The sequence below is a fragment of the Patagioenas fasciata genome, chromosome Z (assembly GCF_037038585.1).
Source record: "Patagioenas fasciata isolate bPatFas1 chromosome Z, bPatFas1.hap1, whole genome shotgun sequence".
In the NCBI taxonomy this organism is placed as follows: Eukaryota; Metazoa; Chordata; class Aves; order Columbiformes; family Columbidae; genus Patagioenas; species Patagioenas fasciata.
This window is the reverse complement of record NC_092560.1, coordinates 21801007-21873095: the sequence shown is the minus strand read 5'-3', so window position 1 is coordinate 21873095 and position 72089 is coordinate 21801007. Positions and strand designations below refer to the sequence as shown.

At 36.1% G+C, this 72089-nt stretch overlaps 1 long non-coding RNA gene across 1 annotated transcript; it reads right to left on the bottom strand.

Annotated features, from left to right (window-relative positions):
- Positions 1-38498: 38498 nt before the first annotated feature.
- On the bottom strand, positions 38499-71352 carry LOC139826496 (uncharacterized). Its single transcript, XR_011736593.1, has 3 exons — positions 71077-71352; positions 67632-67765; positions 38499-40047 (listed from the first exon to the last, which is right to left on the bottom strand). It is a non-coding gene; the product is annotated as an uncharacterized lncRNA (long non-coding RNA).
- Positions 71353-72089: the final 737 nt, after the last annotated feature.

Sequence of the window (72089 nt, the reverse complement as noted above, 5' to 3'; positions counted from 1 at the left end):
AGTTTGCCTTTACAAGTTGGGATGAGGAAAGTGATCTTTCTTGTTTGTTTTCTAAGAGATGTGCTAAATGGTCAGGAAATATAAAACACACCAGAGAGTTTGGAGGCTTCCTAATTCATTGCTTCAGTGTACAGTAAATCTGTTTCTTGAACAGGTTTATTTCTTTTGTCCAGCAGGATTTCACCTAATGGATATAAGATTGTGACTGTATAGCGAGTGATATTACTAGGGGAAAGACTTATCACTGTGATAAAAAGTAAAGAGAAGAAACACTTTACAAATAAGTGCTTTGTAAATAAGATGGGGTTTAAACCAGGCACCTCTTTCATACTTGCAAACAAGTGCATTGCTATGAAGGATGCAGACTTACAGCACTGCCTTGACCAAGGCAGTCCACTTTACTCCTACCCGTCAATTCCAACCCTGTGCTCATTCTAGTCCTGGGTGGAGGAAGAAAATTTAGTGAGCTGGTAGCCTTGACATTGTATCGATATCTATCAATTATGCTGAATACATTAACCTGTTCTTGTTAGTACGGCAGATGTGACCTAAGCTTAAACTGAATTTCAGGTTAGCTAATAGCATTTTAATTGATAAGGTCTTCGGTATCATCTGCTTTCTAGTATAAGCTAAGACAGCAGGTCTTAAGAATAGGTTAGGCATTCAAGAAAAACGTGATTTTGGGGTTTTTGTGCCTTAAAGCAACAACTAAAATTATGAATGTAAATGCAGCATAAAACAAAACCAGGATGTTCATATCCATGTGCAAACCACAGAGTCAGGACTATGAATTCTCCATCTCTATTCTTTTCACTGGTATATTAATACAATGATAAAGCTTCAATGTCAGCAATACTAACTGTTCCCAAGATGAAAGAAGAAAGGTGGTATGAATGATGCCTTTAAAGGTTACAATTTATGATTGGCTGCAGGGAAGAAATTCAGAAGGAAGAAGGGACAGAGAGCACTGCAGGAGAGGAAGAGATAAAGAGAGAATAGATGGACAATAAGAGTAGCATAGGACAGGCAGGTACTTTTCACTAAACAAAGCTCAATGTGGCATTGCAACATCAGCTAAACATATTAAGATCACTTCAAGAATTTCATTCTCTCTTTCTGTGTAGAACTTCTGCTGATACTAGTACAAGATTCTGTACAGTCTCATCAGATTACCAAATCCTCAGTTTTATTCTCAAGAAAATATGGTAGTCAGTCCTGTCCTCGAAAGAGGTTTTATGCCTTGCTCAGGGACAATGACAATGATAGGATTAAATCATTACTGAGATAAGGCTAACAGTTATTGTGAGAACCCTGCCTGCATGCACCTCAGTACCACACAGACACACATGCACAGAGACCATAAGGGTTTTGCTGCCTGCACTCAAGGCCAGTTTTGACATGACAAGGCTGCCTGTACCTGAGTAACAGCTGTAAGAAAGGGTTATGAGTAATGCCTTTGCTCCCTTACCTTGTTCAGGGACCTGTGCAGCTGCGCCAGAACCTAGTGACATACTGTGCTGATTCAGACTGTGACCCAGAGACTCAACTCCCTGGTCTGACCTCTTGGTCTCACTGAGAATTCTGGCTGACCTTCATCATCATCAGGGACTTGGCCTTGTTGCCTTGCTTCATTGAGGGCAAACAGCACCTGCTGGGGACACTGCCTCCTCTGCCCTTCTCTGCCCTGCCCTGCCCTGCCCTGCCCTGCCCTGCCCTGCGCTGGGGTTGCCCTTGGCTTTGCTGCCATTGCAGAGCAGCCCTGCCTTCTGCTTCCTGAAAAACTGTGATTTTAAAACTTGTTTGCCTTTGCTGAGAGAAATTTGCCTTGCTGCTGTAAGAGTAGTATTAGATTGTCTTTTTTTTTTTTCTAACTTAGAATGTACTTCATCAAAAGGAGCTTCGAGTTTTGTTTTTGCGATTTTTTCACCATGAACTTCAGCCCAATAAAGAATTTTATGAGATAGGAAACCACCATTGGACCTATCACCTCAAATAACCTCCTTGAAGGTAAGAAGGTAGGCATAACTGAAATACAAGCAAGACAATCTTAATTTCTGAATTCTGACCAGTAAAGGCAGGAACTTTGAAAACTGCTTACTCAGACCTTTGGAAATGTCTGGAAAAATCAAATTATCCTAGGACAGAAGAATTCAGGGATGACTGCAAAAATCTGTAAATCTCAGCAGATATGGCCCATGGGTGAATCTAATTAATAAGCTATAATATTTTCATTAGTTTCTTGTCATTGGTCAATTCAGCAAAACTTGGTTTTGATAACAGGTGATACAAACAAGAACAGACAAAACTGCTAATCTTCTATGCCTGCTAGGGGTTTACTGACATGTTGTCTGAACCTCGACTAAATGAGATGACATCTATATCCATGGGAAACTTGTTAATACAAAGCCATAAACAGTAGAATTATACATCGTTAGCAACAGTGATACATACATTTCCAAAATTCCCTTTTATGAACATGGTCATCAGATAAATTTAGTTAGACCAAAATCATTATTATCATGTAAGTTTTGACACATCTAGGGTGTCTTTATCTCCAGGATCTTGTACAGTATCTGGTATCTTTTGCAAACCTAATTTAATCAAGCTTCACAACTTCGTAACAGAGAGCTAAATCACCCAGAGATCATTTTAGCCATTACCCACACAGAACTGTTGCCAATCTGTAAACCGTATTAGTGCTTCAGCAGAACTCTAAACCAGAAAGCCATGCAATAGTGATAAAAGAAAAAGAAGATGAAGAAGAGGAAGAACAAGAAAAAGAAGAGGAAAAGGAAGAGGAATTCCAGATATAGTGAGGAGATGATATCATAACAGAGATACTACTTGGAATATTCACAGAAACATAGCAAAAAGGGTAATTCTAATGACCCTTACAGCTATGCTTAGAGATGCCATATAGACATTGTCACATTCCAAACATTTATGTCAGTGGCTCAAAGAAAAGAGATTTCCTGTCTCTTTCAGCAGCTTCGCTCAAATAAATTAATTGGCAATGTCTAGTCATGACCATTTAATCTCTCCTTTCCACACAGGAAATTCTGTAAGAATAATCTTCCTCCACAGATTTTAATCAACTTGAAAGTTTTAAGAGAAAAATCAGTCTTGTGCTAAGTGTTAAATACATAAAATTCAGAAAAGTACAGGAAGAACAAATCTTATAGGTTCAGTAGAAGTACGATATTTCTAACACTTAGGAGAGAAAAGGGTCGTAATGGATAGGACTCTACAAATGCCTTATCTTGCATTCATTAAAATACCTTTCTCCCACCTAGTTACTGGATGAGAACAGTGTTCACAGCCTGGGATTTCAACTCTGTTCTTTTACTACTGTCAACTTCAATACATTTTGTGTCCTTCCATAACTATATTACCTAAAATTATAGACCTCTGAAACTAACCCCTTAAAACAGTATTAAAACATTGACATAAAGAGTAAAATATTCCATTTTTATTCCTTAATTTCTAGGGCAAAAGCATGTACCTTTCTCCCACCACCTCCACACAGAAACCTGACTTCATGAAAAATGGCTCTTTGCAGGGGGCAGAGCACTCTCCCCCACATGATCCATTGAGGAGTCCAGGAAGTCCTGAATTTCAGGCAGTGCATTGCTATAGGAGCTCTCCAGTGGTCTTTCCAAAGAGGAGTAGCTCGCTCATGCAAAAGGAGATTTCTACAGCAGCAATTTCTCCCTTTTCAAAAGTGAATGAAAGAGAGCTTTTAACTACTTTTCACTTGTAAAAAAAAAAATGTCATTAGGGTTGTGTCATTATTAAATCTCCTTGGAAATCTTACCTTTCACAGAACAAACCAAACCAACCGGTCTGGTTTTGGTTTTGATATTTTTTCACTTAAACAAAAATTTTCTTTAAAATATATGTATATTTCACAAAGGTATTTCGACTAAATAATAACCAAATGACATCTCCTGTCCTTATGATACATGAAAAAAAAAAAAAAAAGTAAAGGGAGAGACAGCTAAACTTGTTTCACAGTTTTATTTGATTATATAAGCTTTTTATTCTTTTTTTAACCCCTTATTTTTTGGTGACTGTTTTCTGCAAAAGGACTTGGTAACCTAAGAACTCTGAAATCTGTACCTTATGTCTAGAGGTATGAGAGGCTGTTTCACTCCAGAATACAAATTGTATTTCTGGATTGTGTTGCCATTGAAAGTTTTTGTACATGGTGTGGATTAACCAGGAATGATAATGCAACATTTGTAATTTAAAATCTCATGTATATTTCATGAAGTTTTTAAGGTCTGAGGGCTTTATTTTCCAAAATCAGTTGGTTAGATAGTTAAATGTTTTTAAAAAGCAGTATTTAAATATCAGTTCTGCTTGTGCACAAAAACAAACTTCAGAATAACAGCAAAAATTGCTAGGTGATTGTCACGGAGGCATCCCGAGGCTAATTTAAGGGGCAACAGGGTCCAAAACAACTTTTATTAACCCGGTGAGAAACAGGGTTTTAGCACTCCAAAAGTGACTTAAATATAGGTTCGGGTATCAGTTGAGGAAAATTATTAAAGGGCAGCAACTAATACAACAGGCGGTCCACAGAGTGCATACACGTGGCTTCACCCAAAACAATGCCGGAACCACCCCCGAGTCCCAGAGGAGTACACACTTGCCTGAACACGGTGCGGGATTATTCTTAAAGAGATAAAGGTAAAGCGTACGCTCGTGATTGTGCGAGCGTCAATTTATAATACACTCGCAATTCTGCGAGGGTTAATTTACTTACACGTGCGAATGTGCACGGAATACTACACGTGCTTATGTGGAAGCACGGGAGGAAAATCACTCGCGATTGTGCGAGGATAAATTTATAATACACTCGCGATTGTGCGAGGAAATAATTTAAAGTACGCGTGCAAATGTGCACGGAATATAAATACACTCGCGATTGTGCGAGGGTTTTACTCACACCCGTGGCGGCAAGGCAAACGGGGTCTCCATCCCGGGGAGGGGGGGTCTCGGCGGCAGGATCTTCCTCGTGCTCCGAGAGACCGGCGACAATGGGCCCAGTCTCGACGAGAGAGTCCCGTTTTTATACTGGCTGATCAGACCTGACTGTAGGCATTCTAGAAGCTTCTCTGCACCCCCACACCGTGTGTGGGGCGCCCCTGAAGCCTCCAAACATCCCCCACACTGGTCACAGGTGCCCAGCGGCTCACTGGCGCCTCGGCACTCCCTTCTCCTAATGGCCCTGGCCAGGGTGCTCTGGGCCAAACAAAAGAAGCTGTTAGCCTCAAACAACAGAGAGAGAGGGGGATGTGCCTACTCCCTCCATACTGAAGGAGGAGGGGGGGAGAGAGGGGGGGCTTGCATTCTGCCACAGTGATTTTACAATATGGAATTATTTTTAAAATAACATACTTCACTGGAAATATATAGGTCATATACCAATAACACTAAATCAAGAGAAATTCTTTGTTAGTTAATATGATAGTTAGCTAGTGTAGTTTCTCTACCTAAACATCTGAAATTAAAAAAAAAAAAAAGAAAGTAGTCAAGCACAACACAGAAAACCAAAAATATATTTTTGTTGATCACTATATATATAAAAAAATCTCATTTATAATGATCTCTTGAAAATTCAAATTCAAACTATTTTTTCACCCTGAAATTTTCTTCCTTTTTAATTTCTTGGACAGTTGTATTTCTTTTCAACTCATTGTTTGGAAAGCAAGTGAAATTAACATTAGTATTTTATTTTAAACAGACTAGAGATATCTAATACCATCTTTTTGCCACTGGAGTTCAATGACTTCGAGAAATAAAATATTTTTTCACCCATTCTGTCAGTATTAGCATAATACACTGGGAATGCTTTTGTTTGTTCCCTGTTAGTGGAGGATTAATTTACTCAAAAAAATTCATCATTCTACTTTCTAAATCCACACCACGACTTTGGTTACAAAGTATCATCAAGTCTGTATTTCAGACAGAAAGCGTTAATACAATTTTTTTAGCAGACTAAGTAATTCGCAGAGTTTGCTATTGGTTTGTGCTTCACTTAGCAGACACAAGGTTCTTGAGATTCTGTGAAAACATTGGTCCGCAATTCCCTGCTTGAAACACGTTTCATATAAGGAAGTGAGAAGGAGAGAAAACTCGATTTTGAAGGGTAATTTCAACCCTTGCTGTAGCCCGTTTGGATATCAACCAGCTAAAGTCAGGGAAGTCCACTCCTGGGGAGGTTTCAGTCCAAGGATGCAGATTTTATATTTTTGTCATCCTAGAAACCTCTTAACAACACACTTTCTCTCCAAATCACTGTACTGAAGAGTTCTCTGATGATTAGAATATTTTGCAGCACATCGCTTAAATTTAAATTGAGGGATCCATTTCTTGGCTTTCTTTTCCCATTTAGACAGGCACGGAAAAGCTTTTGTTTTGTGGCAGGTGGATTATGGACATCTAGGAATAGGAAAAAGTTGAAAGAGAGGACTTTTCAAGTGTAGATAACTCACAATTATTTCCATTTGCCTTCCAACATGAGTAAGAAGGTTTTTGCACCAAATTCATCATTGCAATATCTCTGCACCTTTCTAGTTCACAATTGGATAAGATTACTATCATTTGTCAAGTGAACTTTTTCTGCATTATTCCCTTCGGTGACAGAGAGTAGTGGGAACAGCAATGATTTTAAATGTGTTACTGTTTTAAGCAGGGTCAGAAAGGGAAGTTTGACTTCCATATAAAAGTGGAAGGATTTGTTGTTATAGCCAATTCCTGTAGGAGTATTAGACCATCTGAAAATACCTTGTAGATGCTGCAGCTGAGATTCATGCTGTAGTTAGCTAAGCATCAGAGATTGCTAGATTCCAGTGAATGATAAGCTATATTTGTGCTGTAAATCTATTTTCTTACCCAAGAATGAGAAAGAATTGTAGGAAATTGAAAAATGAAGAAATTGAATTGTAGGAAAATGAGAAAGGATTGCACAAACATTGTGTGCCATCAACGTCTGTCTGTCCTAAGCAGCCAGCCATGGTAGAATACATTATTCAAAGATGTTGCAATCTTATTGTACTATTTCCAGTCCAAGGCGAGGTAAAAAATATTGTAAATCTCAATAGGAAACCTGTTTTCAGAAGACTGCTGATTCATATTTGCTAGCATAAGCATTTCACATAGCTTGTATTCAAAAGTACAAATTTCTGTCTAAAATATCTTTGGTCTATTTTTTTTTAGAACAAACTTATTTTTTGTATGACATGTATACTTGGAAGAAAGTGACATGAACTGAAGGAAATTATTGGGCTTTATGTACTCATCTATCAGATTTCCCTACCATCTAGATTATTTGAAAGCATCACACCTGGATTTCCCTTTTTATGTGGTCATCATATAGAAGACAGACAAATTTACAGATGGTGTTCTTATCTTCATGACACTCGGTAGACTATGTCCAAGCTACTGAAAAAATAATCTTTTGCCCTACAGTGAAAGCTGGTGTCAGCAGTTCTGCTGCTTTAGCACAACAGGTTTCTTCTCTAAGATTAAGTCCTGTCTTATGCAGAAACAGAGCTGCCCTGGGAACTGAGAATCAACAAGATCCTTGCTGTCATCTATTCCAGGCACAGGATGCATTTGTACTGTGCTCCTGACTTCCAAAGTAAATTTACAGCAACGCATTCTGGAAGTCTCAACAAAGACCAAACCAAACCAAACCAACAAAATAAAAATAAAGATAGATAAAATTAAAGTTAAAGTTAAAGTTAAAGATAAAGATAAAGATATAAAGATAAATAAAACAACAACAGCAGCAACAACAACAAAAGTCAGTAATAATAATAATACTACTAAAACCTCACAATAACAACACCTCAACTGTTCATTTTTCTCTCTTTGAGTATGAAAACAAGAGAACAAATAAACACTGAACAGATGTCAACCACACTACTTGATATGCTGCAATAAGGGACTCAGATGTTTCAGTAATTGTAGACAGAGCTGAACCTGAATGGAATGAGACAAACATTCAGCTGAAATGTGGGCCTCCCGCAGAAATAAAACCGCGGTATATCCAGAAATGTAAGGCAGAGGCATTTTTAAAAACATACCTTAATTGTTAAAATTATTTTAATACTGCATTAATTCTTGGGAGTTCTTCTCTTGTAAGTTTCCCTTTCTGCACTCTCAGACCCACAATTATGTCTTTACTCACAAATATATGTGCTAACTTCACTAAAACTTCTCACAAACTAAGCCAGACACAGTACTTTTTCCACGCAATCTATCTATATGATAGGTTGCAAGAATGTATCAGGTGTTAACTTAAGCCAGTTGGGGGAAAAAGCAGCCTTTTCTTTATTGAAGCTAGTAGATCATCAAATTATTCGTCTTATCTTTAGTGTCCTTTCTTGACTTTAGGTCTCAGGAAAATGTAAATCAAAAGCTTTCTGAGTCACGGTTTCTGATGATTCACAAGGTAATCTTGCAAACACGGCAGGGAAATATATGATTTGCAAATGGCTTAAGTGACATATTTGCTATTAACTTAAATTATTGTTGCAGTAGATCTCATTCTACAATATTTCAGCTTGATTATATTTAAAAAAATTTACCTTTCTCAAGATAAATACTCCCCTTCTTACTTGCATACTCTATTTTTTTTTTTAATTATGCTTACTGATGGACTAAATATTTTATTTCAAAATGACCTAAGGTTCATTTCTTCATGTCAGTAACTACGTGTATTTTAAACTATTTCTAAAGCCTTAATTACTGCATTTTCTTATATGGAATTATGATAGGATTTGCCAGAAAAATAACTTTTCCAAATTGCTAAAGATTTTGGGTTCAGAGTAACTTTGGATTAACCATAACTTTTGACTATGTATCTACAGAGTATTACATTTCACTCAAATTCCTACAGACAAATAGCAATTTTCTTAAGGATTTCAATCTTTGGAGTTATATTGTGAAGTAAAATCTTTTGGTTTGTAACAGAAAATACTGATGGGATGCAATTAATAGTCCCTGTGATTAATTTTGCTCTGAAGAAATGCACTCAATGAGAGATAGCCACATGATGCTTCTTTCCAGGTATGCTTTGTACTTCTAGAGATCAGCATCTGATAACTCTGAACATGGGAAAACTTAGGGAGCAATTTTAGTCTCCAATTTTTGTATTAAATATATGACACCTGAAAAGAATTAAGATTGTATAAGGCTAAAACTGACCTTATGCACTTCTGGATCTGTCTAAATTATAATAACTTTAAAAAAGCATGCTTACTGAGACAGTTGTTTTCACGTAAATTTTTTGTTATTGTTGGTGGTATTGTTTTATAACTTATGTCTGGAGAACAATTAGGAAGTGCAATTGCAAACATTAAGAGCTTGTAAGGTCAGAATGTGCCTTAAATCTGCGAAGACTGAATAGGTGTCTTCCCAATAACAGTGGGTTTAGGGATTTTAGTGATTTCCATATTTGATATAATAGCATATATTTTTGGTTATATATTTAATATGCCATCTACATTTCCAATTCTATTTTTTCTGCTTTTCATTAGAATTTGCAAAAGAATCATACCTCAAATATCATTAATAATAACTATGATCACTTAATAATAATTATTAGTATTAAACATTCACCACTTTCTATGAACTTTGGCATTAAACAGACGTATAATTTTCTTGACTATTTATGCTTGGGTCTATTAAAATAGTTGGATGTAATTATATCTTCAGGTGATATATTTTTTATTTTCTAATGAACCTCCTCGTTACCTTGTTACTAGATTTTTTTCAGCATTTCCCTATGATGCCTGTACACCTGCAAAAGATAACTAAACAGAAATCCTACATTCAGTGAAATCAATGAGAAAAACCTATAAACTTGTTCCAGTTCTTGTCCAACTAGTTTGAAATCTGACTTGCTATTTCTGTGAAAACATATCAGCCCAATTTAATATCTGGCTATGTCAGGGAACCACATAGATATTTGCACCTGTGCAACCCAGAAGGTAATAATCTGGTTTGCAGAATATTCTCACTATTCAGCAATTTGCTACATGTCTGGAGGCATCATTTAATGCCATCTTGTGTGCAATAGCTTTCAATTAAACCCTTGAATTAGACAATCTACTGATTCTATCTATATAAAAGGAATAATTATTTGTAAATAAAAAAATTGCAATAAGAAAAATAAGATGTTTATAAAAAACCCCACAACAAAACCAAACAGCAACAAACAAAACCAACCCTAAGCAATACCACCACCACCGAAAAAAAATCATTGAAAGACTGGGCACTGTATCTTTCATCAGATGGCTGGTACTCAGTATTACATGCAACATTACAGAATTAAAAGACTACTTCATGATATTTTGATCTTGATTTCATCAAATATTTTCCAGCACTCTTTATAGGGAAACATCAGAATGTCAATCACTTCCAGAAAATACCATGTGGGGTATGTGGGCATTCTTTTTTTTTTTACCTTGGATGATTAAGGGAACTTTTAATATTAAATGTATAATGTCAGGTGATGAAAATTTATTTTCTGTGACAAGAATGATTCTCCCTATGTTTATTTCAGAACAAAAAACTATACTTTCAGTCTTTCAGCTGTAAGCCTCAGCCCTCACTGTACAGGTGTTATATACCGAATTGTAACAGGGAAGTATACAGTTCAAATGCTTCTTGGTAGCACTTAACATAGTCATAGTAGTCAATGAGAAGCAATGATTACACAAACTAGTTTGAGAGGGATAAATATTACTTCTGTTTCACAAACTGAAGAATTCCCCCATTTCCAAACAGAAACACTTAACTCTAGAGATCTGTGAGTGCAAAAGTATCCAGTAATTGCCCACAGACACCTTGTGGATTATGTCTTACACTTCATAAATTCTAGTAATCTCCCAGTAACTAGGAGCTTAAGAGACAAACTGACAGAATACTCCAAAAAGGTTAGGAGAAATGATTTGTCATGCAATGATGTGTTAGCTGCAGGCATCTCAAAACACCTGGCACTCGCTCAAAAGCATTTTGAACTCCAAGTTCTATTATCACTTTCACAAGTGGAAACTTTGGGTAGTGATGTCTTAGAACAAGAAAAATCTGAGTTTGTCCACACAAATGTCACTTCTAATGCAATATTTCAGACATAAAACTGGTTTTGGAGAATTAATTTGTATGAATAGTATTCAAGCCTGTAGATCAAACTACTGTACTAGAGGCATTGATGTATCCTGGATAACTTGTAACAAAAAGAAATGTGTTAAAGCAATTATGTCATCAAAAGAAACTTCTCGATGTGATATTTACTTCTATTAAAGATGATGAGCTGTGGGGCAAGCCATTTGTCATTTCTCCTCAGCAAGTCCATTATGAATGCAAATTATGTGAAAGAAAACACAAAAGCCAAAGAGTTGCAAGCAACTGAAACTTTTCTTTTTCATGGACATTGTCCTGGAGCTGGCTAAATGTCAAGAAATTTATCAAGTATTTTCAATTCAAAAATTAATTGCCTTCGGTTGTGTCCTTTTACTATGAAAATGAGCATAATTGACATTTACTGACATGCATGTGTAACTAATGTTAGACTACAGAAACATTGTCAAGTGAGTGTAGCCAGACTAGTGAACTACACAACGGGAACTGTAATGTAGTGGATAAGTTTTTCGGAGGGATATCTTAAAACCTTTACCAAACCTGCAGTACAGGAGAATTCAAGTGGGAAAATTATTTGGAGATGAATATACATTTTTTGTTTAAACTCTATATTGGTTATCATTTCACATAGAATCTCCAGGAACATTAATGCAGGCAAGTATTTTGCAGTCTATCAAAATGTTTAACTACAGACACTGTAATTTGGAAAGTCAGTATATTTGACAATAGAAACTAAACAGATGTATTTACTCCTTTTCAATAATTATTCAATAACAGAAGAAACAATGCTGGCAATTCCTTTCCTTCCTTCCTTCCTTCCTTCCTTCCTTCCTTCCTTCCTTCCTTCCTTCCTTCCTTCCTTCCTTCCTTCCTTCCTTCCTTCCTTCCTTCCTCCCTTCCTCCCTTCCTCCCTCCCTCCCTCCCTCCCTCCTTCCTCCCTTCCTCCCTTCCTTCCTTCCTCCCTTCCTTCCTTCCTTCCTTCCTTCCTTCCTTCCTTCCTTCCTTCCTTCCTTCCTTCCTTCCTTCCTTCCTTCCTTCCTTCCTTCCTTCCTTCCTTCCTTCCTTCCTTCCTTTCTTCCTTTTCTTCCTTTTCTTCCTTTTCTTCCTTTTCTTCCTTTTCTTCCTTTTCTTCCCTGCTGGAAGAAAAATTGACAGCACTACCATTGCCAAATATTCAACCATTTTTGTGGACTTCCTGCTACGCTTGGAAGCACAGTCCCAAGCTATAACAGTAAGAAAACAAAGGAATCATGAAAAGTGAAATCCATATGGAGCAGGAAGAATGTTAGTTAATCGTAGCTTGTTAAACTACTCACAGCAAACCTACATGTAAAGCTGCCATTGATGATGATTAGTGATATCCGCGGTGATCATAACCTATCTTTTATTTCAATATTTGAGATCTGAAATATAAAGCTATAAACCTGCAATTGATTGGTTTAATTTCTAGCAGGAAAATCTTCATTTACTAATTGATTAGAAATTGATTTTTCCAGTTGTAATATACTGGAGCACTCTGACAGTATTCAACAAGTTTTTTGAAAAGTGAGGTACAAACAGAAAATTTCAGATGTTCCAGAAAGCAGAACTGGAAGAGAGAGCTAGGGAGGTATGCAGATATGACATGCATCTGGTGATCTCCACCTGATTTTGGATTCACAGCTGTAGACCACCATGAGGGGAAAGAAGTTCAGCTGCTGTGCAAAAAAAACCCAGAGCTTCTGTGCCACTATGTGCACAAGGTAATACTCAGTCTTCTGTGGATAATATAATAATCCATGATAGAGAGGATCTCAGAAGTTTCAAAAAGTCTTTGGAATTGTTGCAGTGAATAGCTTAGCTACTGAGCTCTAGAGCATAAGCATAGGACAGAAGATCAGTCTTCACTGAAACATTCCCTCTCAGATTTATTTCGAAGGAGAGAGATCACAACAAAGTAGAGATGGTTGTAGAGATGGATTTAGATCCTTTATGGGTCAGATGCTTCAAAACTGATTAAGATTTAATATAAAAGGGGAAGGCTTGAGAAGCATGCACAGTTACCTCAAAAAGTCCAGAAGGTTAGCAATTAAGAAACACATACAGAGGGAAAACATATCATGGAGGGTAAGATCCCTTCCATGATCAAAGCTCCGCATGATTTTGGAACTAGATCTGTGACTGCTCTTTCCAGCATATGGTCCTCCCCTGGAACTTCTGTGGTTCTAGAAGTGGCATTGACACTAATTCCTTTCGAAGTTTTTTCTGTCATATACAAACGCATAAATTGGCAGAGACTACTGTTAGTCGCCTTGAGAAGCAATCTGAGCCCCAGCTCACATTTTGCATTCTACAGCACTGACAAAAAGCAGAGAAGACCAAGCCAAAGAATGAAGAATATAATGCAGCATTTACATAAAATATATTCTCTGTCATTTTTGAGGCTTAACAGTTAGATTAGGTGCACATCTTTCACAGATGAATTCTAACTTCTTCATCTTTGTCTCTTAAGGATTTGAGTCCTTTGTCATATGCTTTATTCTGATCATAGGGGAAGAACACAATAATTTTAGAAAATTTATGGCAATGGCTCACTTGCAGATAAAAGATGCCATCACAGAAGCATTATGTGTCTATTGTATCTTGCAAATAGAAAAATTAGATTCATTAGAAGAATCAGATTATTGATGGTTAAACACAGAAAATGTAGTGATGTGACAATGAAGTTTGGTATTCAGCAAAACTTCTCTTCCAGCTACATTTTCCTATGAGAAAGCAGAATAGTTATTCTGAGCTCTCAGATTTTGGGAGATCCAAGAAAAGGGTCCTACTTTTATGTAGTCTTTACTCACCTGGAGGAAATTCTTATAGTTCAGGACATCTTTTTTTTTTTTTTTCCCCACTGGGTTCTGTTCCCTGACTACACAACCTAAGACAGTAATTTCCATTGAGAAACTGAGCTTGTTAGGACTTCTTTCTGTGACAACAGTTTTCAAATTTGCATAAGCATGTAAGATGACCACCAGATTCCATGATGTAGGCTACCTACATACAGCATATGCACAAGCCACCTGAAAGTCATGAGTGCTCCATTTTTTTCTAGATAAAGCATAGGAGTGGACCTAATTTCTTTCTTAACCTTAAGTGAGATCAAATAGTGGCTTAGCATACCCATGAGATGATTCTGAATTTTCTGATGTGAGTCATTCTGTTAAAAAGCAGGTCATTTCCAAATGAAGCATTATCACCTCAAACATACTCCGGTTGTCTCAAGCAAGGAAAATCTTTATGGGTTGAAATTGGAGGCTTTTCCCTCTGTCTCTGAAAGCACTATTTTAAGATATCAGTACAGGCAGTGGCTGCAGGGAAAACAGAAAGATGAATTACCTGGGACTCCAGGAGACTCTCTAAATGTTTGGATGTGAAATAAACTAATTTCACCTCTTCATGAATCTGTAATAGAGTTCCTTAAGCAACAGAGCACACACAGCGTTTGCTATGAACATTCAGAAACCCTAGCCTTTGACAGGGATTCAGCCCAATATTTTCAGTGAAAGCATTGCAACTGTAATGTGCAGTTTTGCCAGCTTGATTTTTCAAGAGAGAAAGTACATTTTAAAAGTGAACATTTGCTCAGTTACACAGCCTAACTACATGCCTGGCCTCTGATGAACGTGAGAGAACATCAGATCTGGACAATCAGAAACCTTAACCTAGTTGTGAAACAGCGACTAGACCTCAGATGTAGGCCACCTCAGAACATTTGCAAAACAGAACAACAACTTTCAAATAATATAAACAAGCAAAAGAATGAAAGAGGGAAAGAGAGAGGAAGGAAAAAAAAAAAACCACAACTCTTTTCTATACAGAATAAGCAGGTTTGGGAAACAAATATGAAGGAAAAAAATCCTCTATTGTTGCAACACACAATGGGTCGAAACCAATCAATCAGAAGTAGCACGTCCATATCTTCATATTAGGTTTTTGGTTACCATTTATAAGAACACAAGTCCATTGTAAGACATAAAAGCATCCTGCAATGTGATCTAAAAAATGAACTTGTTTGCCTTACTGCAACACCTCTGTTCCACAGAATGCAATCCTAATTAGAGAACAGTTTTGAACTAACAAAACCAGTAACTTATATAAAGACTTCCTTTTATGGGACTCCTGCAGAACTCCAAAATGCTCACATATATGCAGGCCCAAACAATGTCATTATCCACTTTAACACCTGTTTCTAGTTAGACACTTCTGATCACTGATCCATTGTCTATTACGTTCCTTATATAGTATCTGACTTCAAGTTAAGTTTGCAATGCAATGAAATAGTTCAACAGTTTATCAGCGTAGAGTCCCTGAAATAATTTCTGAAGCTTCATGTTTGTCTTTTATTGCTCTATTACTGTATACATTCACTTTTCCTATTGAGTATCTGTATCTCTTTATCTTCCTTTTCTATATCAGTTTTTAAAAAACTAGCAGATACATATTAAATTTTTTAGCAAAAGTATATCTTACGTGTCTGAAAAGTACTGGCTTGTTTTACTCTGAAGCAAAAAAAAATTCCAAGTCATATGGTTCTGTGAAGTATTACCTAGTCAAAAATGGTGCCTTGTGTGCATGCTTGCTTTTACAGCAGTCTCTGGAGAGGTATGTATAAGCTAGCTTGTGCTATGTGGGAGTGTGCATGCGTATGCCTGTGTATCTGTGTGAGAAATAAATAGGCTGCAGAAGGAGAAAAAAATCCACAACTTTCTCAATTTTAAGTTTTGTGAGGAGAAATATATAATTATTAAACTGAAAGGAAAAATGCAATACACTTAGGGAAGGGGAAGGATAATGGCCAAACTATTGGGGAAATACCTATTTCTTTATCAGCTTCTGTAGAACTACAATGAATTACAGCCTCTACTCACATTTCCTGAAAAGTAAATAATTGTTACAATAATTAAGAAACATCAGAATTAAACATGATTTAAAATTAGAAGAAAAAATCAGCATACTTGATCAATATTTGATCAGTGTATTTTCAGGAGCAGAAAACATACTTCAAACCTCTCTTGGATTTTCTGCAGACTCTGTCCCATTTCTGCTTTACTCTGTTTGTGAGTGCTAAAAGATCTGCAACCAGCACACTTCAGAACCTGGGTACAACCAGAACAGAAGCCAGCGAAGGGAAGTCAAACACGTGCTGCCAGAAAGAAGACAACTGCATAAGTGATGATGAGGTTGTGATAAATTACCATGGTGTTCTGTGGATGGGGAAAGACTCCTGTCACTTTTCTTGCATATAGTATGACAAAGCAATTAAGTAAACTTATATAGTATAAATTCCTGTTGGGATTTCCTGTGAGATTAGAATGGGTTAAATGTCTTTCTCAGCTTGGAGTCTTCACCTAGATCCTTCAATCTCTTTAGGCAATCCTATCCTTAAAACTTCAGCCATCTGTATTCTAGATTGGCCAACATATTTTTATATCTGAGTTACATTAAAAAAAATTAGGGAAAAATGTTGCTGAGGTTGCTGTCAGCTTCTCTGAGAGTGCCACAGCTACAATGAATTGGACTTATACAAAATGCACATTATAACAGACCTTATTAAATAGAAAACACTTGTTAATGTAGCTTTAGCAAGTGAATGCATTTGAAAAAGCAAAGACAATTCACATTAATTTTATCACTTTATTTTTAGCTTACATCTCTGTTATGCAGACCTGCTGTACTTGGTTTGTCTGTATGCTAGACAGATCCTTTCTGTATCTCTATCATATATGATTTTCAACATGTATATTATTCTTGATTTTAATACCACTCTATTACATTATTTTCCTATCAAGAGTTAGCTAAACTCATTACATTGATTGTTACTTAGTCATCCAAAAAAAATAAGCCATTTCCTTGAACTACTATTTATATCAACAATCAGTATCCTATGGCCACAGCATATTGCTCATCTCCCTGTGCTTAAGTGTAATGAAATGTGTAATTTCCCTGGAACTATCCACTGAGCCTGTAAGGTGTGAATCAATTTGATATGGGCCACCTCTGTCACACTGCAGTTCCAAAAGCGTACTTCTCACAGGCACAAAATGCAGAGGGAATAATGATGCAGTATGGATTGGTTTTTAAGTCCCTGAGAATTTTTTTTTCCCATTCAGTCTATGTAGATCAATGCTGAAACTGTTTAGAAGGCTGCAGCTCTTCATACCTAATCTTAATATGTTATCTAATCCTAACAAACCCCATCAGTTAACATAGAAAATGATTCAACAAAATATTTTGCATGGTCTCCTTAAGATAAATCTGTTAAAAAATATTGGGTTTGAGCCCTAAGTTTTCTTTTTTCTATATTAGTAATCACTAGTTATTTACATGCAGGGGAATTAGATAAACATTGTATTCTTCATCACTTCTACTAATTTTTTTCCTTTACTAAAAAAAACCCTTTGTAACACCATGATCTTCAAGTAATGGACTGGATGATGAAAAGGGGTTGGTAGAGAATCTTAATAACATTGTACAATATCTGTTCTAACTTTTCTGCCTGTGGGTTGACCCATATTTTCTGTCATCCGAAAACTGTGACCATAACTTACAAATGGAGCATAACTATAAATACATATGTTGAACACCCATATGTACAGAACTACCCAGAGTGTATTTTACAATCCTCAAAAACACTATTCCAGCATGGAATGACTCTGTAGCAAAAACCTGAATAACTTTCTCTAAGAGAACTAGTAATCAAACTATTTCCCACAAAGGATACCTTCAAAGAGACAGCTGGGTTCACACAGTATAGATGTAGACAAACCCAGGCTATCCACTTTTTTGTGTGGCTTTCTTCCTCGTTTATCTGATTGCTAGCAATCTCTTCAAAATAGTATAGGCAGGGTTTTTTATTTTTTTTACTTTGTTTTACTTTTCATAGAGGGTCAAAGAGAACTGGAAATTATCCCCATATGCTCAGAAATAAAATGTTCCTGTTTGCTTTTGACATTTAAATTAGACTCAAGAACAGGGCACATTTTGCACAGGAGGTGAAAAAGTTCTTGTTCTGAGTTCTAAAATGGCAGTACAGTGGAAAAATATAGCAGCTTCCTTTTTAAAGTGGATGGGTTAAATAGAGATAGGATTAATTTATTCATCCAGAGCTAGGGGTATTGTCTTTACAGATTCTGGTGCTGCTATGGTTACCTTGAATCCACAGATATATGTATTTTTTACAAGGTTACATAAGAAAGAATATTACTCCCTCTACTACAGGTGTGTAGCTAGTGAAGAGATGTAGACACAAGAATTATTTTCCAAATAGGAATCCTTACCACTGCCTATTCGTTATTAATTAATACATAAATATATGAAGCTGAATCAAAATCCCACTAAAATACAAGGGATGAACTATTTAAGTATCCTGCTTGTTAAAAAGACCAGTTGAATTTTGCATGTGGATTTAGATTATCATGTAATTAAGCCAGTTTATAAAAGTAAATAAATTAATTGCATAGTTTGAGAATACTTTTTATTTAGAAAGTATCCTTCTGAATTTCATAGTAGGGTAGATACAACAAAAGAACTGAATTAAATGCACCATTAGGCTAACATCAGCTGCCCTTTACAGGGTGTGGTTGTTTGACTATCTCTGTGCTTTAGGTTTTTCGTGAATCATGACAGGTCAAGATTTTTTGTGAGGGAAAAGCCTGATTATGGCAAAATCAAATAAAAATCCTGGATAGGTCCCAAATCCACTGAATTTTCAGATTTCCCCTTCCCATCACCATGTGCTATCTGACCAAAGAGAGAGCTGTTGCTAAGCAACGCCATCTCCCTTCCCCCGCCCCGGGTCGGGTTTCAAGCTCAGACAAAGGCTCGCTGAGCAAGTAGCAGTGCCAAAGAGCAATAAATTGAAAAGCTGGCATATTAAGGAACAGCGATTTCCAGCCTGTATTCCACCCTCACAGCACCTGAGTTTGGGGATTTTCCTGAGTGGGGTGTAGGGCAATGAGGAAAGCAGGGCATAGGAATGCTTTGTGTTCTCTTTGCCATTTTCTGTGCACATCTTAAAATGAGGGTGAATCCAGAGCACTTCTTTTGTACAAACCATGTCATGCATTCTTCTTACTTGGAACCAGTCTAGTAAAAGATAAATTTCCCCTCAAGACCTGTGCCCAATGGGGAGGTTTTTTGTTATAGTGTGAGAGGCTACCACAAAATGATCTTCACTCCTGTAGGGTGTTTCAGTGTCTGTGAGATACTGGCTGTACCAAGTCCTTAATAATTTGCCCATAAACACAGTCAATCATTCAGTTACTAAGAGATTAATAAATTAGGCTAATATGTTTTATCCTCATCATATTTCAAGTGGACTATACTATGTTTCAGTCTGCTAAATTCAATGCCTCTTACTGTTACAATCAATTACTTCAAAGTGTGAGATGCAATACAGGTGTAAGATCATGTTTCTGCATACAGGGTTTGGAGTTTTTTGTTGTTGTTATTTCTATTTGTTTCATTTAAGATTTTCCTGCTTGCTATTCATGTTACTGAATGACACTCTTGTCAAGACCTTTGCATCCATTCCTCTGATTACTTGAATAAAAAACCGCCAAATCCTCTCCGTTCTTTTCTGGCTATTCATACAGTTAAAGCATGACCAATGTATCTCCATCTGTACAGAACACATGCTTTGGTGACAGATGATAGCAGAGCATTATAGAAACTCCAGCTGTGGCAAGCCAGAATTTTAACCCAGGGGAACCTGTGTCAAAGGTAGCCCAGACAATGTTCCATCCTAGAAGGCTGAGTGCCAGTGCATAGGATTCTGTTTTGCAAGTTTAGTAAATCACTTAGCTTGTGTTTCCTAGGAGGAAAATGGTCATGAGGAGGTAACTGGTATGATGGACAACTGTTGTAATACAAAACCTGACCCTGCAAAACAGTGTGAAAGTTAAGTAAGGTTCACACTGCAAGTGAAAAGCTTGTAGTAGGCAGATAAAACAGCTAGACCTTATACGATGGTTAAGACATTATTTAGCCCTTGATGCATCCAACTAAGTAGAGGAATCCTTGAGAAGACAGTAGAGCTCATGGGAGGACTCTGAAAATAGTCCATCTTTACAGGTAATTATTTTTCAAACCGTCATTTCACTACCAGATTCTGCAAGAGAAGTTACCTGGACCCCTTGGTGGCATTGTTGAAAACGTCATTTTGTGTATTGACAGAAAAAAAGGAGAGTGCATTTGGAGAGTCATCTATGCAATTTACGTACTCTCTACAATTACATACAAACATAACGATCATCAGCTTTTTAATAACGTTTTGGTTTGGACACTAGTACTTCATTTGAGGAGAATGAATAATATTTAGGAAATCACTGTTTTTTCTAATTTTACGTGCCTTGAAAAATTAATTAAATTGGAGTTGTATCTTGACAACACGTAACACCAGCAAATCACAACAGCTTTATCTCCCTAATGAGATTTGAGAGAAAGAAATGAGAAACATAAACACACAAGATTTTTCCTATGAAAGTTTATCTAAACTGTCATGTCATGCAAAAAAAAAAAAAAAGACAAAAAGAAAAAAAAAACCTTTGTAAAATTCTCATGATGGATATAGCTGTCTGGTATATTCATTCCTAGAAGCTTCAGTGTGTTGGTTGTTAGTATACTGTAAGGTTAAATTTATCTATACGTGTTTATAACTAAGCCAATTATTTGTCTTTACCATATTTGACACGACAGCTTTTAGAGTTGTTCACAAATATGGAATGACTTCTTTCATAATGGCTTGACCAATTACTTGTATTAAAAACAGTTTTGTCTTGCAGCTCATTTGTCAAATCTTAAACGAGTTTAGTTTGTGGAAGAAAAGTATGTGTCATCACAGCCTCTTGTTAAGCTATGTTTTTATGTGTATGTTATGCATACATATATATATATATATATATATATATACAAATTGTATAATTTTCTACAAGTATTTCTATTTTGTGTTTCTTATGCTTCTTCAAGCTTTCTTACAGAATACTGCCAGATACCAATACCCAAGAGATTAGGAAATACAAATTATAAACCGCTTAGCAAATACTTCATGAACAATCCATTGGCTACAATTTGTATGCACAAAACAATTAGATAACTTTTTGTAATGTTTTCAAAAATACAAAAGATTTGAGTTAATTCATACACAATCTTTTAATACGTTTAAGCTAAAAATGTTGAAGAGATTGGACATATCATAGGATGCAACTATGCACTGTCTATCCTTATTTCCTTGTGATTAAAGCAATCACTATCAGAGAAAGATATAAATTATTATGGTGATAAAAGGCAACTTAAAATTTAAACCCTTTGAAGGTATGGCTGTGCTACAGGAAAGGGGCTTCTTGTAAACAGCTTTTGAATCTAGTGAGTCAATGATTAAGCTACTCAGGATTGTTTTTCCCTCTACTCTTCTGCTAAACAAGGAACATCTTTTCTCTCTTTCTTGCAAACACTAGTTCTCAAACTCTCCTACCATATGTGCTGGGATTTTTTTTTTTTTTTTTTTTTTTTAATTTTAATGTTATGTAATCATCCAGTTTCACTAAGGGGAATCTGCCATCTGCCTAACCCTTTGCTGTATATCCTGCTGTTTCACTTTGAAGGAATTGGTTTCATTTTTTATAAGTCCACATTTGGAGGCCTGGAAGAGGTTACTTTAATGACTAGGGGGAAATGAACATAATTCTTTTGAGTTTAATCATCTTTTGAACTTGAAAACTGGGTTGTATTTCGTGTTTCTGGTACATGTGTTTTTATTTAATTGACCACAGTTCATGATGATACTAAACAAGCACACTTATAATACCTACAAAAGTATAAGAAATTATGAGCTTCTAACTCTCACACCAGCAGTTAAAAGCAACAGATCTAGATACACTTACAAGAGCTTTTTTTTTTTTTTTAATGTAAAACTGTGCAAGGAGTATCAGCATGAGATATTAGTGTCTTCAATTTCAACTATTACTGGAACATAAGTATTCTTTGGTGGTGTTACTCAATCTGTCGCTCAAAGCACTACAACTTTGAAAACTCTTTTCTGTCCTATAATACCATGTCAAAAAAGGTTGAACTTCTGGATGCTAAGTTAGTGAGTCATGAAGTCAAATATGCCACAGGTTTGTGTACTACAGACACCGCTCTGATTTTTTGACTTTGGAAGTAGACTTCTTCAAAACAAGCTGCTGAAAATAAGTGCATTTTTCCACTCATACCTTTAAAATCTTTGGTGAATCCAAGTGGGAGCTGAAGAGAGTAATTGTACAGATATATTCATCTGTTCTGTCGCTATGTATAGTCTAGTGAATATATGCTCTGCAAAGGATAGCACAGAAGTAACTTTAAGATGGTTTCAATACTCCTGGGCTAGCTTTGGAAGTAAGACAGCATGTATCTGACTCCCCATGGTCACAAGATGTCATTCTTGTAGTTGAGGAATTTGGATGCTTTTATGATCGATTTCTTTGTGAAGACACTTTTTCTTTCACTCTGTAAGTAACCTGGACTCACCTCGCTGCAAGTGAACTAGAGTATTGGAACCCGCTGGCTCTTTAAAGGAAACTCAGTTATTATATGGGCTAGCAGAAAATGCTTTAAGAACTTATTTGAATAAATAAGTAGTTTTATTAGAACAAAAAGACAAGAAAAAGTGTAACCAGATGGATAAATTATCACAACTTCTATCTCTTTCATATGTATTTCACAAAGCTTCCAAATAGATGTATGAAGGAGATATTGTTAAATCAGGAATGTCAGACACCATATTAGTTTATTTAGTGATATCCAGAGCTCCTTCACTGAATTAGTAGCAAACAGTAATTGTCAGTAGGCTGATTGTAAAATTCTTTCTACTGGAAGCAATGTGTGTTGTATACATACAACGTGTAGCATTGTAAAGAATTGTACATTTGTGCTGATCTGTTATAAGCGAGCCAAAATCTGCACATATGCTTTGCTAGAAGCTTGTGTAACTCATTTGTGAAGTTTGAAAAATCAGTACAGAACACCTTTCCAGTGATAATATACAAATCCTAACACAGTACAAAAACCTACTATGTTTAACTGGTCAATCCACAATTTACACAGAAAATATCTTTCTGAATTTTCGTTTGAGTCTTGGAAATTGCAAAATTTTGGCGAAGAGATAGAACTTTTATTTATGTGTAACAACCTTGACTGAATAAGATGTCTCCCAACTAAGTAAGATCTTGTTCGTTTCCAGTGAAGAGATTCTGAGGTTCAGTAAAATATCAGGTAAACATCATCCACAAACATATTGTGTCCAGGTCTCACATGTATGTATGTATAAAAATCTCCTAGTCTTACCAACACATATTTGTAAATATGGTTCTATTTTCCAGGCTGCTGTGTGGAAGGAGGACTACCTCAGTCATCTTATACATTGCAAGCAATCATATTACTAGACATTTCGTACCAGACAGAATTCCAAAAATACCTCTCTGCATATTTATTTTCCCACAAAGATGGATACCAACTGAGCGACCTAGTAGAAGGTACAGTAACTGTCTTGATATGTGAGGGACTTTCAGATCTCCAAGTACATTTCAAATTACCCACCTGTAAACAATAACAGGTTCCCAGTGGTCTCTACTAATATACCTAAATGCCTTACACCCCTAACACTGTGCTGAGAATTAGAGACTTCCATATTTTGAAATTTCATGAGCACCAACATACTTTTAAAAATCTGCCCCCAAATCCTTTGGGATCTGGCTATCCACAGGTTCCACAGAATACTCACAGCTAAGACTTCCAATAATAAATTTAATGTGTATTTGTTCGGCACTTACTGAGAGAAGATGATCCAGCAGTTCCTTATTCAGCTTAAGATGCCCTCCTCTACAGCCATCCAAATGTAAAATCATCCTGGTACAACCCTTCTGCATTTGTTTCTCAGTCTGCAGGTCTGTGGCTTTCTTCCTTGACCGTTAATGATGCCCTATTCTCCAGCTGTGCAGGAGATCTTGTATGTAAGAGGTTCTCAGAAAAGCCTTTAGAAATGGGCTGTTTTCTTGTGCAGAGGATCATGATCTACAATTCTGATCAGTTTGAAGCGAAACACTAGGGAAAGAACTCTGTTAGACTACTTGGCTCTAAGTAATCTTGAAGAGCCAATGGTGCCAGGAATAAATCACATGAAGAAAAGTACTTTGAGCACAGGAACAGAGCTGTGAAAACCTCAGTAAAGCTGGAATACTCCAGAAACACAGAGGAAACTGGAGAAGGTTTAAACAGCACCCAGCGTTTAGATAAAGACATAGGACTACAAAACAAGGGTGTTATTTCAGTTTAAAAATGGTACAAAGCATCAATAGTTTGTGTGCTCCTAGGTCATGCAAATCGCAGTAAAATGTGTTAACATAGTGCTACTTAAAACAATAACAACAACAAAAGCCCTTCCTGTTTACCTGAGCCATGCAAATATTTTGAGAAACAATTAGGGACTATTTACTGTGGCATACTTTCTATTCCATTGCATTTACAAAGGCTTAGGTAGACACATACAGACACTAAAATACAGATCTCCTGTCAACTGTCATCAGTAAAATCATTATCTGAGTTACTGTGGTTTATCTACATATAGAGACCTTCAGCAATGGGATTCTGGGAGGGGGTGAGGAGGACTCAAAAGGCTACCTAAGATATCATAATGTCTGATTTTAAAGCCTTTCTACAGAGTTTTCCAAGTTATTGCAAATAAACTTCCTGTGAAGTTACTACCTGGTTGTTTGAGGAGAAAATACGTAGGACAAACATGAAAGAATACAAAGGAAAAAGACAAAAAACAGGAAGAAAAAAGAACCCAACCAAAGAGCAAACAGAGAAAGAGGAGAGAGGGAAGATCTCAAATTTCCACTCCAAGTCTGACTAAATCCCACTTGCAGGGAAGATATTTTTCTGGAAATTGATGCTGTATATTCAGTCTACGGGAAAACACACATACCAATTTTAATAAGCCACATCAGATCCTGTTTTTGATGACATCTAAGTAAAAACAAACAAACAAACCCAAACAAATAACAAAACCAAAACTGAATGCCAATGAGATGAAATTTAAAACCAGGTAACTTTAAAACTGACGTTGGTACCTGCTTGTTTGCATTCAGTGGAAGTTTAGTACTTGAAACCTAGGACTGAGCTCAACTATGACAGCATATTTCAGCATTCTCTAGAGAGACTAGATAAACCTATATCCAAAAAGCTAATCTTTGGTTTCTCAGGGAAAATCACCCATCTCCTGGTTTACTTTAGGCCGCTGCGAAACGTTACCCATCCATTACATACAAAATTGTACTTTTCTTCTCCTTCTGGTGAAGTCTATCCAGAAACTGATACTTCTGGAGTTGCAGTTCTATGAGATTTGGTTTTTCTAACCAAATCAAATAGTAAGTGAGCTTTTTGGTCATTTCTGTCCCTAAAATCCTAACAAGCAATTCACCAGAAGCTGCCTCAGAGCTGGACAAATGAGGAACTGGTCATGGGATTTTGCATGAATGAGTTTCGAAATATGGAAATACTACTTTTCTGAAAATAAAAAATGACTACACAACAGGAACATCAGGTAGATAATGGGGTGAGGTTCCTTTGGTTCTTTATATTTTAGCATTTGAGAAAGAAAATTGGAATAGAAAGCTAAAATAGTGTACATAAGGCAAGACACAAGAGGCAAGTGGAAGATTTTAAAAGTTTTTCCATTCTGTTGTTTCTGGCTGTTGCGAAGGTTTAAATAGGACACCTGGATGAAAAGTAGAGAAGTTAAAAGTGCCTTGCTTTTCATTTTTTACTTAGAGAAGCAAAAAAAAAAAAAAAAAAAAAAAGAAGACATCAGTAGAAACATATTATCTATTGATAACAAGCCAGAACCTGGTGTCTTATGGCTAGGTTCCTTTTACACTGTATTAAAACAAGAAATATAGGGTAAAGATTTTACACTTGATTGGCAGTACTTAGCTCATTTCATTTTTTTCCACAGATTTTAAGGAGAGAGGATATTATAAGTACCTATATTTTACTGAAGACTTTAAAAAGAAAACTAAAATACACTTAAAATGGAAAAAGTCTCTGCCTCCTTCAGTTGCTTCCTTCAGCTAGGTAAAATAAGGAAATGTTGAATGATTACAAAAGGTTTCTTTACCTTAAGACAATTAATAGTCCTTCAATAGCTTGTTTTTTAATACTCACTGCAAATTTAAAACAGGGTTGTGTTTTAAGAAAAGAAGGGCTAGATGTCACCTGTCAGAAGACACAGACACAGTTTTGATTTTGGAAAGCACGGTAACCCAACCACAAATGACGCCTAACCACCAACCACATGCGTGGGAACAGGCAAAGGAGCATCATGAAACATGGTAAATACCAACTCAAAACCAGCATAATAGAGACCAGAGATAGTAGAAACTGGCTCTTTTTTTATAGCGTCCAATGCTGGAGGGTTAGGAGGTTCTGACCCTCAGCTGTGGTTCTTAGCCAGGCCAAGAAAATGTTTCCATATACCACGTGTTGTGCCCCAGGAAAATAATGAGAAGCTAATGAAGGTCTTGTTTCAGTATTAAGGACAATGTCCAGGCAAGTTACCAAGTAGGCAGAAAGGTACAACATGGGCCATGACTGTTCCCCAGTAAAACTCAAACAATAATCTCCATACAAACCCTATCTCTGTTCTACAGCTCCTTTAGCATAAATGTATTTAACATGTGCTTCTCTCATATAAAAGTTATCATTCCTCAGTGTCGTTCATGGAGAATGACAGTAGCATTTCTCCAGTCACCGTAACTGGCCATAATGACCACTGATAATAAAAAATTATGGCAGCTTTTCAAAAGCAGACTATCTAAGAAACAGTTTCTGATAGGATGACAGTGTGATGGGTACAATCAACACCCCTGCCCCAAACAAACCAGCAACAGTTTGGTACAGGCTCCAGTGGAGGTCAAGGTCTGAGCTGTAGCTAGGCCAAGAACTCCTTTGAGGAAATCCACAATGGAGTAGAACAGCATAGTGAATCCAAGTGAGTGCAAGGAGTCTCATGCATACCTTTCCCACTCTATGCAATAAGACTATGAGCCAACCACTTTATTCCACAAATATGACAGCCTGGGTAAACCTGCTGTGAGCCCTCTCTGCTAAACTACCATGGCTGCAGTGCGATGATCTTCTACTAACCACAGATCACTGGATGAGACCAATTTAAGTATTATATCAATTGTTTAGCTTAAATAAGTATGTTTTAAATAGAATGTATCATTTAGAATAAGGTCCTGTGATTGTTAATATACTGTCTGGTTTGTGTTACTTAGTAGTTAAATTTGTTGGAAACTTGAACTGCGTGTTGTAAAGTTCTGTTCATATTAGTCAATGTTGTGTCTACTTTAGCAAACCAAAGCAGCTACAAATCATCAACACCTGCAAGATAAGGTCCTTTTTGTACATTATGGAGCAAACCAGGATCCACTCATGCAAAATAACACCTTCAAGGCCAGCATGAAGCAGCTATAAATTATCAGCAGTACCTGAAGCTAAATAAAATAAGGGCCTGTCTGAAGATAGTGGATGAATCCAGTGAGGAGCAAGAAGACCACAGACTCAGGTATTACTATTGGGCTGAATCATCACATGAGGGGTGGGTAAACAGTGTGTGAGGGTATAATTACCCAGGGACTTATATGCTCAGTTTGGCACCTGAGCTCAAGATGAGCTGCTGTACTATCCCATTAAGTGATCTATTTCTATAAACTTGCTTCGAAAGAACGAGGATCCAGACTTCAGAGCAACCTGGCACCAGACCCCTAGAGGGGATATAAGCAGGCTGAGGTGAAGCATGGTGAAACTTTGAAATTGTAGCCAAGCAATATAAAGAATCAGGTGTGCACATATAATCCCCGGCCATAAACACATATAATCTCTTACGTGTTTTCCCTTACCCTCTATGTATCTTAGACACGAACCATTGATCAAGTCTGGGACTAAGCATGGATCCAGCTGCACTACACTCCTCTCTGAGAAGGAATTTAGAAAGCAAAAGGGGGCATTCTGAATCTCATGAATTAATGGGAGGGTCTCTCACTATGCTTTCACACCTCCTGTCTCCGTATAAATTATTCTGAACAAACTCTCACCAGATTCTCCTTGGCATATTTCTTCTATGTGGTAAGGAATAGAGTGAACCTTGCCATCGAACTCTGTTAACTCACACTTTTTAAGTGATCTAAACACAGCTCTGTGACAAGCAGGACCCTAAATCATTCATCTGTGACAGGCAGATAATGGTTTTACAGCTCATAAACCTCCAAATTCAGGGTGGCAAGCGTCTTGTGCTGCTTTTGGTCTTGACATGTACCACTGTCGTAGGCAGAAGAATTTTAACTATGCTGCAGCACCTATCAAACAAGTTCTGATGCTTCTGTTCTTTGAAAGTGCAAATTTGAGCTTATTGCTGCCATATACACCTTCTTAGTTCTATTAAAGGAATGAGGACACATGCCAGATTGTAGTTCAGAGCTGCCAAGAATCCATAAGAGTGATTTAGGACTAGGAATCAGGGTTATCATCCCTACCTTGTCTTGAAATCAAAGAGCTTTATGCACAATAAACAGCAAAAAACAAACAAACAAACAAAAATCGAGAGACAGTGAATGTAGCACTCAGTCACTTCATAAAAGTATACCTCAAATTCCTTCAATAAAAATATACTGCAGGTAGCCTCTATTTCAGTCTATGTACAAGTATCTAAAGAACATAGAGGTAACAGAAAAAGATAGAGTCACAGGTGCACTAGATACACTAGGTAGAATCACGGGGAATAGTGTGGTGAAACACATGCATTGCTTCAATTATCTCCACCCCTTGATGAATGAAGACTGTGTGCTTTTTACATGTTTCTGGATGAGGCTAGTAATGTTTCAATTGCTGGGACATCAATGGTAAAGAGAAGACTATACTAGATTAATTATACTACAAACTTTCAGTGAGGTCTTTCACGGCAGGAGATATGGTGTGTGGTGGTGAATTGTTGCATGCTGAATCCAAAGACTCCATCTGATGCACCTGGCAAGGCCCTTGCTCATGGTCTACCAGTTGAAGATATAAATTCCAAGGAAGCTGCTGGGTGGCAGTTTCTGAAGCTACTTCTGTTTCCAACACCACTGCACTTTGCTCAGTTTCATAAAAGTTCAATCTTCACTGATTTAGATGATTCTTACTGTAATGCCATTGATACGGCAGATAGCAACTATACAGGTGATGAAATACAGTGGCACTGTTATTTTGCAATTAACACCAAACAATTTGATTTATTGGCTATTCTCACCCAAATTCAAATCCCCTTGAGCTTACTGATTGAATATTCCTGTCCTTCCACATCATCCACCAATTGCACTCATGTACTTGAGTAAAAGCAATCCTGCAGGGGGGTTTGCCTTTGCCTGAGGTGGGACATATCCAGACTGTCTTTCCTAACATACCTTCATGTGCACTGTGAGGACTTTATCTTCTTCTACAGTACATAGAAGTTTTGATTTGGTATGGTCATTTTGGTTGGTAGATCCCCTAGTGTTAACTTATCAAGTGGCTTTTGCTAAATGTGTATCTCAATGTATGAAGGTCTCACCACCCATTAATCTTAGTGTAATTTTAAGCAGTCCATTTCATTGTTCAATTTTCCTGGAGGCTGGTGCATGATAGGGGATGTGATATATCCACTCAGTATCATGCTCTTTGTCCCAGGTGTCTATGAAGTTGTTTTTGAAATTAGTCCAGTTGTCTGACTGAAGTCTTTCTAGGGTGCTATGTCACCATAGGATTTGCTTTATAAAGCCCAGGATACTGTTCTGAGTGGTGCCACAAGGAACGGGATACGTTTTCAGACATCCAGCGGTTGGTTCCACCATTGAAAGCACAGAACACTTGCCTTAGAAGGTTTGTGGGAACATGATATAATCGATCTGCCAGGCCTCCCTATATTTACATTCAGCAATAGTTCTCCATACAAAAGAGGTTTTAACCACTTGGCCTGCTCGATTGCAGTGTATGTTTCACATTCATGGATAAGCTGTACAACAGTGCCCATGGTCAAGACCACCCCTCAACCACAAGGCTTCCCTTCCCTCTAATTCAAAGCTACTGGCCCTGTTATCCCAGCATCAGGGCAGCCAGGTAACGATGTGTTGCCTGGATGGTGGCTAAAATGTTTTCACATATCTCACAGCTCACTCAGGGATAGGGATTGGGTGGTTATCCTTTTTTTCTACCTCTTCCTCCGGTTTATCCTCAGCCCCCACTAAGCAAACTAGAGTTGGGGTTTTTTTGTGTATTATTTTTTCTGCACAGAGGCAACTCATACCAGAACAGGTTGCATCTCTGGTTCAGCTGCAGAGCCTGTTACCTGGGTTTGAGTAGATGCAATGTCTGTCACTGCAGTTTAAGTAGCCACAGTGCCTGCTGCTGGGGTGGCAGTAGCTGCAGTGCTTGGGATGAGGGTGGGAGCAACTGTAGTGCTTGTCTGTTTTCCCTCTTTTTCCCCTGGGAGGCTGCATAGTATTGAGCAGTGTTTGCAGATACTGGCCAGGCCCCAGTACAAAGAGTTAATTTGTGTCTCTTTGAAACAGCCACCACATTTTTCTGTTTAAAAATTCTATTCTTTCACCAGGGTCCTATAGCTGTTCAGGAGTGAAGTTCCAAACCATTGGAGGTGAGAAATTCTCTAGATACCTGCCCATATTCTTCCACATACCATTCCACCTGTGACTATCCAGTCTCGGGGTAGATCTCGAGGTGATATTTTTAAAAAGTCTTTTTGTAACCCTAGGCAAGACCTGAAACACATTCAAGTGATACGGAAATAAGAGCATGCTTGCTTAAACATTCTAAGGATATTCAAAATTCTCAAAAACTGTTGTACCTGGCCTGAAAGACAAAGTAGAAATGAAAGCGTGGGTGAAAATATGCCCCCTGTCGTTTTAACACACTGTGGTCAGCTCTGTTGTTCTCTCAAACCTTTGAGCCCCACGTTGGGTGCCAAAAATACTAGTTCCATAAAACAAACTAATCCTTGAGGAAAATGTCATTTAAGTGCCTTTGAGGCAAGTGACTGTAGTGGATGTTTTCTGGGTAGCTATCTCTCACTTTTATAGATTTGAGTTGTTATAGACAGTGATATGTCTCAGTTCTTCATGTAGACTAAGTTGGTTTAGGTATGAAAATCCCTTTCTGTTAATTTCCTGTGTCACACCCTAGATGCTATCAGCTTTGACACCTTCTAAAATCCCTTAGTAGATTGCTGTCTGTGATCTACAGGATCTGAATTTCCCTGGTGTTATACAGTATTAAAGTAACTTTGCATTAGTTGCACTAATTCAAATACACAATTCCTTTAAAAAGGAGCCTTTTCTCTTTTGTGTAAAGCTTTCATATTCAACACTTCCAAGCAATATCAATGCTAGACAGTGTGATTCAGTAGTCAGGAGCAGAGTTTTTATAAGTCATACTCTAAAAACTTTGCCTTGTTTTGACATGTGGGGTCAATTTCTTTTATACTTTTCAATGGAGACATTTTGATTCCACTGTTAAAACTGGATGGAGTTACAGATAAATTTGGCAGATGTTTTGTTTGCCATTCAGTTTTGTTTGGACTCTCTATTACATAGTGACAAGTGATGAAGGTCAAAATATTTCAGGTTGTTTGGAGACAGAAAGTTCATCCTGTTTACATACAAGTTCTGTTAGAAACAAATTTCAAGTAACTAGAGAAATGCTGTTTCAAACTTTGTAAACATTTTGAATTTGCTCACTGGCTTATGTTGAAGGAAATTGGTATAAATCCATCCCTCATTTCAGCTGAAGACAATTATTTGAATATAGATATATATATTTTTGGCTCTTAGTATTTCAGCATCTGAGAAACAAGATTTAGTCAGTCTGGTAAATGACGACGTTTTGCTGTTCAACGTGAATGTGAAATCCATTATTCTACTCTCATATGTTTACTAGACTCTCTTAAAATGAAGTGAATGTTCCTCTCCTGTAAATGACCATTTCTGTAAGTGATGGTAAAAGTTGCAGTAAAACTTGTTCTGGAGACTTTTAATCTTTATTCAGCTCATTGCAGAAGTAATCTGTTGGAGACCATCCCCAGAAGTAGAAGCAGATTCAGCTAATAGTTCTTCCAGTATTACAGCACTGATTGATTTTATAAAATAGTTGCATGTCCCTAATCTTTCAGCTGCCACAGGGTACTACTACAAGGAGAACCTAAAATTGTCGCCAACATTGCTCAATTTGCTGATGGTGACTAAGGCTGCATCACCAATTGGAAAAGTCTTAAGCTAAATTTCCACTAGTCTTACAAAAATGTCAACTACACAAAAATGCTGTTTTTCACAACAGCACTTAATAAAAATAGGCGGACCAAAATCTTACAAACAACAGTACACAACATTCACTATCTTTGCATTTGACAGTTCATCTCTGTTGGCAACATTTGCACACTATTTCTTGTAGACAGAGGAGGTAGCTAGTAATATACAGTCTGAATAAAAACAGATTTAGGATCTGGAGAAATCCAGATCAAATGTTCGGTATGGATATATCTCTACTATTAACAGGAATACAAAATTCCCTTTTGAAGAACTTGCTTTCAGCACTCTTTATCCCATAGTCTGTTGCACGTAGCTTATTTATTTATTTATTTATTTATTTATTTTTTCAAGTTAAGAAAATTTGGATGGAGATCTCTTTCAAACTTCAGAAGCTTACAGAAGTATGCCTGTGTAGTATTTCAAGTACTTTGGCAATATTCTCACACTGTGTTCTGTGGGAAATATTATTGCAAACATAATAAGCCTGAGGCAATAGGCAATTGACCCAACTTATACACTGACATAAATGCTAAAATTGCTTTCATTTTAACTAATTTTTGAGGACAGATTAGAAATACTTTGTTGCACCTTCCTTTGTTGGGCTTGCAAAACTAAAACTTCAATTCTGACCAGGTAAATTAGTAAAACTAAGCCAAGACTACAGAACTCATGTTATATGGTTCAAGGACATTTCCTAATTACTAGAAGGCATATTATAAGTGAGTCTAAAAACTCATTCATGAGAAAAATAAATGAAAAAACCCAAACATAATATGCCTGCAGAGGAAACTGGAAAAGATAGAGGAAATAAACACATTTGCACACTTGGAGCAAAATTATAAGGAAGAAAGCGCTTTCAGTGCAGAGAACACATTTATGAAAGTACAGGCCTGATAATCTTTTTACTAGCACAGACTCCCAGGGCAATAGCTACCTTGGAGAAAGTCCTTTGAATTTTTTTTTTTTTTTTTTTTTTTAAAAAAGGGTATGATAAGGGAGGATGGAGACTCAGGGTCAGATCAACATTTTGCATGAAAAGAAGGCTGTGGAATTAGAAAACAAGACTGTTATGGCTCACAGCCAGACCACAAAAGCTCTGGGACATAAAAGCAACTCTAGTTGATGGGCATTTGTTTGTAAGAGACCACAAGTGGCTCTTTTAGACTTATCCAAGTCCAGTTAAGGGGCAATTAGGTTAAGCCATTACATTAAGTAATAGCCTTTTGACTGGCAAGATTTTCAGTACAATGAGAAATTGATCAAATTAATTCAGAGTGGTGACATAATTTGCCAAATTATACAAAATCTTGGGGCTCCCCTAGACTAATTTTATGAACGGTCCTTGGTGCCTCATGCTTACCCTGTTCCCTGTAACTAATTCTAAAAGAAAACCACACACTTCTTGGTTTAATATTTCCATTTTCTTCCTTAACGCCCTTGCTTCCACCAGACCTCTGAGACCACATATAGAAAAAAAATCCTATTCTAAATATATATTTATATAAAATACTTCTATAATAGTACATGATTACAGTCAGATCTAGAAATTAGTTTAGTTAAATATTTTACTACATTGTAGAAAAATTCCTACCTGACAAGTTCTTGATTAAACTACATACATTTATTCTATTCTTATTAATATTGTAATAATTGTAATAATAATTTTCCAGACTTACGTTTGCACCATTTAAAAATAAATTTAATACTGTTCTCATTCATGTTTTCTCTGATAACATATTAGTGTTTCTAGACGTAAACATGCTGAGTTTCAAGACAAATATCAAACTGACTATATACTTTTATCAGTATAGTTCTATATGTCCTGAACACTAAAAAATACACTGAAAAAAAATGAGAAGGTCAGGCTTTTGCAAACAAAAGGAAAAACAGATAGTAACAAAGAAGAGTAGATAAGTTCTTGCATTCTGACAGTACTTACCAGAAGAAGGGAGAAGAATTGAAGGGTCTCTACTTATGCCATTAACACTGTGTAAAACAGTATTTGTGTTTCTGACTAAAAACATTGTCATCAACATGCTTTCTCTCTCTGTGCACCTCATTAACTACCCTATATAGAAACTGAGTACATGCCAGTTTCAACCATATTAGGGGACTTCTGTGCACACACAGGCAGAAACTGCACATTTTCAGGTTATGCAGACTAGCACATCTGGAATGAAACAAAGCTGAACAGAGACATATAAAATGCCTCTTTGAACTTTGGTCAATGTTAAGCACTTATATCCTGTTTGGATCTGGTCCTTGTCACTGAAGGGAACTCCTTTCTACCTTCTTAATATTCGTAACATTTTGTTAGTCTAAGTCGTCTCTCTGTTTCCACTACAGAGCCCAACATGCTTACAAAGTCATACCTAAAATATCAGTTGCAATATAAAGACTTATACATGTATATATACATATATATATAGAGAGAGAGAAAGAGAGAGATTTGAAATGACTTTCTCCACCAATCCTTCCTGAGGGGTATTAGTCAGAGAATATCGCAGCAGAGAATGAGTTCCGTTCTGCAGTAGCTGCCATTTAAGGAAGTTTGACAGTTTGTAGGTTTGCTTGACTGTTCTGATCAAATCAACCTGGTATGTGATGTCAAATATTTGGGTCACATAATTTGCAATGTGTAAGTTTGATAAACCTGCAAGATGTGTAATAGATAAGCTTCACAATACAGCTATACACCAGTGTGTAATTTTATTTTTAGGTACATGACTGTCTCACAAACTATTTCATGCTTGTGTCAGTCTATACATGTTTCTTTAGAAATTCTAGACTAAATTACCCGTGCTACCTTCTGAAGAAGTCCCATGATTGTACCAACAAACTTACATTTACTCAACTACCTAAAAACTGCATACAGATCACCGACTGTGAAAATATTAAGAGCTATAAGATAGATGTAAATTCTAGTCTGCTTCAAGTTTGTTCCTGTTCCATGAGAGGAAGAATATGAGAAAAAGAAGCTCCTGATTTCTGTAGTTCTAATTTCCCCTCCTCATATACATACATGAGTCTGGGGTCTTGATCTGGACTCATTTCCCTTCTTTCTATGCCTTGTAGCAGTGTACCTGGATGGCAGATCAAAGATCTGAAAGCTATTGTTTTGTTGTTGTTTTTATTTTGTTGTGGGTTTTTTGTTGTTGGTTGATTGGTTTTGTTTTGTTTTGTTTGTTTGTTTGTTTGGTTTTGTTTTAATACATATAATCTTGCCAGAATTAAGATTTGCAAGTGCCTACATGATTCTTTTTTTCTAAAATACACTGTCTTGTTTCTCACATAATCCAGAGTGAACTCCAAGCTTCCCTTCCCCCAAAACAGAAAAAATAGCTTCAAGTTTTGAGTTGTTTTTTTTCCTAATTCTGCCTAGTCTCTGCATTTATAGTCTAATGGCCCTTAATGTCTTCTGGAAAGTGAATATTATGAAAACAGCAGCAGTATCCTACAAAAGTACAGTATCCTTCCTTTACTTATCCTTATAAAAGGTCTCAAGATTTATTATAGAGTTTAAGATTTGGAAACTTACAATTCAAAATCTGGGATCTGCACAAAATCCAACCTTTTGCTCTTATTTCCTTTTTTTGTATCATGGAAATAGAACAGTATTATACAATGTTTATAAGGGACTACTTTGTCAAATATTATTAATATGAACTCATGTGAATATTAAGACCCGTGAGACTGGCTTGATTTATCCTCTTGTTTTCCAGTTATTTTACATCTATATGCTCTAGGAACAGAATGCTAGCTTCCTTCCCCAGAAAGCCATGCAGGGGTAGCAGAAGCTCTGTAAGTCTTGTTGGTTCATGTGAATCAATGATCAATACCACATTCCTACTTAAAAGGCAAAAAAGAAGCAGAGATGTTTGTCTGTGAGTTTTTTGTGTGTGTGTTTGTTTGTTCGTTTTGTATTGCTTTGTTTCTGCTTTCTTTCTCTAATTCTATATTTCAAACTCTTGTTTCAGAAGAATTTAGGTTAATCTGCCAGGAATCCTGAAGGAACACAGATTGTTAGGTCTTTATGTGTCTTGTCCTTTTCTTCAATGGATATTTCTTCAGCTATTTTAAAGCCAGAACATTCTGGCAGTTGGAAGTTAAGTTGGCTAGCTGTCCAAAGTCACCTGTCTAGTATAAGGCAAAGCTGGGAAGATGAAGCTGAACCTAACTTATTATGCACTAGATTTGTCTCCTATTTTACTATTCATCCATTAACATAAATATTAATTCTTTATATATATGCTGAGAATAAACTAAAACAGTATGTAAAAGAAAATTTAGTTAAGAATTTCATTATTTTGAATGTATTTGTAACAGCAGCCCTCTATCCCTCACTTTAATAAGCCAAATTCACTTTTGGTGAGACAATTGTTAGAGCATTTTCGCATATCAGTTGTAATAATCTGAAAACTTCAACACTGTGTAAAACGATTTTTCTTTGTAACATTTCAAAACCTGCAAGGATAAAAGTCAACCTCATAAAAAAATATGTTTGATACAAAAATGGAGGAACATTGGATTTTGTTAAAATTGGAAGTATGGGAAAAGAAGATGCTTGTGTAATTTTGTGTGTTACAACAGCAACTTTCTCTTGTAGTTTTATGCTGCTGCAGTGCCCTCTGTCTTTTAATGTCACTATATACACTTAATTATCCCATGAGATACAGTGTTTATTCTTCTTCAGAATCAGGACAGCTTTGGCTGTTGTTTCTGTTCTTCAGGGTACCAAAGAAAACATCATTTATGAGTGATTCTCATAAACTTGGGTTTATCCCGTATCTTCTTATATGCTTGAGTTATTTAAGCCATTTTTCCCATGAGTTTATTGGTTAATTTCTAATATTTATACTATCATGGCCTAAATGTATCAATTTCAGCAAATGAGAAAAACTACGCAGATTGAAAAAGAAATTTCATTGATAACATTAAATTAAAATCACTTCAGTTGATAACCACGATAGTGTTCAGAGGTTTTATAACTCTAATTATAATTTAGTAATTAATACTGTTTTAGCATTAAATCCAGAGAGCTTTATCTTGTTTAATACACTTCAGAGAAATATCTGCCCCATTGGCCCATATCATAAACAATATTCTGAAGATTTGGAATTCTTGTGTCAGACATCCATCTATAAAAACTGGACAATATAATTTTTTGAAAATAGAGAATAATGGGACAGATGAATTATTTGAGGCAAGAACCTGTTTTCAGTGGAGAAGAGGGTCCCCCTGATATATGTGGAAAATAAAAGGTTAGAAAAGGCAGTACTGAAAATACCTTAAAACGACAACATTCTAAAAATAACTATGCATGCTCTTTTTCCATAAACTGTGAGTTTTGAAGTCTCTTAAAGAAGAAAAAAAAAAAAAAAAAGCCAAAAAAAAAAAAAGCCCACATTTGTGTGTTAGTGTGTCAAAATGCTGTATACTGTTTTGTGTAAGTCTTACAGCTGTGTATGGAACACATACAGGTGATGTACACCACTTTACACTAGTTATTATTCTCCTTTTTATGGGAATTGATTCTTTTTTTTCCCCCACGCTTTTATTTCTCCCATTTCCTCAGTATTACAGCATCACCCAAGAGAGCTCTAAATGATGCATGGTTAGAACAAAGGCAAGGGAATCTAGGACACTGCTACAAGACCAGACAGCCTTAGTTTCTGCTGTAGCATGTAACAATGGTGAGTATTAAACATTTACACATCTGCTTATTATCAGACTTGCTTATCTTGTACTTTTTAAATAATAACTCCTTTGATTTTACTGTAGCCTGCAATCTGCTCTTAGCAGGAAAGAAGTGCAGAAGAAATGTTTGCAGCCCCAGATAATCTTTTTCCCACAGAGAAATAATGTATATACGTTAAAAACAAGGTAAAGAAAACAACAAAACAACAGTGAAAAAAAATCTAAACAGCGGAGATACTTATTTTCCTTCTCATACTCCAAAATCTGATTACATAGTATTGTTTGCAACAATTGCATAGACAGAAGAAAATAGCATAAAATTTGGCAGATACTATGGCTAATCCTAAACTGTCACAGAATCTTCTTTGTTTCCTAAGGCATCTATTTTTAGCACTACTAAGGAATGCTCACCCTATAACATACCAAACAGTAGGAAAACTTCTGTCTAGTGGTGTTGTTCATGAATTTTACCCATATGTCTTCAAAAAAATCAAGTGACAACTGAAAATTTTAAAACTACTGTTATAGAAGTTTTACATACCAAAATTTCTACTGACAAGATTTTTTTTCAGTATTGTTCCAGCAGAACTATCAAGCTAAATAAAGCTGCACTAGGTCAGTTATTTGACTGGCAAATCTCCACTAAGATGACAGAGTCAGTGACAATGGTGATTTAGTATTTGATTTTCTCTGTATGATAGTAATGAACTAATGGCATCACACATCACAGTGAAGTGCTGTGCTGAGATAGGCAGTTAGTTATCTTGGTATAGTTAGTAGCTGAAATTTGTCTGCCGGGAGCTCCAGGATGCTTTTGTACCAAATATGGATGCTACCCAAGATGGAATCTGTTCAGCAGATTACTATTAATTGCACACAACATATTCAGACTCTTCAACACCAGTCAGAGTTGCCACTGGTTTTACCCTAAGTTCTTGCTTCATACAGCTGTGAATTCTTTTGTCCTTGCAAAACCTTGTTCAGGAATCAACATGGTGCCATACACAGCAAAAAGTGGTCAATATGTACAAGAAAGGCATGTACTTGTGAAAGGCTTATTCCCTCAAAAGATTTCAGTGATGATGGGAGCCTGGTGTGCACCACACATCCTGGACTGAGGCCCACTGACTTCTGCTGGCTTCCTCCTACAGGGTGGGAAGGAAATGTGTACCACAAATGGATAGCACCTACCAAGGCACTTCAGTAACAGATACATGCAGGTCTCATCCTGTAACTTATAGTCTGGGCACAAGGTTTTCTTCCTTCCCAGTGCTCTACAATACAGGTGTTAAACTGTACTGTGGAATTAAAAGTTGTGTTACTGTAAAATGAACTCTCTTCTAGGTGTACTCTAAAGATTCCCACACTGATTCCAACATCTCCAGGTGTATTATAGAGCAAAACAGACCAATACAACAAGAATGTTTTCCAGATCCACCTCAGCTTAGGGAAATTGATTGAAGTCCATTCATTTAGTACAAACTATTAGTCTCAAATCCAAGGAAGGAAAACAAAATCAATACAGCCATTTGAGAAGCTGACAATGCTTGCACCTGAATTCAGAGATATAAGAGTACACAGCCAACACTTATTGATGTGAAAAGATCATTAATACGATGTAGTTCCATCATTCGTACCAGGATTTTAATATTTTCAAGGAGTCTATAACATTTTATTCCCCCTTGCCTATAAAAAGTTGCCAGGTCAAAAGTGTCACGCTAGTAGCTCATTTCAGGTATTGAAGTTATATTTAAAATACTCTCCTCTCTGTAGATTTTCCTTCTGGTCAATGTCTCTGGAAAAAAAATGTTGAACAAAGGTGTGGTAAACTGTCTCATGGTTATGCAGCATACATATACTTCCAGATACTAACAGCAGTTCCACTCAAATTAGAAATCTGTCATTAGCACACATTGGTATAAAATGTGTATAAATTTTATTTGAAAACAAGAATAACAAAAGTCATTTTAAGAAACAGTCAAAATTTCACAAACTTATATAAACATCCCCTGAACCTGAGAGTCTTTCAAAACAAGATATTTTGGCTGCTGTGGTATTTTGATCAACTGTAATTGAATAAAATCATAATTGCATTGAAATTTTTAAAAACGTTTGTTTACAGTAAAGCTGTATGTTGAAATGTTGAATATTGCTGAAATGTCCCTTTTACAAAACCAGTGCAACTTCGCTGGCTTTAGTGAGTTATTCCAGCTTGTACAGCTGCAGTAACAAAGAAGCAGGCCAAGTATCTGTGACACAAAAAAAGGAAATCTTCAAAGTCATTCATGCCTTTCTTACAATACGTGCAGCTATGTAATTTTAAAGACCAAACATTCTCTTTTCTTTCCCTCCATAAGAAAAGCTTCTTCTTGCAACAGATAACTCCTTCCCCTTCACTTTACATGAATGCAAATGAACCTTTCTTATGATAGCCAAAATGAAAATTCAATTTACTTGAAGCACATACTAGACTTTCTTCTCCTAATTTACATGGATACACTTTTTCAATTACAAAGACCTTTCAGAATTGAGTGTTGAAGTCCACTCTCAAAAAAAGTCAATGGTTAACCCTCTGGTTTCCTGTGTTGCTAAAGGGAAAGAGTCTATTTTTTACTTAGACTAGGTGAACTGTCAAATATCTGCATTTAAATGGAGTGTGTTTAGAACTGTTTATGCAACAGAGCTCAGGGCTACTGGCTTCCTTGAGTACCAGGAAACAGAAGCACTTCATTTTATATAGTTCAGTTGTGTTGTTGCTCTTGGATATGAGGCAAGCAAGGTAAAAATTAGAACTGCACAGGAAGGAAAGCTAAGACGTATAAAAATACAAACACAAACACAAAATGAGTTACCTAAAACTCATCAAAGGTCCCCAAGTGTAATTGGTTGTTCAAAAAAAAGAAGTCTTACAAAATTGAAACAGATAAGCTAAAGGAAAAGCTAGTTTTAGAACACATAATTCCACAGGCTTCCATCTTGATGATTCAGTTAATTTTTCATTATTTGTTACCTTTCTGGTCTAACAAGTTTCTGGAAAGACAGAGCACTAAGGTGTCACTTTGACTAAACTAAATTCAGTGAGAGATAACACAGTGAACAAATTCACAATTGCTTATGTCTTAATTAAATTATGCTAATATAATTAAACCAGTAAGTATCCTTAGACATTTAATTTATTGTCAGCAATACAGTATGGATCCTGAACTGAATGAGGCTAGTCACCTTGCAGACCATGTCAAGTTGCACAGGCCTCCTAACACAGAAACAATCTTGGTATTCACCAACAGGTAATGATGAGTTTTAAAATATGCTTCTTCCTTTTTTTTTTTTTTTTTTTTTTTCCTCATTTGGTCATAGTATCCGATCAACTGGAAAGAGTGCTCAGGTTGTCCAACATAAACAAAAAGTGAAATTATTATACAGTCTTATTCTTTACCAATTCAAAGTCGATTCTGACATCTGAACCTACTGGGATTTACCAGTTGCACAGTAATTAACACAGATATATGTAAGAAGTTCTCTTCTACCAGGAACTGACAAGACAGCTCAGTGTATGAAACACAAGATCAATGAAGTGATGAACAGGAAAGAAAAATGGAGAAAAAAATGAAATAAATTCATTAAGGAGAAAAGACTTTTAGTGAAATGAGCTGAGATACACTGAAATGGTCTGTTTCATCTTTTGTTGTTGTTGTTTGTTTGTTTGTTTTAAATCCCAATAAAGCCTTTCCCGTTCCCTTTTCCAACTGCTGTTGTTGTTATAGTCCTTAACGGAAGCATAGCCTGAGTCAGGGTCACAGACTATCAGGAAAAAATGGAGAAGATACAAAGGTGGAGGGAACTTTATGCATCAGTGAGGTCAGACCCTATACAGAAGAACATGAGCACAAACATCCTTCCTTCCTTCCTTCCTTCCTTCCTTCCTTCCTTCCTTCCTTCCTTCCTTCCTTCCTTCCTTCCTTCCTTCCTTCCTTCCTTCCTTCCTTCCTTCCTTCCTTCCTTCCTTCCTTCCTTCCTTCCTTCCTTCCCTCCTTCCTTCCCTCCTTCCTTCCCTCCTTCCTTCCCTCCTTCCTTCCCTCCTTCCCTCCTTCCCTCCTTCCCTCCTTCCCTCCTTCCTTCCCTCCTTCCTTCCTTCCTTCCTTCCCTCCTTCCTTCCTTCCCTCCTTCCCTCCCTCCTTCCCTCCCTCCTTCCCTCCTTCCCTCCTTCCTTCCCTCCTTCCTTCCTTCCTTCCTTCCTTCCTTCCTTCCTTCCTTCCTTCCTTCCTTCCTTCCTTCCTTCCTTCCTTCAACTGCAGTTACCACAGTCTTAATCTTGATTATCTAGATAAACTTATTTTTTGCTTTGAAAGGGTATGGAAATTTTTAAAATACGCATTTTACTCAGTGTAAGTAACTCTCATTTCCACTTCAATGTGTTGTTACAAAATGTTGTCTCTAAAGTCATCTATTTTCTTTACCTTAGACCCTATTCACTGCTATCTGTGCCAAAGAGCCTTCATTTTCTCCCCTATTCAGTTCCTTGTTATGTTCTTTAGTACATAAACATAAATACATAACTGTATATGAAATTATATATTTTATATATGTGCCCACTTATGGACACACATACTTTCGTGTAGATTATGAAGCACTGATAATGGTTTTCTACTTGTTTATCCACTTGGTGTGACTCACCAAAAAGATAAAGGAATAAGTAGCACAGGACTTTTACCAGAGGTAAGTGTAGATAGTTTTAAACTATAACCACAAAACCCCTTCAGGCACCTGGGACTATTATTAGGAACTGAAACACATATAGCCACTAATTACAAACATATGGTTCTCTCTGCACTGTGTCAGGCAAACTGTGAATTACAACAGTATACAAAGTCCAAGTGAGTACAAGACAGCTGTAATCCAGTATTGTGAGTCTGCTTTTAGAGCTCTGTTCTCTTGTATGCATTTCATTGCTATATTTGCCTAGTAAAAAATGAAAACCAGCACAAATTAGTCCCTTGATTCCTGCTGACAGAACACTACTGCCTTCTTTCTCACAATTTATCTGTTCCTTCTGCAGTATTTTTCACTACATAGCTTTGAAATGCCCCAAGATAGTGCCATGGGGTCCTAGGAAGAAGTTCTACAGTACTTTTATCATTTTTTCTTTACAGATGCATATAGAAGTATGACCAAGAAGACATGATCTCAGCAAGCCAGGTCCCAAGACTGTTCTTCTATCAGTATGGGCTCTGTGCTAGGATCTGACTAGCACTGCTACCGGAAAAGAGAAAAAGATTCTAGTGATATTATTTTACCACACAGTTCCTCCCATGAGGATCAGACAAAACTGTAGATCCTGTATTATGCAAGATCTGGAGCACGAGCTCAGTACTGGATTTTGATTTGATAACATGGAACAACTTACTGACTTGGACTAGATTCTGTCTTACTTAGCTTCTCCATTGATCCATAGAGTGGTTAAATAACTCACATCTTGGTATTCTTCATCCCTCCTACCTCCTATAGGAAGGTATTTTGAGAAGGAAACTAATCAAACACGTTATCTGTTGACTTTCTACTTCGTCCTTTTACATTGTAAATTCAGCGAGAGAACATGTCCTGCTATGCATATATCTGCAGTGCTCACTCCAACAGGACCTGAGTCTCATTGACAGCCCTTGGAAAACACTATAACGCCATTAGTAGTCATATGCTCCCCGCTTAAGTGACCTCTTTTATTCCGTTTTGCAGTTGTCCAGTCAGGAATCTCATCTATTTACACAACAGCCTGGAGAGCAGAGCATTTTTTATTTCACTGCATGGAGGGATGTAATCCTAAAGTGATTTTGTGAAAAACGATGAATGTGCTGCAAACATGGAGAAATATTTCTTCTTGTAAGTGCAGGTAGAAGAGGAAAATTACCTGTGGGTACAATGAATTCTGATACTACTTGTGGGTTCAGGCAGATGCAAGTAGTCCATTATCATACTGGCAGAGTCATCAGTCTTTACAAAAAGAGACTAAGGAATATTGCTGAAAATAAAATACTGTCATCTCTGAAATGCTATGTTTTACTTCTGTTTTTTGGGCATGTGTTTTGGAGGGTTTTTAAAAATTATTCTTAGTTAGTGCAAATGTACCTTACAATTTAAAGAAACATTCAGTTGACTATTCCAGTTTCCTTTCATGCAATTAAAGGAGTCTGTTTACATCCCTGCTCAGGGAAAAATGGAAGTTAGAATCACAGAAGAATTATTCTGTATTCATTACAAAAATATCTGTCACAGAAACAGTGATGCAGGGTATACTGATGGAAGATGTAGTGACTAATTCACCTAGCATTCTGTGACTGAAAGCTAGAGTGCTTGACTCTCACAAATAGCTTATTTAAGGGAAAGAAGGCAGAGACCAGACTTATGTTCAGCTTGGTGCAGATCCTAGAGAGACATTCGAAGAGGGGTATGAGTTAATGACAGATAAAGTTTCTCACAATCCCAGTGGGGAAGAAGAGAAAATTCTTTGATTGCTCTGAGTATTCTTCCTGGGAGTAGACAGAGTAATAACAACCACAAATACAATTATTCACGTGTGCAGTTTGCAAAGAGCAAAATAGTTCTTTGCAAACCTAGGAGAAAAAAAAAAAAAGTCAGGTGAACTAGCCAGTAAGTTTCCAGTAGTTTTTGTTTCAGTACACTCCCTGCCTTCTCTCAATTTTCTGTTTTCTTCTGTCTTTTTACTGTTAAAAATTGAAGATAGATCCAGAACTTTTATCCTTATCTTCAGTGCTACCTCCAGAAGAGAGCTGTCTGCAGGCTTCTAGACCATGTTTCTAGGACAATGAAAAGGCAAACTCGATGAGGTGGACTCCTGTGACTCTGAGGAAAGGTTTTGTCACTTTTTTTTTACAAATTGATTTCAAAACATTTTGTTTTGACCCTGCTGGAACAGTAGTATAAGAGAATTCGAAGGAGAAATCAATTTTCTTAGGTGACTGTTGTTAGGCACTGTGATCAAGACATCCACAGATTTTTTTCTTCTTCTTTTCTTCTTCTTATAACATTTTGGACACATACAGCTCCTGAAGCAGATAAAGATCAGTACCTATATATCTTTTCTCTCTCTCTAACATAAATAACTATTCTTTTGCCGCACTGTTTCTAACATTTTTAAGTAAATGGATTTAACCTTTATACTTAAGAAGTATTACTCCTTAAGTGTCTTCATTATATTTTTCCCTTTGTATCTTCATACTCTTCAGGGTCTTAATTATTGGATTCTTCATTGCCTGCATCATTGCCAGAGCATGAATCCTTCAACTCCAGCTTGCTCATGACAGTACTAAATCAAATGGGATGTCACATTCACAATCACTGTATCTTACAAAGTTTTGGTTCAATATTGAATTGCCAGGTGTAAAACAATAGAAAAGACATTTTGTAGCTTTTTAAAACAAATATATTCATAACTTGAATCATAACCATTAATCAAGTATTACTATGAGTACTGAGATCAACAGTACTACACTTAAAAACTTTCAACTCAGAGTGGGTACACAAAAGGTACACAAAAAGGTACACAAAAACCTTACAACTCCTATCGCTTCAGGGTTCTGTTTTATGAGAATAAGTGTCATGATAGTTACTTAAGGTAAAAGATATACCTCAGTGGAACACAGACTCAAAAACATATGTGAAATTCATGCTACATGATTGCAGGGTTGCATCAAATTTATTGAGAATTGATTAATTCCTATAGTTACCTCTCAATGTCACTCCAAAATAAAGGTTCTTCCTTCTCTACAAGTCATATTAATTTATACTTGGTGTTAATTAAAATCTCTTAGGAACACTATTGTGTTGTGGAGTCTTTCTGCTGTTGTTACATAATCCCACCTGAACATTCTTTTTTGAAGTAGTTTTTAACTTTATGGTAACAGTATTTAGTTAGTGTGTGCATGCACACATTTTACAGCTAAGCTTTAATCACTTTCAAGGCTAGGTCTTTGTTTACTGGTCTTCAGAAATTAATCACTGTCATTGCATTGTTAAGAGAAAAATAATGAGACATTGATTAAGTGGCTACAATTTGTGCACAGTGTATAAAAATCAGGTTATGCAAAACCAAATCAAGAGCTTAAAAGATATTATTAAGATAAGCTCCTTTCCTACCTTGCATTGCAAATGGTGGTGGCTAAGGGTGCAGTAATTATCTCATGGTCATATTAATATCAAAAGAGGGGAATGCTTTAGTAAATATTTGAAAAACTGTTAATATATCTGCATAGACAGACATAGTGCAACCTTCAAGAAATATTGACTTAACAAGGCAGTTACCTACAGGTTTTTTTACTGTTATTCTAAATGAGTAATAACCTATCTTCTGCGAGCAAAGTAACTCTGCAGTTAAAATCTTGTATCATACATGGCTGGGAAGGAAGACCATGTATGGTTTTGTGTACCTTTTGATTCCCACTCTGAATCGAATGTTTTTAAGTGTAGTACTGTCAATGTCAGTACTAACAGTAGTACTTGATTAACAGTTATGATTCAAGATATGAATATATTTGTTTTTAAAAGCTATGAAATGTCTTTTCTATTGTTTTACATCTTGCAATTCAATGTTGAGCCAAAACTTTGTAAGATACAATGATTGTGAACATGACATCCCATTTGATTTAATACTGTCATGAGCAAGCTGGAGTTGAAGGATTCATATTCTGGCAATGCTGCAGGCAATGAAGCATCCAACAATTAAGACCCTGAAAGGTGTGAAGATACGAAGAGAAAAGCATAAGGAAGACATTTGAGTAATACTTCTTTTGAGTTCCGATGGTAGCATTCTGCACAAGTACACATTGTGCTGAGAAAGAGAGCAAAGTGGAAAAACACAGCCTACCTCAAAAAGTATAGAGTTGTAGCAGCTTTTGTCTGTTGAAAGTGGCTCAGTACAGTCTTTACAAGACCTTGCATAAGTGGTAAATACTTTTCCCATGTAACATTAGTGAAATTCAGCAAATTATGGATTAAACAAATCTAACCGAAAGTCAAGTTTCTTTTTATGTCTATTCCCAGTGAGCAGTACTGTTGTAGAGTATAAAATAAAAAATATATAACAGGTTTTGCTTAAATAAATGTTGGTGTTCCAGAAGATAATAAGTCATACAATAATAAGAACACTTTTCCCCCTCTCATTCCAAGAATTCTATATTTTGTTTTCTAGTTTGCTTGAATATACAGTCTTGACACTGAAAATCAAGATGTCAGCTTCTGAACTGTCAGGCTTGTTGCTTAAAAAAAAAAAAAAAAAAAGGATTCTGTGGTAATGTTAGGCAAGAGATTATTTTTAGTGATGTATGTATAAAAATTCAGAATTTGATCTAAAATAAAATTAAAATACCCCCCCAAAATTACTATTACATTTGTGTCTTTCATTCCAGTCTCATTATTGTCATTATTGGTTTCAAAGAAAAACATTATTATTTTAAAAATATTTGAAGAGCAAAGAAAGCTAGTATCTCAATTTGAGAATGTCTCAAAGTTTCCAGTTGGTTGTATGTGACTTAGCATCTTTTGATGAATCTAGTAATTAAGGCAGATATTCAGCTGGAGAGTGGTCTCTTTAAAATATACGTGTATATATATATATATATATATATATGTCAGTATCAGGGATCAAAAGAAATAGTAATTTTTAAAATGGATTTGGAGAAAAAAACTTTAATAAGAGGTCTTTGAAGTGTGTGATTAGCTTTTCTGAAAAAAAAAAAAAAAATCTATGGGAAAAATTACTTTTATCAGGTATCACCCAAACACAGCCTTCATTTTGTCCATGATTTTTTGAGCTGGAGAGTTTTATTGCATTCCCGTAATCAGTTATATAAAGTTAATGATTAAATTAAGTGACTTCATGATGAAACACCAAAGTCAAGGCACTGTGTATTAATCCTAAACTTCATTCAGAAGAGTAAGTTTCAAATTATATGTATGGGTATTCTGTTCAGAATTTTTAGGATTGTAAGATCACAGGAAGCATTCAAAGCACTTAGCAACACAGCTGCTCAGGCACAATACACCCACTCACATATTCTGCAGAGGGATTTTTTTGGATTTTCCTCCTATCTCCCCCCCTCTTTAATTTGTTCTAAGAAGTAATTAGTTCCAATTAGTCATCATGAAACTTGTTACCATAGTTTAGTCAAAGACTAATAAAGTCCAAAACCATCAGGATTGTATAGAAATGAATTATCGAATATTTTGTACCAGTTCCAGTGTAATAGATTTGAACATTCTAGGCTGAAACACAATGATCAGGATTCAGCTTGCTCGTAGAAGTGCGTAGCTTGAACATCAGGCAGCCTATTACTTTTTTTCCACTGGGAATATTCATTTTCCACAGTCAAAGATTCAATAAAGAACCCCCTGAGGCCATCTATGGCATGTGTACAGGAAGATATAAGCTCTATCAGAAAGAAACAAAACAAAACAAAACTAAGCAACAGAAAAAGGAAGTACCACAAACTAAAGAGCATTCTGAATGCAGTAATGTTTAGATCACTGATGATGTAAAGGCTGCCTCCTTCAGACTGTTCATCTGAATTAGAAGTTAAAGGGTAATCTGCTCCCCTTGTAAGAAATGTGGGGCCAGCCTGCTAGCTAATTATTGTCTTCGCTGGGACTGTCCTACAGGCTCTACTTTTCAGCTAATCTTCTTGAAGAGTTCCACAGTGTAACAGGCTTCTTAGAGAACTGGTTTGCAACCTTTAAGTTGTACACTCTGTCATGAAGGTACCCCAAAAGTCGATTTTAGGCGAACAAAAAGTTCCAAACCAGACTTTATTTTAGCCAGAGAAGTGTAACCAATAACCTGACCCGAAATAGGGTTTATACAATTATTTAGCACTCCTACTACATAATATACAGGTTCCGATATCAGTTGAGGAGATTATTGGGGTATGACAACATAAGAATAATGAGGATCCACAACGTATATGCATACAGTCACAAGAAAAAAAAACAGAGGCCTCTCACTCCAGGGTAGCCACAAGAAATAATCACTCACCTGGGCTAGATCAGGGCTCACACTTGCCTGGATTAGGTGAGGACTCATTCAGGGATATATCCAGCAGAGAAAAAAAAAAACACACACCACAGGAGGAGGTGAGGCACACTCAATCCTGGGAAGTCTCCTTAGACGGCATCCCAGCCTAAGGGGAGGGCTCCAGTTTACAGACCTGCTGCTGTGAATAGACCACTGAAAGGCAGTCTTTGGCAGGGACCCTGTTTTATAGCCTGGTCAGATCTTGCTATGGCATTACAACATTGTCCAGAAGTTCCGCAGCTACTGTGATCACCTCCTCTATTAATAATCCTGTCAATTGACTGAGGGTCCCACCCCTCTTGCCCCACCAGCTGGTGGAGGTGAAGTCGCCCTGCCCCGGGGTAGGGGAGGACCCTAGGTGTGTGTAAGGGGACAGGAACAGCGGGGCACAAAAGGTACTAAAAAGCCATCAACTGCTCTGTTGAAGGCTCTGGATCTCTGGGGTATGTGCAACTACCACACACCCCTATATTTTTCCAGAGTAGTCTTTCTGTCTTATCAGTAGGAATAAAATAATGAGCCTAAATTTCCTCCATAACCGTCGTGCATTCAGGAATTATGCTACGAATTCCTGAAAGTCCTTATGCCACAGAAACACTATTCTAGCATTCATCACCGAAAGGAGTAAAGTCTCCTCAAATCTTTCAATGGCTTTGTGTTATACTTTCTAGTTTCACAGATTGAAACTGTAACCATCTTGCCTCAATCTTGCTTCAGGGTTTATCATCAAAGAGTCTGTAAGAGCAACTTGAAGCTCCAAGACAAATATCCTTTCTGCAATAGACTTGATTTGTGTATCCACATATCTACCTATTGTTGAAAAACTGCATCCGTTTCTCAGGAAAAGACAGTAAAATTGGTCTGCATGTTCCATCTGCAAATGGTGATCCATCTCACCAGCACGATTGCACAGTAACATTCAGTCTGCACCCTAATGAGTTCCAGATCGATGGTTGTGACACCTGTGTTTCAATATTGGTGAGTCTGGCCCTTGAGCTGCTGCTTATTTACACTATCTTAAGTGATGCCACTGTCATAGGACTGGCAACAATCAATATTTCATTAGTAAAACCTTCAGCTTGTTCTGAATGGTCAGGAAACCCAATCGTTTGCATATTGAAAATACATTTTTTTAAAACAACGTTTATAATACGGTACCTTGATATTTTATCTACTCAACATAAGGTAACTATATTTCGGTCCACCCAACACTTAATGCCTATATTCAAGAGTTGCAATCTTTATATGACATCATTGAGAGGCACAGAAAGTGAAGGCATTCCTTGCTAAAAAAAAATAAAATTAAATATAAATAAATAACTAGCTAAATTAGGAAAAAAAAAAGTGGAAAAACATCAAGTAAATTAGCAAACAGTTAAATACATATTTGTACATTTGTTCACATATGAACACACAAAACTGAAAGATAAAGATGCAAATCTCAGTAAGTTTTCATTTTTAACATACTCCTCTTTCATTGTTCGCCAGCTTTACCTTCACTGTAAGAGTTGTGTGTTGATTTTAGTCTTGGAATATTAAAGTCAGCTAAACTACAACTACTGCTTTCATTTTTTAAATTATCCAAAAAGAGCTATTATGTGCATTACTTTCTTTATGAGTTCCACGTTGAAAACTACTCATTCCTCAGCAGTAATACTAAAATACGTTTCCAGATTTAAGATTCCTAAACATAGAAATTTGGAAGAAATTTATCAGTACCGTGATTTTTCAAGCATGTAGAAGTTAATTATTCTTTATGTATGTCTTATCCAGTAAATCTAATCTTTGCATATTACCAAATAATTTAGTTATTGCAGAAAACTCTTGAATTAGTTAGCACACTGAACATAAATGAATACAACAGTTTTTTCATGTCTAAGTTTTAACTAGAAATCATTTACTGCTATTATTCAGTACATGTGCTCTGAGTTTAGAACTGTGTATCTAAATTACAAATAATCAAAGAAGGAGGTGGTAAATCCTCAAAGTACAATAAAGATGAAAAAATATTATGTGTGTGTCTGTGGAATGAATTTTAGACAATAAAAATAATTTTTCAGGTATTTTTTAAGGCACAACTAAATGAAGGCATGAATGAAGTAAACAATTTTAAAAATTAAGACAACATTTACAGCAGCTTTTCTGTTTGAGTGGGATTTTTTTTTTTTTTTTTTATTTCATTACTGATAGAAAACACTTAGTCATCTTTATTCCATTCCTGGGTATAATATAGCTTATGTTCTTTGTTTAAAATTATAAATCCAAACAATCAGATTTCAAAATGTAATTGAATGACATTTGCATTTGCTTGGATGAAGATTTCACAGTCTTTGAAATAATAGGCTGAAAATTTATGCTTCCAATTGCTCATTCACCTAAGCGATTAAAATACTTCATCAGAAGAAAAAAAAAAATAATAATTCAAACCAAAAGCTACCACTCTTTTCCAATCATCAACTTGAAACTTCAGTGAGAAGCAGGGGGTGTTGCATCTTTCTATAAATGAAAGTAGTTCTACCTTTGTCAGCTATTAGGCGATAATCACAAGTGTTGATCTGTTAAACATGGAACAGAAGTGAGAAAAGTGGTTGTAAAGACTAAATGCTCCTGAGAGAACTCTTCCGACAAATATGAGGAACCCAAAACCACAGAAGGGCTTGATGTTACACACCAGTAGTGGTAATATACAGGATGCAGGAAGGAATGGAGGAACAATCCTGTAGTAAGTAGTAGTATAGCAAATGTTAAACTGAAGAAAAACATTTATTCTATGGTGATAAAGAGATGCACAATTGCACAAAGAATGAATGTCTTATGTTTAAAATATGGAAAAATAATAAGGCAATCTTAGAAGTAATGTTCTAAACCAATTATTCTTAATGAAAAATGTAATAGACTATTCTCTGAGAAATTAATGAGAAAAACAGTGAAGTTCAACATCTATTAACATTAATTGATATTTTACTGTTGTTGAAAGGGTAGGCCATGCAAGGATAGATAATTTGAAACAGCAGCTATGTATGTCCAACAGCTGTGATTGTATCCTGCTGGAGTAAACAAGCTTACAATAAGAAACCTAAAGGAAAGTACTTTAATAAAAACAGTCACTCCATGTGTTTGTGTTTTGTGGAAGACAAACAGAGCATGTGATTTGGAGGGCAAGTAAACATTCAGCAATGTAACCTGAAGGCATGAGGTACCAAGTTTCCCTTCTCTAAACAATGAAAACTGTTTTCCCCACCAACCAATAACTGAATGAGACAATAATTGAATTAAAGGGATAGCTCTAATTCCTTATCTTGAAAGATCAGCTCTGATACCCAGTAACGAGATTTGCACAGGTATGTCCAAGACTTGTACATGCAGCTTCAATGAAGATAAACAATGAAATATGTAAACCATTTAAGTAAACTCATGGAACACATATATTAAAGTCTAGCTTCTAACATTATAACACCCAGCTTCCCAATACCTTTCCTTTGACCAATATCAGTAGCATAGACGGACTACCAACACTCTTCCTCCTGACACCTGGTCCCCTGACCAACAGTGGCAGCAGAGGTAAGATGCTGCCCACATTTTTCATGTAAGGTACAAATGATTCTCCCAGATCACATTGCTGTTGGTGGAGCCAAGAGGTGGCACAACTTCTACCTACATTTAAGAAGTTTTTGCATGATTGACTGTTGCTGCCAGATGACTGAGGACATTAAATGTCCCTGGCAGTCCATCGAAGCTATAGCATCACTTACAATCCTGTGTTTGTTGTTAATGGTCACTGTATGGTCAATAAATGTTAGGTGTTTAACACGTTGTCAGACTCCAATACTATTCAGACTACACATTGAGTGTTAGATCTTTCTTGACAAATAATCCTTTAAAACAAAACCTAAGCTTAGTAGGCGGGTTGGTGTGTTGAGTGGGATTTCATTACCACCTTATGTGTAAGACCGTTACATTTGAAATCCTCAGACTGATCTGAAAATATTTTTTGATACTAATCTGAAAAATGCTTTACCAGGGAGGATGCAGCTTTGGCTAGGTCTATTTACTTAAGTTTTCTCCATGTGTTTCCTCCTGAATGGCCTCCTCTGTTCCTCAGACATAGAATCATAGAACACTTTTGGTTTGAAGGGACCTTCCAAGGTCATCTATTCCAGCTCCTCTGCAATGGATATGATTTGCTGTACCTTAGCTACCATTTATCTTTAAAATAACAGATACAAAAATTGAAAGGGCATATTTGTTGGGTTTTGTTTTTTGGTTTTTGTTTGTTTGTTTGTTTGTTTTTTAAATCATAGTATTTTTAATTTTTTGTTATTCTTTATTATTTCTAGTTTTAGTCTCTTTTTTACCAGTCAAGCACTGCAATGTAATGTTCAAGTTATTTATATGAAATATAACTATGATTGCAGTTGAATAGGAATTGTTAAAAAACATCAAATATTTTTGGAAATATTGTCAATATTAATATTAAAACAAACAAACAAAGAAAGAAACAATATTTTAGGCTCTTTTTTTTTTTTTCACTAAAATGAACTCTGCTTATTAAAAACATGTCTCCTCCTGCTTTTGTTCCAGAAACATTCTGACAAAACAAATTCTCGACTGCTCAATTGAGTACTGTAGTTTAACCTGTCAGGGCAATTGTGTGTTTTGTGATATTAGAAGACTTCAGATAAGTCAGCCTTAAATTAAAAATGGAAATATTTTTGAAAATATATAAATGGCAGGCATCTGGAACATCTACAATTTGGAACTTCATTTCAGAATTACCAACAACTAAATCAATCCTTGTCTACCACAGATAATGAGACAATGCTTCACCATGGCAAGCAAAGCATTTAAGCTTATACTTAGCTGTTAGTATGCAATCAAGTACTCTTGATGTTAGAGGAACTAATGTCTGCCCAGAGTGCTTGGCTAAACTAGGATCTGATGAAACAACCTGAAAAATGTGTGACATGTGTTTGTTATATACTTGGCCTCAATGTAGAAGTAAGTGTCTGGCAACTAAACCTTTGGCCCTCTTCTGCTTCATGTAATTTGTAGTATTGTTACTGCTTCATAATGTTTCTCAGAATCAAAAAGGGATACATGGGGCATGACAGCTCAGTGGAACAGCACTCTCATATCAACTTAGCACATTCTTCTCTACGCATTGCTCTGAAAGGGGGTCTTCATTCACTGATCAAAATGAGGTGCTAATGCTGTGATTAGGATTTTGAATGATCTTGTAACATACTTTCTTGAGTGCAGGCAGATTGACTCTCCATTAATTTTTTAACGAGTCTATAATGTCTTTGGTGGATGAATGCTCTTGTAAATAAATTATAAAGAAAGTATAATTTTGCCTGTCACGTAAAGCCACTGTCTATTCTTTTCCTTCTCTGTGGTCTATTTTCTACTATAGATCCTTTCTCTCTTCTACTAATTTACATTCTATTTCCATGATATTTTTTTCCCAAAAAGACTTTTTTTTAAGACCCGTCTCATTTTTCTGTTGAAATGTACATGTAATATCTAATTTTGTATTATGCTTTCAATGTGTATTGAAAACCATGCGTACTTCAGCAGGATAATTCTAAAGACTTTAATAATAAAAAAAAATAAAGCAGCAATGCAATATATTGTAAGGCCTATAACTATTGGAACTTGAGAGTGCATGCTGATATGTCATGTGAAAGTGGTGTAATGTCACCTAATACATAGTTAATTACCTGTTATTTTATCCTGAAAAAAAGTTTGTAGGTTTTAACCATGAACTCCAAAATGTAGTTCAAGTTGGAATGAAACAACCCAAAGCCATTGAACACTGTATAGTCCAAAAATACGGCAAACGTAGTAAAGTACAGAGCTAACATAATCGCACCTATATATTACAGATCTAGCTCCTTTGGACTTATTATTGGACTTGCTTTACATTGAAGTAACAGAAAACTATACATTTGTAAAACAAACTTCTGTAATATAAATAATAAATTGTGGCAGGGTAATAAAAATTCACAAAACAAGTTACTAGAGTGTCACTACTTCACGCTTCAGAGCCATAGCCCTTGAGCAGAGATATATAGTCAAGTGTCCACTTTATTGTGCCTGACATACTCTCTACTATGCAAGACTGTGTCTTCTGATTGGCTGGTTGGTTTAGTTTGTTGTTTGTTTGGTTGTTTGGTGTTTTTATCTTAAAGTTGCTCCATCACTTCTGTGCTTCACAGACAATATAATATTTCACTGCAGTTTGCACAACTGCAGTCTCTATTCACAAAAAGAATGCACCAAAACCAAACATTTGATCTAATTACATTTCATTGAAGAGTCAACGTCTTATTATTAGCTTTGATACTTCGGAACAACCTATCAGAAACCTCCATGAAGCAGTAGGAGAGGTGTCATTCTTCCATAATCTGAAATAGTCCTTGGAAAATATTTAAGGAGACTAAAGTGATCAAGAGTCACTCTAATTCCTCTGATATCCATGTTTATACAGATTGTTCAAATTACCTCTAAACATAATGTCCCTAAAAAAAAAGGAACTGCGTATTTCATCCAGCAATGCTATTAAAGAACTAAACCTGAACCCATTTAGGGATTATTTTCACTTGGAATATAAATTTGGCTCTGTTCTTCCTGATTTATTATTAGCCAGTTCTGCATGTGGGCAAGATTTTTTCCCTATATTGCTCAAATATATGTATATGTATTATTTTTTCTCCTGTTGAAATGAACACGTAGTCTTCAAATGACAATAAGGGAATAAGATCAGATAAAAGAAAGGGTTACAATTTGATTTTTTTTCAGAATATTCTTCCAACTTTTAATAGCGGTTTTCATCTTCCACGTCTGGTTTAATAAATGAAGTTATCTTCATTGTTTTTATGGATTAACTAAATGGTTTAAAATTTATTTAACTTCTCTAAAAAGCAGAAGTCACAAGAAGTGATAAGTACCTTGCAATATGACATGATAAAAATAAACTTGTTTAAGTACTGAAGGGACCTGTGCTTAAAGAACTGATCTTCCATTGTGGTACTATACTCACTGCACTGCTTACTTATTCTGCTGATCACTATAAAGTCTCTTGCCTGCTAGGCATGAACAACCGTGTAAACTAATTCTTAAATTGTAAGCACTATTTTAAGATTAAACTTACTCATATATCTGGTTTGCTTTTGCTTTGTTTAGTCTTTTGAGCTCTTCATTGAGTCTACACACAAGTTTTCTGTTTGTAATTTCTTCATTAGTAAGATTAACAAATATTTAGATAGCAGAAAAGTGAGCAAGAAATAACCCACAATTTTTATGAGAATTGTGAAAACCATCTATTAAATATGACTCATCTGCCTATAAAGAAGTGATAGTAACTAACAGAAAGAACCCAGGGATTTCAGTACCGTAAAGACATGCTATTGCTTTCAATCCCTGGTTCTTACTACAGTATATTTTGTACTGCAGATCCTTCTTCCTTCCATTTGGTGGAATGCTTATTTTTTCTGCTGCTGGAATCTACTAATCACATAAACTGCAGATCCTTGCGTAAGAACCCAGATTTATCTTTTAATGACAAAAATAATCTACAGCAATATGAGGAGCGACCACAGGCTTCTTGTATATACAGAAAAGGTGTATATATATATATCTTACTTGAAATGGGGAGAATTTTCTTTTCTTTAAGTTTTGGTTTCAAAATGGTTTGCATCTACTTCAGTGTATAGGCAGGAGGGAAAGGGTGTAAAATTAAAATAATAGTTGCTTTAAAGATCTCACATGGGATCTTTCTCATAGCAAGGAACTTGGTACACACGTTCTGGATTAACAGCAGGACTTTCTTTTGGTAGCCTACCATGTATGTGAGTTAATTAGTCATACACTGTAAGTTTTTCTTCCCTGCTCCTTCTCCCCTCCATTTTAATATATAACAGTCTGTTTGCTTTTATCATGGTCTTCCCCTTGCTTCTGTTTCTGCATCCTGTCTTCCATTGCTCTTTTTCAACATTAATGGACTAACATTGGAAATTTCATAGCCACACGAATGAATTGTCAGTATTGATCTGCATTGAAAAGTTCCTACATAATGTCACCTCAGTGACCACTGTATTCCCACAATAATAACCAGCTACATTTCCCCAGGAAACATTTTTGTACTTAGTGGCAGATAGAAGCTTTAAATACAATACTTTACAGACTGTGATATTTTTCTGTGATGCATTTACAGAAAACATACCTCACTGAAAAACTTTCAAGCTATATTCCAAGATACAACCACTGCACTCTATAAGTTTCTCAGTTACTATGGTCAGTCTCAAAATTGCTGTTTTAATAACCTGGAAATCTGAATACTTTATCGTAAACTTTCTCATGTTATAAATTCAAAGGAGATTACACTTGCTTATTGTCTACTTTTCCATATTATATTTGGGCAATAAGAAAATACTACTTGAAATACTATCCTCCATTTTACTGTAGACCTAATAGGGTAGATATGGCTAATAACAATCACTAAGAGAATAATAAGAATGAATACAGTTCATATTGTCTGAAGGACTAAGTGACCAGAAGCAAAGAAAAGGACAAAAGAAGGAAATGAGAGACTCACAGTATAAAATCATTACCCTAAATATACCACATGCTCCAGACTCTCACCTACATTTAAACAAAAAAGGTAAGTTTGGGTAAAAAATTATCACTTTGCTGAGAGGCAGAGAACTTGAGAATCAGAACAGTGAAAGCTTTCTGTTTATTTACAGATGTAGCACCTGTACCATGTGTCTGGCTGAAAGAAGAGTCAATTTGGCTCTTACTTAATGAATAGATACTCCAAGGCAGATTAAGCTAACTTAAATGGCTAGCAGCTGCACAATAGTTAAGAACATAGAATGTCATCATAATAATCTTCAAGCCCTATCCCAAAAAAGCTAGCATAACTCCAGAACAGCTTTATTCATTGCCAACAGAAATAAGCAAGTAATAAGACCTCACTGTCACAATTCTGAGTTCTTCTCAAAAAAATTATTCTGGTTCAAAGCGTCGCAGTGCAGCAACCTGCAGTACAGACTGGTGAACTAACTTATTAATTCCAGACCTATGGTTCCACATAGCGTCAATAAGATTCTTAGTTACCAGCTGGAGATGACTAAAATATTCACAGTAGTTTCTTTGGAAAGTATCATTTCCTTCTCTCACTTCAGGAGAGTGAGATATTTGTTATCTTGCTGGAAGTACTTGTCACATTTAAGGTAACTTCTGACTGTCTTCCTTTCAGGATGTCTAATTGTGGAGACAACAGTGTGTTTAATCAATTCCTGCCAATAAATCATGTGTTTTTGAATTTCATATTATGAGTAGCCATATTTAAGATCACAGAAAGATAACTGCTTGGAGTGTAAAAACATACAGGTAAGTGTTTTTAAAGCCACGGTCATGCTGTCAGTTTGTTTTGGCTTTGTATATCACCCTTAGAGCCAGAATTTATATTGAAATGATGAATTATATAGCTACACTTTGTATAATGAGTCTACAATATCCCCTGTAAGCGAATCTTACTATAAAATTTACATGATTATTTTACCAGCCTGGAGATTAAACAGAATTAATTAATTACGGATACTCATGTTTTGCTTTAACTCTCTAAATAGGGTAAATTTTCAGGAATTCTGCTACTTGACTGACTTTTCTGACTTTAATGATTCTCAGAGTTAACCTCCCCATTTTAAATTGATTGAAATTGCCTTTACTTCTAGTAAATTATTAAATAATGACAACAAAATAAAGCCTTCTGAATGCATTTTTCACACACCCACAAGAAACTTCCTAACAGAAGATATATGATTCTGTTTTGCATGCAAAACTTTTTCTAGAGTTCTGTTGCCAACTTTGTTCAATTATCACTTGGCAGTGATAAATCCCAGCTGTTACATGCCTGCACAACACACGCATTGAACTATTCAGCATATACAGACCTTAAATTATTTTTGTCAAGCAAATGAACAAGAGAATTTGCACATGTTAAAAAAAACCAAATAAGTAATTTTATAAGTAATTTTACCAAGAAGAGTGAATTGACTAACCCTGAAGAATTATTTTAATTGCCTCATGATGAAAAAAACATTATAATGTTGAATTGAAACCAATTCATATTAAAACTTGAAGCTGTAAAGAAAACAGACTTCCATGTCAGCTCAATTGGTGTTATGAGAAATCCTGTATTGTTGCTGGTTGTACTGTATATGTGACTGGCATAAAGTGTATATCATTCCTCAGCATTATTAATTCAGTATCTTTCATTAATACACCACACAAAATGAACTGAAAATGTTTCTAAGGACTATTGAAATGGTTTTAGCTTCCTTCTTCACTAAACAAATTCCCAGAGTTTAGTCTGTTACTGATGACATCTCGTCTTCTGTCAGACTCAGGATTTTATCAACCTGACCTAAATTCAAGTCTTCTGCTTTGCTGTGTATTGTATTGTTGGTAGACAAGCAGACTGGATATCTTAGAAATCTGTGTTAAGAAGTTCCCCAACGATGTGTATTACACACAGCACTGTTGTTAAGGGGGTATTTATGGGCTTCTAAGTCAATAACTGGATCCAGGCTCCATATGCCAAATATAACCCTGCACCAGCTGGTTGAAAAGCTGTTTCTCTCCCTCTCAGGGAGAGCTCTGGGTAAAATATTCATGACTTGAAAGCAGGCCTTGGAAATTATTGTTCTTATAAATGGAAAGAAAAATTAATTCTGTGCTTAAAGGATAAAAGAAGCCCTGTAATGTTTTGTTCTCTTTTTTCCCATGTTAGCTCAATTCAAATAGTCATTCCATAGTTTTGTGCTAGTCATGTCACTTATCTAGAAACAACTTTCTTTTTCCAAATAATGTATGTAAAAAACACCTGTGTGGAATTCAAGTTTTTGATCAGAGTACAAAAAGTGAATATTATGTATGGGTGAATCTCTAAAGGTTCATGTGGTATTCAGATCTGCAAAGAGTTCATTAGAAATGTTTAATCTACTAGAACACTAACAAGCTGGAGCATAAGAGTGTGTATATGCATGTTCTTGCTCAAACAGCAATGCATAAGCCAACAACAGTGATTATTCCACAAAGAGACATCTCTGTTTGTATTCAACATCACATGAGAAGATATGATGCTTAGGTGACCAGAAAAAACAGGAGGTCGTTATAGGGGTTTGATCTATTTTCTGCTTGCTATTTAGAAGAGCACCTCATTACATGATTAGAGCCTAAATATTGAATAAAAGCTTTCATAGTGCATCTTTAGCCAGAAATACTGCAAGGTCACATTACATGGGAATTACGGGGGGCATGGAAGGGCAAGGCTAGTCAGAGCAGACCTTCTTGGATTTCTGTTAAATTTAACTAAAGGAAATAACTTTAAACACCAAAGAAGTGAGGTACCACCCACAATTTTTTTTATATGGGCATTCATTTTCTTCCTATATCTTGTTGATGTTATTAAAAGCAAACAAAAAATATAAAACAAAGTAAAACAAACAAACAAACAAACAAAACAAAACAATGTAAGAGGAAAACAATTATTTGGGAAATAAATAGTTGTATTTCTGAAAACTCAATCCTCCATCTGTGTCTTACATATGTTTGTCATCAGGAGTTGCAGAATGTTCCCTCAGTTCTGTTTTGAAAGCTATCAAATATATTTTTACTAAGTAGTATCAGCAAAGTAAAAATAATTGCAAACTTTGAGAGGCCTAGTTTTTATGTAATTTCAGAATTTCCTCAACCCCCAAATGCAAATAGCTTGATCCAACTAAATATAAAAAAAAAAAAAAAAAACAACAATCAAATAATTTTTTTCTGGTGTGTTAAAACATCATTAGAAATGCATACACATTAAAAACAAAGAAACAAGTTGAATATTATGTATGAACATATTCTTTAATATTTATTCATCAGTGAATATTTTTCTTTCACCATTTAAGGGCCGGATGATTTAGACAGTTTGGAAGGTCCAATCTGAGCTCTAAGTATCACTATTAATAGGCCTCCTTTCACTTAGTTGCACACCACACAGTTATATATAAATATTAAATTATATTTATTGCTATTGTGGATCTTTGAGCTAAAGTCTTAGATGTTTTAAACTATAAAACTATATGGGGTCCAATTTACTTACTATTGAATACAAACTCTCATGACGTAAATGGCATCCTTAAGTAAGTACAAATATCCCACAACTGCCTTTGCCTTGTGCAGCAACGTTTTGGCTTGAAGGGGCAATGCAATGCTGTGGTGTATCTGCATTTGCACATCCTAGGCCATAGTGTGACCTTGCACACAGGATTGCAGCCATGCAACCCATCTTTAAAATAAAATGATGATCCGCTGACATTACATGTTGTGAAGGAAAACAGTTCTAGCCACACCCGTGGCACCTGTGGTAGCTATGTCAGACAACTCCAGAGCTGCTTCCTTGCAGGTGGTAAGATGATGCTCCCTTGTCCTGCCTGATTCTCTTGCAGATGTTTTCCAACTGTCTTCTGTTTGAGACAGGCAAAGTGGCTAAGATTTGCTTTTCGTATCACAGAGGTGCAGTAGCCTGATTTTTGATTGAAATAAATGCAATTCATGTAAACGAAGCTTCATAGCTGTCAGGTCTGAGGCACTGGTGATAAGCAACTGTGGGCAGTAGCTGTAACTGGAAGAGGATGTATGCTGACAGCCTTGTTCATCTGAAATCGAACAGGGGAATCTCAAGGAGCCAAAATGGCAGAATTTGGCCAGAGGAAAGGATGCAAGTTCCCTGGAAGCTCACAGAGCACCGTTATTGAAATAAAATGCACTTGCCAAAAGGAAACTTCAGTCTAAATTAGAAATGAAGGAAAACGGGCGGATGTGGCAAAAAGAGAGGAAGGCATAAAACAACAATGAATAAACAATGAATTAACACAGTAAACAGTGGTTACAAGCTGTCTAACTACTGTGCAGTGTTCTCAGAAAATCATTTACTCTAGGATTCAAATTTTCACTGCAGATTACAATTCCTTAGATGCCGTGCTGTATCCATAATTAATAGTGAATGCAGTTTCTATTATTTATATATTTGTCTGCATTCACAGAAGTATTGGTTTTTTTATAAAGGCTGGGGGTACAAAAAAGGATGAGTAATTAGCTGAAATGATGAAGATAATAGGGTTGTGTGAAGCTCCCTTAAAAACTGGACTCATCTGTCAACAACAGATATGATTCAATGTGCCAGATGAGAACCGATGTGATTGCCAAGGATCATTAGCTCCAACCTTGCTGAATCTGTGTGACCCACACAACAGATATGGTATATTGAAAATGTTTAGTTGAATCTTGCCTCCATATCACTTAACACTGACAGTGATAGCAGCTTTGGTAAAAACATGGGTATTATTTGAATCATTTTTTTTATGTTTAAAAATAATTGCAGTTTTGCTGCATGCTTCCAAAATGTCAGAAGATTCTCTTTGTGAGCCTTGAAGTTAAAGTCTGCCAGGCTGCAATTATTGAGCCAAAACAGAGCATATTGTCTGAGAAAGTAGGAATTTCATCAACTAAGGCACTTTAAACAGGTATGTCAGTTAAATTACCCTAAGATCTCTCAAGGCCTCAATCCATACAACATGTTCTACTGCCATTTCTTCTCATGATAGATATTTCTACTAAAAAAGTCAGCAACTATGTGTCACCAGAAACAAACAGCAAAATAATCCATAGCTTTTATAATAGCATTTGACTTTACCTATTTGGATTTGGAAGAGTTTCAAAAGGGTATTTTTAAATATCAGTATCTCTATGACACAGAAACAGTTGCTTAACAATGTGTCGCCCCTCTCTGCTCCCCCCCCCCAAAAAAAAAAAAAAAATCCCAGGCTTCATTCAAGAAAATTGAAGTTCTGTCCTGAAAAGTAACCTCTACCTAAGAGGTAAAATGTTCTAGTCTCCAGACAGTGCCCATTGTTCTTACAAAGTGATCAATTTGTGAACAAATTACAAAAGAGCTAGGAAAAAAAAAATATATTCCGGATCATGGTGGAGACTGAAAAGAAACAATGCCCACTTGAAGAATTTTTTCCAGAAGTTTACTTTAGTATGTTGTGGTATTAAATATTATGCAGTTCAGGCTCACCACTAAAGTGGTGTACTTCTGCTGAAAAACCGAATGCTTCTATTATGCATCTAGAATAAAAGAATGAGTCTGCAATTCTGTTTTCCTAGCAACATTTCTAGGTGAAACTGGTAAGGTCAGAACAAAAAACAAACAAACAACCCAAAACCAACAACAACAACAAAGGGAAGAAAAAACAAACAAAAACCCCAAACAAAACACAATCCAAAACAAATGAAAAGAGAAGAGCAAAAGACAATAAAAATGACTAAAAAGAAAAGAAGAATAAAGATTACTGAAGATTACATGTTGTGTTTTAAAAGTCCAGAGAACTAAGTGTTATTATTTTAAGCTGGGGTCAACAACTAGCTGTCAGCTAGTCGGTAGTCAATAATTAGCACATCACTGACTTTCTGAGGCCACTAACTAGCAGTGCACCCCAAAGTTCAGTACTGGGTCCATTTCTGTTTAACGTCTTCATTAATCAGCTGGGACTTCCAGGCTAGATAATCTTTACAGAAAAGGACCTTTTAAGCACAAACTGAAACACGGCAGGTTCCTTCTGAACATAAAGAAACAGTTTTTCACTGTGAGAGTGACCGAGCCCTGTTACAGTTTGTCTAGAGAGGTTGTGGATTCTTCATCCTTAAAATTCCAAAAGTCATCTGACGTGGTCCCAGGAAATTGGCTCTAGGTGACCCTTCTTGAGCAGGAAGTTTGGACAAGATGACCTCCACAGGTACCTTCCAACCTCAATATAATGAGCTTATAATATTTATATCAATAAATAAACAAAGACACCATAAATACACTTCCTGAGATGATGAATGATAGCTTCACAGGATTTTTGGAAATTATTTAAGTAGCTCTTTTTAATGGAATATTTAGTTTTTCAATATAGTTGAAAATTAGAATTTTGAGGACATATCCACATTTTTATTCTGAAAGTTCCTTCTGCAAAAGAAGCTTGCTTTGAGGATATTATTTTTATTTTTCATATTAAAAATGTTATTTTGCAGGCTAATGTGGAAAATTTGAACCGCAAATTCAGAGGTCATCTGCTTTATTGAGGGAAGACAAACACTGTTCAGTCTCACCTTTTGTAACAAAACAAAATGTCACTTTCAGTACTTATGGTGTATTTTAAACACACACACACACAAAATAACCACATGGGAGACTGGAAAATTTGTAGAAGTCAGCAGTTGTAACATTATTGAAGCACACAGTTAAGCACATTACATCAGAGCATGGAGATAATGCACCCTAAGACTTAAACCCACAAAGATGAATTGCAGGATATGGTGGCTGATGTCACAATAATTCTTTATTTCTTTAGGTTTCTTTCTTATAACAGAAGAAGAGATACACGTCTCTGTGGTGGTTTGACCCTAGCTATCAAGTAAGGCCCCACTCACTCCACTATAGCTGGATGGGGGAGAGAATTATTAAAGTGAAAAAACTTTTAATAAGTGAAGGGAGAAAGAAAAAAAAAAAGTGGAGGATAAGTGACACAAAAAGAATAATTTCCTACTATATGATGGATGTCCAGCTAGACCCTAAAAAGCAACCTTGGACCCCACTCATTCACCTCCCTGCCAGTCTTATCAGTTTTACTTCTGAATACAAAATTATATAGTACAGAATAAGCCTTTTGTGAATTCAGGTTAGTTATCCCGGCTGTGTCCCCTTCCAGCTGCTTGCCCACCCCTATCATATTTGCTAGCAGAACAGAGTGAGAAACAGAATGCCTTGATGTCATGCAAGCACTGTTCAGCAACAGCTAAAAACATGGATGTGTTATCAACACTGTTTTGGTCACAAAAAATCCTGCAGCACCACCTGAGCTTCCATGAAGAATATTAACTCCATCCCAGCCAAACTTTCACTTTTATACTCTAAGACTAATTTATCTCTTTGACTTTTCTGCTGACTTCAGGTGCATAATTTACTTTTCTTCACTTAGTTTCTCCACCTCCAGTTCTCTTCTTGCTTTAAGTCTGTCTTTCTTGCTTAAAACCACAGTCCTCTAAACACACTGCTTCTGTGTTATCACGACCACCCAAGCTCACATCAAGCCTGTATTTAAGTTAAACCTTTTTGACTGTAAACACATTATAACATTTCTGATTTCTTCTATCATCAATATCTTGCATAATGAGACTTTTCCTTTTTCTATTTCTGCCATAAAAAAAAAAGGTGTTTGTTACATTGTGAAGGATGATATCTAACTTGACTGTTGCTACAGCAAGTGTTAACTTTGAACAAGGATGAGAACTTCAAAAGGGAGACTGAAAAAGCAGAGATTGAATTCAGAAGTGTGAAGAAGGTGCATGCTAAAGTTTAGCATTGATAGCTGAAGTATGTGAATAAAGAAAAAAAGGTAAGAGACCAATAACGATAGGGTAAAACGTAGACTTACGTTATCAGCATCATCCTATGAAAGGATGATGCTATTTACATTTCTAGAAAAATCTCATTTCTGGCTCCATGATGGTTTTGGTACTTGAGTTATGAGTCTTGATAGTATCAGCATTGTTGTAAGCAGCTTAAGTGGTTCATTTGCTAACTATAGAAGTTCAGTTTGTATTGTGTCACATTCTTGTTACTTGAACATTTCAGGTAAATTCTAGAAAATTCAATTCTTCAGTATTTTGCTTATCTTTTCATAGATTCAACAACATTGACATGGAGTGATGGAAAGATGGAGTTCTTGGACAATATTTTCTGCAAATATATTGAATGATGTTGTAAATGTTATTAGAAAAGGAGGTGAATGTCTCTGAATAGTGCATAGTTTATCTGATGAGGCCAATTATCTACACAGAATCAATCCAAGCTCTATTCAGTATATCACCAGACAACGTATGAATTGTCAGGAAGCTAGAAGATTAATTTATTGCACATCTTCAAGCCACTATACAGATCTTCCAAAAGGAACAAGTTAATATAGCAGCATCCCCTGTCATGTGTCCCACCTGGATATGCAAGGTTTGGTAATCAGAGGGACTATCTCCACAGTTAAAATTCAAATTTTCCATGACATAAAAAAGCTAAAGTCTACTGAAGAATCTGAGTATATCTCTATCTCGCCCTCAACTGACAGTGCCAGTCTCTAACCACCGTATTTATGTGGTCCTACATACTCTTTACGAAGAAAGTTATTGACCTATTCTGGTTAAAGGTAGTTCCTCACTTAAAATTCAAGACAGTCATAATTTTAAGTTATCTTACACTAACTGAAGCAGTCCTGGGCAAATACTAAACCACAATGTAAACACACTGGGCAAACCAAATGTGCTGTTGTTATGTGCATACATCTGCATAAAACTTGATATGGCTTCCTTTATAAAATCCCACCTAACACCATGCTGCTTTAAATGTCTGCCTTTTTAAGTCTAGGATTTTTTAATCCCTTTACCTGAAAGGGTGATGAGCAAATGCACTACGCTTTATGTATTGTTGTGTTCTACCGTTTCCTACTTTGTTTTGCCAAAAAGCTGGTTCCAGAAAACCCCATGATATTTCAAAGGAATTTATGTGCTTCACAGCTGTTGTTAAATAGGAATTGATCATAAAGTTTTTTACTATACTTTCTCTGTATTATTCCAGATCAGTACCTTGTCTGTTACTAGAAGGTTATTGGTTACTTGTAATGTTTTTTTGTTGGTGATAGAGTAGTATTTTATTTATTTATTTGTTTATTATTGCTTTAAAGAAGAAAAAAATGTGTTCTTATGCCTTATTCTTTCAGGATCCAAACTGGCTTTGCAGTTTGTGATTCATGTTGCAATGCATATAGTCTGAGAAACCTCATAGTGTAGTTGTAAAGAGAATAGATTAAAGTAACTTACATTTTCTAATGCTACAGTGTTCAAAATTAGGCAATGATTCAGATTTTTATATGTAAAAGTTTCCTCAGTATGCATATCTCTTCTGTCAAACATTGCTTCTTCTCATATGTATTTGCCATATACCTGCCCTTAGGAGAGGTAAGAAAGAAAAGGCATTCCCCAAAACTACTTTGAAGTGAGGAATCCCTTGCAGTTTCAACTTTGTGTTATCTTTTCTGAAGATGCTTTCATCATCTGTTGCTGTGTGGTAGCTACACAGGATCCTGTTCCTGACTGAAGGCAACTGGAATGTGATTGTATAAGAAAAAAACACAAAGCACAATTTGTTTCCTTACCTCATATCTTTGGGAAGATTTCACAATAAGAAGAGTTTATCTGGACAACATAGAGCACACTGAAGTACAAGTGGATGATCACTTAACACCATGTTACCAGGTTTATATACTGAAACAGCCAGTTCTGTCAAACTCTGAAAAAGGGAAACATATAGTCTCAACATTTCTTTCTGTACAGACACACATATCACATGAATGATGACATAGAAATTGATTTTGTGCCTTTTTTTTTTCCCTCACCTTCCTTTTTCCTAGGCAGCTATTTTCCAAAACGCTTTTTAGGGTGTCTGTTTTTGCCTTACTTAGTGTTAAGTAACATTTTTTCCCTTAAAACGAAATATAAAAGTTCTTTTCCTCTCTTCTGTCATAGTTCTTCATTATTTATTTTTAACAACTTATAATACATATCTATGCGAATAGTATCTATACCATGATAATAGTATCTATGAAAATATAAAAATATCTAGAATACCTACATTCAGTGCTGCTGACATATTTTAAACAACCACATTAGAGCTGCTGCCAGCAACTTTCTCATCCCCAAATTAGAAAATATCCTATTGGAGATTAAGTCCAAGTTAAACAATAACCAGCTGCTGATAAACCTGTCCTTCTCATAACCCTTCCAATAACTGTTTGAGAAAATAGATATATAGTTGCTTTTTAAAATTGAAACCAGAAAGGTACTGTAAACTGTTTGTTTAAACACCTTCAAATCTGTACTTGTTAACCTGTGAGAAGACATGATCATTTTACTGTTACCATTGTTTTCCTTACTTACTTTCTTCTTGCTGTTGCTAGTTCTGTAAAAGTACTTGTAAGTTTCCTTTTAAGAATAGGCTGTGAAGTTGCAAACCAATAAAATCGACTGTGTCCTACTATACACTGCATATTGCATAGACTAAGGGCCCAATCATTATTAAACAAGCTTATAGCTAGAATGAAATCACCTGAGGAAACCTCACAAACTGTGACAGTTAACTAAATTTTTAAGAGAAATATATTTCAAGATATGTCTTCTGTAGCTCAATATTCTTCAGTCTACTTTTTATGTATTTTGCTGTTTTTCTTTTGCATATTTTCTATGAGATTTCTAATTACTTTGTTAGTCATTTGTCTGCTTCACATTTTCTTCAGCATGTTGGTAGTCACTTTGGCTCACCATAGTCCTCAGAGCATTTTATTTTTCTTTCACAGCTTTTGTTTCACATTGCAGAATTTCAAATATTTTTGTTAAGAAGAGATGATGTTATTACAAGGAACCTTCTGGGTGTTCTTTTGTCAAAGTTTGGAAAAGCACTGCAGTATGCCCTCAACAACACCAGGGAAAAACACATTTGCCTTTCTGGACTGAAGAAGTGTATGTTAAAAACAAATAAACTAACCAACTAACAAACAAACAAACTATCAAGGGATTATAGTCCTGTCCCAAACTACAGTGATCAAGAGCAGGGCTGACCTGATCATGTGATCTAGTATCTCTTATATACCCTTTACCTTCCTCCCTTCGTCCTTATTAATCTCATCTCTTCCCAAATAAATAACGCATCCTACTTATTCTTACCTATTTGGTTGATTTCATACCCTTCTTTTTGGAACTTAGAGTTGTCGTGGTAATCTACTCTTAGCTAGTGACATACTAAGATCCTGCCCCCTTCCCTGTAAAATCACACCAATTGCTTGTTAGTGTAGCTAGGTGGTTAAGGTTAGCTGTCTGCTAAGACTTTACTTTCCAGTGATATCAGGAGCATTTGGCAGCTTCTCATGTTGCTGTCTTGCTAGGGTAGCCATATAGTCAGAAGAGACCTTTTATATGTATTTTTTTTTACAGTTGTGACAAAGTCTATGATACTGTGTTCTGCTGTCTTCTACAGTCTCAAGTAGCTACTGAACAATTATCCTATGGTCTTCCCACCCATGGCACCACTGGTCTTTTTTGTGAGCAAAACATTCTATGTCAATTTCTGTAAAAGAGCATGTGAGGTTTGAAACAAAATTTTACAATTAATCATAGAAAAAAACAATCAGAAGTCACAGTCGGTTTCTCACAGGAGGCAAGCAACTTTAAGCGTCATTTAATCTCTTTCTTACAGTTCTGCTTCCAACCAGAATTGCCTAGGATAAAAGTCTGCAGTGCTTTGGGCCATTCAGATATACTCCCTGAGAAAGTCAGTCACTTTGAGTTTAATGATAATTCTTATTATTTCTGCCAAGGGTAGAGCAGATAATAATTTAATTATGGCAGGATTCTCTTGTTGAAGGGGTAGTTCTGCTCAGAGAGGTGATCACAGCTGTGTTCTTTTGTCTTGTGTTTGTTTGTTTGTTTGTTTGTTTGTTTGTTTGTTTGTTTTTAAGTAGAGAAGAACAGGCAATGGCAAAAAAACCAAACCACAACACATTTCCTCAGGCTACTGGTGTTAAGCTTAATAATGACCTCATATCACTGAAGTAAGCTGTACACATATTTTAAATGCTATCAACAATAGGAACACCAGGGAGGTCAATGAGAAATAACTCCTGTATAACATCAGTATCTCTTTCTGGCACAGCTAGAAGAGCTCTTGAAGGAAATGTTAACTTGGTACTTCAGCAGTATGGCTGTACAACTTCCTGATTTGCACTGCTTCAGCTGCCTTGGCTTGAAGAAGGAACAGTTCATGTCTGTTTGCAGCTATTTGTGTAAAAATAATCTTAATATCTTCTTTGTGGAATAGTCAGCAACAACAGTATGTATTTCACAAAATATTCTTCGCTAACCACTAGCCTACAGTGATATCTTCTGTGAGTGAAAACAATATGTTAAGAACAAAAGACAAATGACAAACTATTTTAGAATTGTATATACACATACATTGTAATAGTGGTGTTTTCAAAAATGATAATAAACATTCATGGTAAAGTTAATATAATAGAAAGTAAAGAAAATAGATAGTTGTAAATTATAATGACTTTAGCCGATGATATTATGTATTTTATGCCTTAAAGAAAGCCAGAGGAATGGATTTACAAATCATAAGGAAAATTATGACCAGCAGTTTCTTGAAACACAAAAGAAATCATGTATGAGATACTAGTGACTTCATAAAATTAACTCTATTGGACAGTTCATACAGCTGTATGAGAAAATAAAATATAAAAATCTCATGTCAAAACAATATTTGGGAGTGGGTCTGGAATAATCTTTTATTCTGGGATTTTAGAAGAATACAAGAAGGAGTTAATTAATAAGTGAACCACTTGTCTGTTCTTCCAATAAATAACATTTTTTTATAACTGTACTCATTTTTTGCAATTATTTGGTTGAAGTATCTATGAAAAAGTGTAAATTTTAACAGATGGACAATTTATTTATAGTAATGGCATAACAGAAGAACAGACTAGCAGGGTTTAGAGCACATAGGGTTATCCACTAACTTCTTCAGCTAGAATATGTCAAGGTACTTACCACACAAATCACAAGAAGTAATCAGCCTGTATCCTCCATAGTACCATGGGTAGACAGGAGACCACCTAAGACAGTCCTGACATAACCATTCTTGGATTAGTGTTTCACATGACACTGAAATCTTTATCAAAACTGATAGCATGGTATTTATGAGAGAGTTTCTGGTAGTGCCTGAGTGACAAAATCAGCTGATGGTGTCCACGAAGAGAAGGAGAGCAATCATTGTCATCCTGATAGGGCTTCTACTCTTTTGCCAGTGGTAAGGTAGATCCCCTGTGTCCTTGAACCTTGACTGAAATGGTGTCTGCTATATCTTGGTGGTTATTTGTTTGTAATGTTTAACATTGAACATTATCTTAGACCAGTAAGTGCAAATGTTTTTGATTTTAAAGAGTCTGTGACGACTGTTCTTCTAGGATTAAACAATGTGTCTACAGCTTCTGGTGCAGTCAAAATTTAACCTAATTTAACTTCAATATTTTCCAATTAAATGCCAAGAATTTACCTCATATTACCCATTGGCCATCTAATTTATCATGTGAGCCCTCCATACAGTTTGTTTAGAAGACAGTAATCTCTTCTGATTTTTCCAGTGATGTTGTAGTATTTTTGAGATTCTCCTGGTGTGACTTGAGCTGTCCTCCCAAGGAAACAATTTCAGCAGTTTTCACACTAAACACATGAAATGCCAGAAAAGATGGGATAGAGGTCAACAAAATTTTAACCCAGCTGAACTGCTTCTTCCTTTCCCCTCTGCAAAATGTAACACTACATTAAATAGTTACATAATAATCTAGAACAGCATACTGGTTTCTTTATCAGCCCCGCAATAAGATGCCCAGGCTAACCAAGTACAGCCAGGCTAGATTTCTCCAGTTAAACTATTATTGTGAGCAAACAACAGCATTATTGTTTCCTTATAGATTGTCAGCTGGGTTAACCTTAATTTCCATTTCCTGTTCTGTAAGTGCTGACTCAGGATCACAACAGTGAGCTCAGTGCAAATCTAGCTG